Genomic DNA, 72089 nt, shown 5'->3' with positions numbered 1-72089 from the left:
TTTATTATAAGTCTATAATAAATTGAGCTATATGAATACTTTTAATTTTTATCTTCATTTTAAGAATTGTTTTTAGCTAGTGAATTTTTTTTTCAACTTTTTAAAATATTTAATCTTGATTTATTTGACTGCACTGGGCCTTAGTTGTGGCATGCAGGATCTTTAGCTGTGGCATGTGGGATCTGGTTCCGTGATTAGAGATCAAATGGCTAGTCCAGTTCTGTTTTGTTGTTTTTTTATTTTTTGCCTTTCCATAAATTTTAGAATTAATTTGTAAATTTGTGTAAGAAATCTTGATTAATATTTCCTTGAATCAACTAGAGAGAATTAACATCTTAACAGAATTGACTCTGTTAGTACATGAAACATGGTAGATTTTTCCACGTTTTAGGTCTCTGATTTCTTTCATCATTGTCTTTCCACAGTGTTCTCAGGATATAGATCCTGTATTTATTTTTGTTAGATTTGTATCAAAGTGCTTCATTTTTCTGTGTGCTATTATAAATAGTGTTTGAAAAAATATATCAAATTCCAAATGTTCACTGCTGATACATGAAATATGATTGACTATTATATGTTGATTTGTATCCCTACTGATCTTACTGATAAGTTCTAGAGCTTTAGGGTAGATTAGTTCCAGGAACTTTTTCTGTAGATTACTTGAAATTTTCTACAAAGACATACATGTTGTCTGAGAACTTCTTTCTTATTCTGTATGCTTTTTATTTCCTTTTCGTTTCTACTACATGGACTCAGTCTACATGCAACATTGAATAGGAGTTGTGAGAATGAAAATGTCTGTTTTGTCCCAGCTAGAAGGAAAGCATTCAGTCTTTCACCATTAAATATGATGTTACCTGTAGATTTTGCTGAGAATCTCTGTTGTGAATTGATATGGAATTTTGTCAAATGACTTAATAGCTATTGATTTGATCATTTGACTTTTTTCTTTAGTCTGTTATTATTGTGAATTATATTTGATTTTTGAATGTTGAACGAGTTTTACATTCCTAGGTTGATGCAACTTGTTCCTGATGTATTACCCTTTTTATATGTTGCTGAATTTAATTTGCTGTCTTTTTTTGAGAATTTCTGCATCTATTAATTAATGAAGATGAATGAAAGATTTTAGTCTAGTTTTGGTATTATGGTAATGCTGGACTGATAAAATGAGTTGGGAAGTATTTCCTTCTTTTCTGTTTTTTACAAGTGTTTATACAAAATTGGTATTATTCTTCTGTATCAGTTTGGGATAATTCACCAATGAAACCATCTGAACTTGGATTGTTTTCAATTTTCAGAAAGTTTTAAAATACAAATTTCATTTCTTTAAAGGATACAGGATTGTGTCCTTGGGTCTCACATATAGGGCTCCTCAGTAATCCTTCTCTCAGTGGTAGGAGCTCTCTAATATTCTGGCCTATTATTATTATGAAAATGCTGTTACCTGTCAAGATTGGAAGGTCACAGTTTGTTTTGTCTGAAGTACTAGCTCCAGAAATGGTATGGACCTAACAGAAGCAGAAGATATTAAGAAGAGGTAGCAAAAATACATGAAGAACTATATAAAAAAGATCTTCACGACCCAGGTAATCACGATGGTGTGATCACTCACCAAGATGCAGACATCCTAGAATGTGAAGTCAAGTGGGCCTTAGGAAGCATCACTACAAACAAAGCTAGTGGAGGTGATGGAACTCCAGTTGAGCTATTTCAAATAGTAAAAGATGATGCTGTAAAAGTGCTGCACTCAATATACCAGCATATTTGGATACTCAGCAGTGGCCACAGGACTGGAAAAGGTCAGTTTTCATTCCAATCCCAAAGAAAGGCAATGCGAAAGAATGCTCAAACGACCACACATTTGCACTCATCACACACACTAGCAAAGTAATGCTCAAAATTTTCCAACCCAAACTTCAACAGTATGCTAACCATGAAATTCCAGATGTTCAAGCTGGATTTAGAAAAGGCAGAGGAACCAGAGATCAAATTGCCAACATCTGTTGGATCATCAAAAAAGCAGAACAGTTCCAGAAAAACATCTACGTCAGCTTTATTGACTATGCCAAAGCCTTTGACTGTGTGGATCACAACAAACTATGGAAAATTCTTAAAGAGATGGGAATACCAGACCACCTGACCTGCCTCTTGAGAAATCTGTATGCAGGTCAGGAAGCAACAGTTAGAACAGGACATGGAACAGCAGACTGATTTCAAATATGGAAAGGAGTACGTCAAGGCTGTATATTGTCACCCTTCTTGTTTATATACAGAGTATATCATGAGAAACGCTGGGCTGGATGAAGCACAAGCTGGAATCAAGATTGCTGGGAGAAATATCAATAACCTCAGATATGCAGATGACCCTTATGGCAGAAAGTGAAGAAGAACTAAAGAGCCTGTTGATGAAAGTGAAAGAGGAGAGTGAACAGTTGGCTTAGAGTTCAACATTCAGAAAACTAAGATCATGCATGGCATCTGTTCCCAGAACTTCATGGCATATAGATGAGAAAACAGTGGAAAGAGTGACAGACTTTATTTTGGGGGGCTCCAAAATCACTGCAGATGGTGATTGCAGCCATGAAATTAAAAGATGCTTGCTCCTTGGAAGAAAAGTTATGACCAACCTAGATAGCATATTAAAAAGCAGAGACATTACTTTGCCAACAAAGGTCCATCTAGTCAAAGCTTTGGTTTTTCCACTAGTCATGTATGGATGTGAGAGTTGGACTCTAAAGAGAGCTGAGTGGAGAAGAATTGATGCTTTTGAACTGTGGTGTTGGAGAAGACTCTTGAGAGTCTCATGGACTGCAAGGAGATCCAACCTGTCCATCCTAAAGGAAACCAGTCCTGAATATTCATTGGAAGGACTAATGCTGAAGCAGAAACTCCAATACTTTGGCCACCTGATGGGAAGAGCTGACTCATTTGAAAAGACCCTGATGCTGGGAAGGATTGAAGGCAGGAGGAAAAGGGGATGACAGAGGATGAGATGGTTGGATGACATCACTGACTCAATGGACATGGTTTGAGTAAGCTCTGGAAGTTGGTGATGGACAGGGAGGCCTGGCATGCTGCAGTCCAGGGGTCGCAAAGAGTTGGACACAACTGAGTGAGTGAACTGAACTGAACTAGCTCTGGAAGTTATTCTGAAGTATAGGGGTGTGATACTCAACCCAAGTCAGAAGAAGAAGGAAGGAAAGGAAAGCAAGATCAGGTCTAGGTTGGAGAGGGGCAAACAAGCATAGAAAGTTTGTGCTCTAGAGATGGTAGGACTGCACACAGGAGGGTGGAATGATGTTGCCCATTCTTTCAGCCATTCATTCATTTATTCTAGAATTCTGTTTTTTTTTAATTGAAGGATAATTGTGTTACAGACTTTTGTTGTTTTCTGTCAAACGTGAATCAGCCATAGGTATACATATATTCCCTCCCTTTTGAACCTCTCTCCCATCTCCCTCCCCATCCCACCCCTCTATGTTGATACAGGGCCCTTGTTAGAGTTTCCTGAACCATACAGCAAATTTCTGATGGCTGTCTATTTTACCTATGGTAATGTAAGTTTCCATGTTACTCTTTCCATACATCTCACCCTCTCCTCCCGTCTCTCCATGTCCATAAGTCTATTTTATATGTCTATTTCTCCATCGCTGCCCTGTAAATGAGTTCTTCAGTACCATTCTTCTAGATTTGGTACATGTGCATTCAGTTCAGTTCAGTTCAGTCGCTCAGTCATGTCCAACTCTTTGTGACCCCATGAAATGCAGCACACCAGGCCTGCCTGTCCATCACCACCTCCCAGAGTTTACTCAAACTCATGTCCATCAAGACGGTGATGCCATCCAACCATCTCATCCTCTGTTGTCCCTTTCTCCTCCTGCCCCCAATCCCTCCCAGCATCAGGGTCTTTTCCAATGAGTCAACTCTTCGCATGAGGTGGCCAAAGTACTGGAGTTTCAGCCTCAGCATCAGTCCTTCCAATGAACACCCAGGACTGATCTCCTTTAGGATGGACTGGTTGGATCTCCTTGCAGTCCAAGGAACTCTCAAGAGTCTTCTCCAACACTGTAGTTCAAAATCATCACTTTTTATGCACTCAGCTTTCTTCACAGTCCAACTGTCACATCCATACATGACTAGTGGAAAAACCAAAGCTTTGACTAGATGGACCTTTGTTGGCAAAGTAATGTCTCTGCTTTTTAATATGCTATCTAGGTTGGTCATAACTTTCCTTCCAAGGAGTAATTAGAATATGATATTTATCTTTCTCTTTCTGACTCACTTCACTCTGTATAATAGTTTATAAGTTCATTCATCTCATCAGAACTGACTTAAATGCTTTCTTTTTATGGCTAGTATTCCACTGTGTATATGAACCACAAATTCTTTATCCCTTCATCTGTCAGTGAACATCTAGGTTCCTTCCATGTTCTAGCTATTGTAAAATAGTGCTGGAATGAACACTGGGGTACATGTGTCTTTTCAATTTTGGTTTCCTCAGGATATGTGCCACAGAGTGGGATTGCTAAGTCATATGGTGGTTTTATTCCTAGTTTTTTTAAGGAATCTCTATACCATCTTCCATAGTGGCTGTATCAATTTACATTCCCACCAACAGTGCAAGAGCATTCCTTTTTCTCCACACCCTATCCAGCGTTTATTCTTTGTAGACTTTTTGATGATGGCCATTCTGACCAGTGTGAGGTGATACCTCATTGTATTTTTGATTTGCATTTCTCTAATAATGAGCGATGTTGAGCATCTTTTCGTGTGTTTGTTAGCCATCTCTATGTCTTCTTTGGAGAAATGTCTGTTTAGGTGTTTTGTTTGTTTTTCTGGCATTGAGTTGTATGAGGTTCTTGTTTATTTTGGAAATTAATCCTTTGTCAGTTGTTTCATTTGCTATTATTTTCTCCCATTCTGAATGTTGTCTTTTCACCTTGCTTATAGTTTCCTTTGCTGTGCAAAAGCGTTTAATCAGGTCCCACTTGTTTATTTTTGTTTTTATTTCTGTTACTCTAGGAGGTGGGTCAGAGAGGGTCTTGCTTTGATTTATGTCATTGAATGTTCTGCCTATGTTTTCTTCTAAGAGTTTTATAGTTTCTCATCTTACATTTAGGTCTATAATCCATTTTGAGTTTATCTTTGTGTATGGTGTTAGGAAGTATTCTAATTTCATTCTTTTCTGTGCTGTCCAGTTTTCCCAGCACCATTTATTGAAGAGGCTGTCTTTACCCCATTGTATATTCTTGCCTTCTTTGTCAAAAATAAGCTACCCATAGGTGCATGGGTTTATTTCTGGGCTTTCTATCTTGTTCCATTTGCCTATATTTCTGTTTTTGTGCCAGTACCATACTGTCTTGATGACTGAAGCTTTCTAGTATAATCTGAAGTCAGGAAGGTTGATTCCTCCAACTCCATTCTTTCTCAAGACTGCTTTGGCTATTTGGGGTCTTTTGTGTTTCCATATGAATTCTGAAAGTTTTTGTTCTAGTTCTATGAAAACGCCATTGGTAATTTGATAGGGATCACATTACATCTGTAGATTACATTTGGTTAGTATAGTCATTTTCACAATATTGGTTCTTCCTACCCAGGAACATGGGACATCCCTTCATCTGTTTGTCATCTTTGATTTCTTTCATCAGTGTCTTATAATTTTCTGTGTACAGTTCTTTTGTCTCCTTAGGAAAGTTTATCCCTAGATATTTAATTATTTTTGTTCGAATGGTGAATGGGATTGATTCCATAATTTCTCTTTCTGATTTTTCATTGTTAGTATATAGAAATGCAAGTGATTTCTGTGTGTGAATTTTGTATCCTGCAACTTTGTTAAATTCACTGATTAGCTCTAGTAATTTTCTGACACTATCTTTAGGGTTTTCTATGTAGAGTGTCATGTCATCTGCAAACAGTGAGAGCTTTACTTATTTTCTCATCTGGATTCCTTTTATTTCTTTTCTTCTCTGATTGCAGTAACTAGGACTTCCAACTATGTTGGATAATAGTGGGTAATAATCCAACTATATTGGATAATATGTTGGATAATATATCATAATATATAATATCACATATGGCCTTTACTATGTTGAAGTAGTTTCCTTCTATGCCCATTTTTTGAAGAGTTTTAATCATAAATCAGTGCTGAATTTTGTCAAAGGCTTTTTCTGCATCTATTGGGATGATCATATGGTTTTTATCTTTCAATTTGTTGATATGGTGTATCACATTGATTGGTTTGCATATATTGAATAATCCTTGCATACCTGGAATAAACCCAACTTGATCATGGTGTATGAGCTTTTTGATGTATTGCTGAATTCTGTTTGCTAAAATTTTGTTGAAGATTTTTGCATCTGTGTTCATCAATGATATTGGCATGTAATTTCTTTTTGTGTGTTGTCTTTGTCTGGTTTTGGTATCAGGGTGACGGTGGCCTCATAGAATGAGTTTGGAAGTGTTCCTTCCTCTGCAATTTTTGGAAAGAGTTTTAGAAGGACAGGCATTAGCTCTTCTTTAAATATTTGATAGAATTCTCCTGTGAAGCCATCTGGTCCTGGGCTTTTGTTTTTGGGGGAGATTTTTGATCACAGCTTCAATTTCAGAGTGTGTAATTTGTTTGTTCATGATTTCATTTCTTCCTGGTTCAGTCATGGAAGATTGAACTTTTCTAAGAATCTGTCCATTTCTTCCAGGTTACCCATTTTATTTCCATATAGTTGTTCATAATAGTCTCTCATAATCCTTTATATTTCTGCATTGTCTTTTGTAACCTCTATTTTTTCATTTCTAATTTTGTTGATTTGATTCTTCTCCCTTTTTTTCTTGATGAGTCTCACTAAAGGTTTGTCAATCTTGTTTATCTTCTCAAAGAACCAGATTTTAGTTTTATTAATCTTTATTGTTGTTTCTTTCATTTCTTTTTCATTTCTTTCTGCATGGATCTTTATGATTTCTTTCCTTCTACTAATTTTGGGGGTTTTTTGTTCTTCTTTTTCCAGTTGTTTCAGGTGTAAAGTTAGGTTGTCTATTTGGTGTTTTTCATATTTATTGAGGTAGGATTGTATTGCTGTTAACTTCCCTTTTAGAATGCTTTTGCTGCATCCCATAGGTTTTGAGTTGTGTTTTCATTGTTATTTGTTTCCAGAAATTTTTGATTTCCCTTTTGATTTCTTCAGTAACCTGTTGGTTATTTAGAAATGTGTTCTTTAATCTCCATATGTTTGCATTTCTTACAGTTTCTTTCTTGTAATTGATATCTAGTCTCACAGTGTTGTAGTCAGAGAAGATGCTTGATATGATTTCAATTTTCTTAAATTAACTGAGGTTTGATTTGTGACAAGGTGTGGTCTATCCTGGAGAATGTTCCATGTCCACTTGGAAGGTGTATTCTTCTGCATTTGGATGGAATTTCCTGAAGATATCAATGAGATTCATCTCATCCAGTGTATCATTTATGACTTGTGTCCTTATTAATCTTCTGTTTTGATGATCTGTCCATTTGTGTCAGTGGGGTATTAAAGTCTCCTACTATTATTGTGCTACTGTCAATTTCTCCTTTTATGTCTGTTAGTGTTTGTCTTATGTATTGAGGTGCTCCTATGTTGGGTGCATAGATATTTACAGTTGTTATGTCTCCTCTTGGATTGATCCCATGGTCATTATGTAGTGTCCTTCCTTATCTCTCATAATCTTCTTTATTTTAATGTCTATTTTGTCTGATATGAGGATTGCTACTCCAGCTTTCTTTTGTTTCTCATTTTCATGGAATATATTTTTCCATCCTCTCACTTTCAGTTTACATGTGTCTTTAGGTATGAAGTGGGTTTCTTGTAGACATCATATATATGGGTCTTGTTTTGTATCCATGCAGCCAGTCTCTGTCTTTTTGGTTGGAGCATTTAATCCATTTGTATTTAAAGTAATTATTGATATATATGTTCCTATTGCCATTTTCTTAATTGTTTGGGGTTGATTTTGTAGATCTCTTTTCTTCTCTTGTATTTCTTGACTATATAAGTCCCTTTAACATTTGTTCTAAACTGGTTTGGTGGTACTGAATTTTCATAACTTTTGATTGTCCAGAAAACTTTATTTCTCCATCAATTTTGAATGAGATCCTTGCTAGGTACAGTAATCTTGGTTATAGATTTTCCCTTTCAGTGCTTTAAATATATCCTGCCATTCCATTCTGGCCCCCAGAGTTTCTGCTGAAAGATCAGCTGTTAAGCGTATGGGGTTTCCCTTGTGTGTTACTTGTTGCTTCTCCCTTGCCACTTTTAATATTCTTTCTTTGTGTTTAGTCTTTGTTAGTTATTAGTATGTCTCTTGGCATATTTCTCCTTGGATTTATCCTGTATGAGACTCTTTGTGCCTCTTGGACTTGATTGACTATTTCCTTTTCCATGTTGGGGAAATTTTCAACTATAATCTCTTCAAAAATTTTTCTCATACCCTTTCTTTTTCTCTTCTTCTTCTGGGACCCCTATAATTCAAATGTTGGCGTGTTTGATATGGTCCCAGAGGTCTCTGAGATGGTCCTCAGTTCTTTTCATTCTTTTTACTTTATTCTGTTCTTCAGAAGTTATTTCCACCATTTTATCTTCCAGCTCACTGATTTGTTCTTCTGCTTCAGATATTCTGCTATTGATTCCTTCTATAGTATTTTTAAACTCAGTAATTGTGTTGTTTGTCTCTTTATGTTTATTCTTGAATTCTTCTGGGTCTTTGTTAATTGATTCTTGCATTTTCTCCATTTTGTTTTAAAGGTTTTTGATCATCTTTACTATCATTATTCTGAATTGTTTTTCATGGAGTTTGCCTATTTACTCTTCATTTATTTGGACTTCTGTGTTTCTTATTTGTTCCTTCATTTGTGTAATATTTCACTGCCTTTTCATTTTTTTTTTTTTTAATTTATTGTGTTTGAGGTCTCCTTTTCTGAGGCTTCAAGGTTTAATTCTTTCTTCCTTTTGGTTTCTGTCCTCCTAAAGTTTGTCCAGTGGTTTGTGTAAGCTTCATATAGGGTGAGATTTGTGCTGAGTTTTTTTTTCCCCCTTCTGATGGACAAGGCTGAATGAGGTGGTAATCCTGTCTGCTGATGATTGTGTTTGTAGTTTTGCTTTGTTTTTTGTTGTTTAGATGAGGAATCCTGCACAGGTTGCCTCTGGTGGTTGGGTGATGCTGGGTCTTGTATTCAAGTGGTTTCCTTTGTGTGAGTTCTCACTATTTATTCAAGAATTCTTGGTGAGTGTGTTTTCTGGGCAGGGCATGAAGGAAAGGTTGCCAAGATATGTTCCCTTGTTCTCGTATACTACAGTTTGGGGAGGCAAGTCATGTATTTAAAGTACAAAGACAAAAACCTGACATCACCAAGGAGAGTGTGTTTATATTCAGCAAACCCAAGCTCAGTTCAAGATGGGAGGCAGGGTTTTGAGAGCTTCACAGAGGAGTCAGTGACTGAAAGCTTTCTCATTTCCATTGCAGCCTAATCTGAACCAATCTAGTCACATTCCAACCCTAAGGTTCTTTTTAGAGTAATAATGGCAGTTGATACCAGAGAGATGTGAAGTAGGTGAGGGCTTTCAATTTGTCCACAGCATGACTTCTGTGAAATACTGAAGTGAGACTCAGACTACATTCTGCCATGTGTAGTTGTTTATGAAATAAACATATATTAGCTAGCACTCATCATACAGTTAACCTCTTGTTCTGTAGGTAAAGTCCTGGGTCTTTTAGAAAAACCACAGTCCTCTGGTCTTAGCTCATTCAAGCTGCTATAACAAATTTCACAGGCTGAGTGACTTATAAATAATGGGAATTTATTTTTCTCAGTTCTGGAGGCTGGAAGTCAAGATCGGGATGCCAGCATGGTTGAGTTCTAGTGTGAGCACTCTTCTGGGTTGCAATCTGCTGACCTTTTGTTGTGTCCTCACATGGTGGAAGGGATAAGTGAGCTCTACGGTGTCTTTTTTATAAGAACACTAATCCTAGTCATAATCTAAGTACCTCTCAAAGGTCTCAACTCCTAATACCATCACATTAGGCATTAAGATTTCAACAAATGAATTTTGGGGGGACATGAACATTCAGATCATAACATCTTCTAACATGGCTGGACACAAGACCACTTAGGAACGTAGGCATCATTTGAATGGTGTAAGTGATGGTGAGAAGTATACCTGTTCAGGGGTGTCTGTGTCTAAATCTATATATCTTATTTAATTTTTGATATTTTTATTGAGGTACAATTGACATACATTATATTAGTTTCAGGTGTACAATGTGTACATGTGTGTAATGATTTAATATTTGTATATATTGTGACATGATCACCACAATAAGTCTGGTTAACACTCATCACCACACATAATTGCACAATTTATCTTCTTGTGATGAGAACTTTTAAGATCTACTCTTTTGAAAGTGAAAATGTGAGTCTCTCAATTGTGCCCAACTATTTTCGACCCCCTGGACTGTAGCCTTCCAGGCCCCTCTGTCCATGGAATTCTCCACACAAGAGTACTGGTGTAGGTTGTTATTTCCTTCTCAAGGGGATCTTCATGACCCGGGATCAAACCCAGGTCTTCTGCATTGCAGGAAGATTCTTTACTTCTCTTAGCAGCTCTCAAGTATGCAATACAGTCTTAATTACAATCACTTTATATACCTGTGACTTATTTATTTTTATTTATTTTTTACATTAATTTATTTATTTTAATTAGAGGCTAATTACTTTACAATATTGTAATGGTTTTTGCCATGCATTGACATGAATCAGCCATGGGTATACATGTTTTCCCCATCCTGACCCTCCCTCCCACCTCCCTCCCCATCCCTTCCCTCAAGGTCATTCCAGCACACCAGCCCTGAGCACCATGTCTCATGCATCAAACCTGGACTGGTGATCTGTATCACATATGATAATATACATGTTTCAATGCTATTCTCTCAAATCATCCCGCCCTCACCTTCTCCCACAGAGTCCAAAAGTCTGTTCTTTACATCTGTGTCTCTTTTTCTGTCTCACATATATGATCATCATTACCATCTTTCTAAATTCCATATATATGTGTTAATATACTGTATTGGTGTTTTTCTTTCGGACTTACTTCACTCTGTATAATAGGCTCCAGTTTCATCCACCTCATTAGAACTGATTCAAATGCATTCTTTTTAATAGCTGAGTAATATTCCATTGTGTATATGTACCACAGCTTTCTTATACATTTGTCTGCCAATGGACATCTAGGTTACTTCCATGTCCTGGCTATTGTAAACAGTGCTGCGATGAACATTGGGGTACACGGGTCTTTTTCACTTCTGGTTTCCTTGGTGTGTATGCCCAGTAGTGGGATTGCTGGGTTGTATGGCAGTTCTATTTTCAGTTTTTTAAGGAATCTCTGCACTGTTCTCCACAGTGGCTGTACTAGTTTGCATTCCCATCAGCAGTGTAAGAGGGTTCCTTTTTCTCTGCACCCTCTCCAGCACTTATTGTTTATAGACTTTTTGATAGCAGCCATTCTGACCAGCATGAGATGGTACCTCATTGTGGTTTTGATTTGCATTTCTCTGATAATGAGTGATGTTGAGCATCTTTTCATGTGTTTGTTAGCCATCTGTATGTCTTCTTTGGAGAAATGTCTGTTTAGTTCTTTGGCCCATTTTTTGATTGGGTCGCTTATTTTTCTGGAATTGACCTGCAGGACCTGCTTGTATATTTTTGACATTAATTCTTTTTCAGTTGCTTCATTTGCTATTATTTTCTCCTATCCTGAAGGCTCTCTTTTAACCTTGCTTATAGTTTCTTTCATTGTGCAACAGCTTTTAAGTTTAATTAGGTCCCATTTGTTTATTTTTGCTTTTAATCCATTATTCTGGGAGGTGGGCCATAGAGGATACTGCTGTGATTTATGTCAGAGTGTTTTGCCTATGTTTTCCTCTAGGAGTTTTATAGTTTCTGGTCTTACATTTAGATCTTTAATCCATTTTGAGTTTATTTTTGTATATGGTGTTAGAAAGTGTTCTAGTTTCATTCTTTTACAAGTGGCTGTCCAGTTTTCCCAGCACCACTTGTCAAAGAGATTGTGTTTTCTCCATTGTATATTCTTGCCTCCTTTGTTAAAGATAAGGTGTCCATCGGTGCATGGATTTATCTCTGGGCTTTCTGTTTTGTTCCACCTATGTATATTTCTGTCTTTGTGCCAGTACCATACTGTCTTAATGCGTGTAGCTTTGTAGTATAGTCTGAAGTCAGGCAGGTTGATTCCTCCAGTTCCATTCTTCTTTCTCAAGATTGCTTTGGCTATTCAAGGGTTTTTTGTATTTCCATAGAAACTGAAATTATTTGTTCTAGTTCTCTGAGAAATACCACTGGTACCTTGATAGAGAGTGCATTGAATCTATAGATTGCTTTGGGTAGTATACTCATTTTCACTATGTTGATTCTTCTGATCCATGAGCATGGTATATTTCTCCATCTATTTGTGTCCTCTTTGATTTCTTTCATCAGTGTTTTATAGTTTTCTATATATAGATCTTTTGTTTCTTTAGGTAGATTTATTCCTAAGTATTTTATTCTTTTCATTGCAATGGTGAATGGAATTGTTTCCTTGATTTCTCTTTCTGTTTTCTCATTGTTAGTGTATAGGAATGCAAGGAATTTCTGTGTGTTAATTTTATATACTGCAACTTTATGATATTAATTGATTAGCTCTAGTAATTTTCTGGTGGTGTCTTTAGGGTTTTCTATGTAGAGGATCATGTCATCTGCAAACAGTGAGAGTTTTACTTCTTCTTTTCCAATCTGGATTCCCTTTATTTCTTTTTCTGCTCTGATTGCTGTGGCTAACACTTCCAAAACTATGTTGAATAGTAGTGGTGAGAGTGGGTACCTTTGCCTTGTTCCTGACTTTAGGGGAAATACTTTTAATTTTTCACCATTGAGGATAATGTTTGCTGTGGGTTTACCATATATGGCTTTTATTATGTTGAGATATGTTCCTTCTACACCTGTTTTCTGGAGGGTTTTTTATCATAAATGGATGTTGAATTTTGTCAAAGGCTTTCTCTGCATCTGTTGATATAACCATATGGTTTTTATCTTTCAATTTGTTAATGTGGTGTTTCACATTTATTGATTTGTGAATTTTGAAGAATCCTTGCATCCTTTTGAGATTTATTTTATAACTATAAGTTTGTACCTTTTGACTCCCTTACCCATTTTGCTCACCTGCAACCTCTCAGTTCAGTACAGTTCAGTCACTCAAGTCATGTCCGACTCTTTGTGACCCCATGGACTACAGCACGCCAGGCTTTCCTGTCTATCACCATCTCCCAGAGTTTGCTCAAACTCATGTCCATTGAGTCGATGATGTCATCCAATCATCTCATCCTCTGCCTCCCCTTCTCCTCCTGCCTTCAATCTCTCCCAGCATCAGGGTCTTTTCTAATCAGCTCTTCACATCAGGTGGCCAAAGTATTGGAGCTTCAGCTTCAGCCTCAGTCCTTCCAATGAATATTTTGGATTGATTTCCTTTAGGATGGACTGGGTGGATCTCCTTGCAGTCCAAGGGGCTCTCAAGAATCTTCTCCAATACCACAGATCAAAAGCATCAATTCTTCAGTGCTCAGCTTTCTTTATGGTCCAACCTTCACATCCATACATGATTACTGGAAAAACCAAAGCCTTGACTGCATGGACCTTTGTTGGCAAAGCAATGTCTCTGGTTTTCAATACTGTCTAGGTTGGTGATAGCTTTTCTTCCAAGAAGCAAGCATCTTTTAATTTCATGGCTGCAGTCACCATCTGTAGTGATTTTGGAGCCCAGGAAAATAAAATCTGTCATTGTTTCCCTATCTGTTTGCCATGAAATGATGGGACTGGATGCCATGATGTTCAGTTTCTTTAAGATAGCTTTTTCACTCTCTTCTTTGACCTTCATCAAGAGGCTCTTTAGTTCCTCTTTGCTTTCTGCAATAAGGGTGGTGTCATCTGCATATCTGAGGTTACTGATATTTCTCCTGGTAATCTTGATTTTAGCTCATGCTTCATCCAGCCCATCATTTCTCATGATGTACTCTGCATATAAGTTAAATAAGCAGGGTGACAATATACAGCCTTGACATACTCCTTTCCCAATTTTGAACCATTCCTTTGTTCCATCTCCTGTTCTAACTGTTGCTTCTTGACCTGCATACAGGTTCCTCAGGAGGTAGGTAAGGTAGTCTGGTATTCCCATCTTTAAGAAGTTTCCACAGTTTGTTGTTATCCACACAGTTAAAGGCTTTGGGGTAGTCAATAAAGCAGAAGTGGACGTTTTTCTCGGAGAAGGCAATGGCACCCCACTCCAGTACTCTTGCCTGGAGAATCCCAGGGACGTGGGAGCCTGGTGGGCTGCCGTATATGGGGTCGCACAGAGTCGGACATGACTGAAGCGACTTAGCAGCAGCAGCAGCAGATGTTTTTCTAGAATTTGCTTGCTTTTTCTATGATCCAGTGGATGTTGGCAATTTGATCTCTGACCTCTGGCAATTTTAATTTGACCTCCAAACTCTGGCAACCACAAATCTGTCCTCAGTTTCTACAAGCTTGAGGAGTTTTTATTTTTATTTTTTTTAGATACCACATGTGATATCATATGGTATTTGTCACTCTCTATCTTATTTCATTTACTGTAATGCCCTCAAGGTCTCTCCAGGTTACCACAAATAGCAATATTTCCATCTTTTTATGATTGAATAATATTTCATACTATACATGGGCTTCCTGGTGGCTCAAATCACAAGGAATCCACCTGTCAATGCAGGAGACCTGGATCCGATGCCTGGTTTGGGAAGATCCCCTGGAGAAGGGAATGGCTACCAACTCTAGTATTCTTGCCTGGAGGATCCCATGGACAGAGGAGCCTGGCAAGCTACAGTCCTTGGGCTGAAAAACAGTCAGACATGACTGAGCAACTAACACACACACACACACACAATAACAACTTCTTTAACCATTTGTCTACCAGTAGACAATTAAGTTGTTTCCAGGTCTTGGTTATTTATTGTAAATAGTACTATAGTGAATATGCACTTGCATATATTTTCCAGTTACTGTTTTTGTTTTCTTCAGATAAATACTCAGAAGTGGAATTGCTGGGTTTTATAGTAGTTCTACTTTTAATTTTTTTAGGAACCTCCGTATACTGTTTTCCATAGTAACTGCACCAATATATATTGCTACTAACAGTGTACAAGGGTTCCTTTCACATCCCCATCAGTACTTGTTCTTGTGTTTTGATGATAGCCATTCTAACAGATATGAGGTCATATCTCGTTGTGGTTTTAATTTGCATTTTCCTTATGATTAGTGTTTTTAGTATCTTGTCATGTACCTTTTGTTCATATGTCTTTGAAAATAATATCTATTCAGATCTCCAGCCCATTTTTAAAATCAGATGTGTGTTTTTTTTTTTTTGCAATGAGTTGTATGAGTTCTTTATATATTTTGGATATTAACCCCTTATCATTGGTCCATGGCCTATGAGGAACTGGATCACAAAACAGGACAAGAACATCAGGCAAGCCAGTGAAGCCTATCTGCCACTCCCCATTGCCACCTGAACCATCATCCCCCCACCTCAGTCCATGGAATAATTGTCTTCCATGAGTGTAATCCTTAGGAGGACCACTGCCTTATCAGACATACCATTTTCAAACACTTTCTCCCACTCAGTAGTTTACCTTTTCATTTTGTTGATAGTTTCCTTGTGAAGAAGGTTTTTAGTTTGATGTAGTCCCTCCTCTTTAGTTTTGCTTTTTGTTGCCTTTGTTAAGGTAGCATATCCATTTCTCTTTCCTTCTCTTCTCCTTCTACATATATGTGGGTGGGGTGTGTGCACATGTGCAGGCTCAGTCGTGTCCAATTCTTTGTGATCCCATGGACTGTAGCTCACCAGGCTCCTGTGTCCATGAAACTTTCCAGACAAGAATACTGGAATGGGTTGCCATGCCCTCCTCCAGGGGATCTTCCTGACTCAGGGATAAAACCCATGTCTTTTGTGTGCATCAGTGCATTTTAAGAATATTTAAGTTTTACCAATGAAAGCGCATTTCTAACATTTATCATGCTAATTAGTATGTCACTCTGTTCATAATAAAAAGATCAGTTCTGATGTTCATTTTTCTTTCAACATAGCCTCAAGTATTGATTGTTATCCGGATTGCTGAAGCATGTACAATAGTCTCATGAGAGTGTGGCGTTTCTGATATCTTTTTTGTTGTTGTTTCTGATATCGTGGTAGCTGGACACTCTGAGAACTTGGTGCTTCTGTGAAGACAGTTGACTGTTCTCAGAATTGGAACATAAGCTAGTCAGTAATTGTGTAATATCACGCTGTTTATACTGAGAAGTATTTTAGAGTGACACCACTATTTTAGAGGGATACCTGTACCCTTTGTTGAGTATTTGACAGAGTTGTTTGTTTAGTACTAGTCCACCCTATCCCCACTTTCCTGGAACTTTCTCCTCCCTGTGCTGCCTCCAGCCCCACCATAATTAATAATAAATATGGCCTTGCCTTCTCAGGACACAGCTGATTATTTCAGGGATGGGAATGATTGAAGTGTGGGCAATTAGCTTCACTTTACATGAAACTAGGAACTGAGACACAGAGGAAAGATGGCTTTTTCCTATCTGGGCTCATTCATGGAAGCCTGGGAGCTGAGTGGTGTTTCCTGGTTTGGGCATGGCATGGAAGAGCAGAAGAGGCCAGCTTGGAGAAAAAAGGAAGAACAAAATACAGATAAGGCAGAAAGAAACTTACAGAGAGAAGGAAGACTCTCAGGATTCCCAAAGACCTTTGAATCCTGATCATGGTAATTGTAAAAATATGCTCCCCAAATTTCCTGATGTGGGGAGCAAAATTGCCTAATGGCTCCAACTGTTGCCCTCCAGATCCACCAACATGTTAGCTCCAAAGTCTCCTTCCCATGGGCTTTTCCCTGACCATGACTGTGCACAGCAGTACTGAAATGCAGGCCTATTCCTGTAAGACACAAGACTCTTCAACCAGGAGACTTTAATTGAAGACTCACCTGCCCAAGATGTTCTCAGAGCTTCACTACAGTCCAAGCTTCTTCCTGCACAATTCTACTTCCTCCCCCTCACCTTCAAAAGTGTCGGAGGTAGATCAAGACTCTTCCTGTCTTGTCTCACTCCCTCCCCTACTCCTCTTATAGGCATTTCCTCCTTTAAACTGTTGTAAAACTAATCCCATGTTGGCATCTGTTTCTTGGAACCTGAAGTAACACACTGGTCCTAGTCTCTTACTAAGGACTGATTATATTCTTCCTCTTGGGTATTATGGGCCACCTCTGTAGTCTAATATTAATTTCTACTTTTAATCTTTAACCTATTTGATGGTTAATTTTATGTGTCCACCTGACTGGCCATGGGGTACCAAGATTAAACATCATTTCTAGACGTGTCTATGAGGGTATTTCTAGATGGGGTTAGCATTTGAATCAGTAGACTCAATGAAACAGATTGCCCTTCCCAATGAGGGTTGCATTATCCAGTTTGTTAATTGCCTGAATAGAACAAAAGGTGGGCGAAAGAGGAATTTGTCCCCCTTTTTGGTTGCCTCGTTGCTTAAGCTGAAATATTTCATCTTTTCCTGCCCTTGAACTGGAACTTACACCATTGGCTCCTCTCATTCTCAGGCCTTCAGACTTGGGCTGAATTACACCACCAGCTTTCCTGTCTCTGCAACCTGTAGACAACAGATTGTGGAATTTCTTGGCCTCCATAACTGCATGAGCCAACTCCTCATAATAGAGTATATATCTCTGTCTATCTATCTATCCACCTATGCATATATTTCCCACTGCTTCTATTTTTCTGGAGAATCTTGGCTAATAAAACTCACATAAAAGATTTACTGTTGTTTTTGCAACAAAAGGAGCAAATAGACTTAGCATTTTCCTAAGCTCCATAGATATATTTTCTCATCTAATTCTTGAATTAACCCTGAGAGGTATGTACTATTATCACCATTTTCCAGACGAGGAATCCGTTTTAGAGATTAAGTAGTTCGCCTAGGATCACACAGTGAAAAGGCTAGGAATGGATCCCATGACTTTCAGACTCCAAAGCCAATATTCTGAGCCACACTATTTTGTTGGGTGCTATACACTAAATTAGTTCAAAAGTCAAAACTATCCAACTTGATATTTATAATTTGCTTCCAAAACCAAGCATCCAAATATAAGTCCCCAGGCACATAAATCTATATTTCTTGAGATATTTTGTTGGACTTAGGTAGCTCATTGTCCTATCCTTCTTGGTTTTTAATCAGTATTGAAATATTCGCTACTCCCTTCATCTTCTATACTGAAGCCTGTGCCATATGGAAGCTAGAAGATAATTGGCTTCATTCCTATTGCAAATCAGGAAAGGTACAGCTTCAGATTTAATGGCTACCATCTCTCTGCCATCTCCACAAACAGACCTCATTTATGTTGGTGTCAAATTTAGAGGAGGCTGAACAAATTATATCTTGGGAGGGGATGGACATAATACAAAATGCAAAAGGAATTACAAAGATATTTTTATGTGTTCTACAATTCAAGTCAGGACAGATTTGTTGGCTATGTGTATTTTTTTAAAATAGAGATTAAAAAAGTAACTCAAGTAAATAATTTGACAGATTACTGAGAAATGGTATGTGTCTGAGCCATTGAAGGAAAAATTTTCACTCCCTTTTAATAGTACAAATTGGGTGGTAGAAAATATGAAAGCGTATCTGAATATAAAGAACAGAATTGTTACAATCATGGAAACTACAAGCAGTCAGGCAAGAATGGTCCGTTTCTTGGAGAACTGCCCCAGGCCAAATATAGCCTGCCTATCTGCGCCCTGCCTCTTAACACACAGTCAAGAACTGATTGCCATGGGGGACAGAAGGTTCATCCCCTTACGCTGAATCGGGACTGGCTCAGTGGTGAGTTCTGTGCTCCAGAGCTCTCCATGGGATCAGACTAAAGCCAGATTCCTGCTGAGATCACACATGTGTATAGCTCCTTTTTCTGCCTCATGCTGCTCCTCTCATTGCCCATTGGAAAGCCCTCCCCCAGGAAATCACATCTATAGGAGTTGTCTCAAGCTCTGCTTCTAGGAAATCTACCATCAGACGGTGGCTTAGAGGAATTTTATTTTGAAAGAGCTAGAATGTAGGCTAGCGTTCTGAATACTTTCTTGGGCTCTTGGGAATGTTGGAGAACAAGTTTGTGGCTGGTGAGAGATCTTAACAGAAAGGGAAACAGAGAACAAGGGTGAATACTGAAACATGAGAGAAGGTAACGAAGAAAATAAATTCCTGACTGATTAAATTAAATTTTCATTATAGGGGACTGGAATGCAAAAGTAGGGAGTCAAGAAATACCTGGAGTAACAGGCAAATTTGGCCTTGGAGTACAGAATGAATCAGGGCAAAGGCTAATAGAGTTTTGCCAAGAGAACGCACTGGTCATAGCAAACACCGTCTTCAAACAACACAAGAGATGACTCTACACATGGACATCACCAGGTGATCAATACCAAAATCAGATTGATTATATTCTTTGCTGCCAAAGATGGAGAAGCTCTATACAGTCAGCTAAAACAAGACCGGGAGTTGACTGTAGCTCAGATCATGAACTCCTTATTGCCAAATTCAGACTTAAATTGAAGAAAGTAGGGAAAACAACTAGACCATTCAGGTATGACCTAAATCAAATCCCTTATGATTATACAGTAGAAGCGAGAAATAGATTTAAGGAACTAGATCTGATAGAGTACCTGATGAACTGTGGACAGAGTTTCGTGACATTGTACAGGAGGCAGGGATCAAGACCATCACCAAGAAAAAGAAATGCAAAAAGGCAAAATGGTTGTCTGAGGAGGCCTTAAAAATAACTGAATAGAAGAGAAGTGAAAGGCAAAGGAGAAAAGGAGAGATATACACATTTGAATGCAGAGTTCCAAAGAATAGCAAGGAGAGATAAGAAAGCCTTCCTCAGTAATGAATGCAAAGAAATAGGGGAAAACAATAGAATGAGAAAGACTAGAGATCTCTTCAAGAAAATTAGAGATACCAAAGAAACATTTCATGCAAAGATGGGCACAATAAAGGACAGAAATTATGTGGACCTAACAGAAACAGATCTTAAGAAGAGGTGGCAAGAATACACAGAAGAACAATACAAAAAAGATCTTCATGACCGAGATAATCATGATGGTGTGATCACCAACCTAGAGCCAGACATTCTGGAATGCAAAGTCAAGTGGGCCTTAGGAAGCATCACTATGAACAAAGCTAGTGGAAGTGATGAAATTCCGGCTGAGCTATTTCAAATCCTAAAAGATGATGCTGTGAAAGTGTTGCACTCAATATGCCAGCAAATTTGGAAAACTCAGCAGTGGCCACAGGAATGGAAAAGATCAGTTTTCATTCCAATCCCAAAGAAAGGCAATGCCAAAGAATGCTCAGATTACTGCGCAATTGCACTCATCTCACACTAGTTAAGTAATGCTCAAAATTCTCCAAGTCAGGCTTCGACAGTATGTGAACTGAGAACTTCCAGATGTTCAAGCTGGTTTTACAAAAGTCTGAGGAACCAGAGATCAAATTGCCAACATCTGTTGGATCATCAGAAAAGCAAGAGACTTCCAGAAAAATATCTACTTCTGCTTTATTGACTATACCAAAGCCTTTTTTTGTATGGACCACAGCAAACTGTGGAAAATTCTGAAAGAGATGGGAATACCAGACCACCTGACCTGTCTCTTGAGAAATCTATATGCAGGTCAGAAAGCAACAGTTAGACCTGGACATGGAACAACAGACTGGTTCCAAATAGGGAAAGGAGTATGTCAAGGCTGTATATTGTCACCCTGCTTGTTTAACTTATATGCAGAGTACATCATGAGAAATGCTGGGCTGGAGGAAGCACAAGCTGGAATCAAGATTGTTGGGAGAAATATCAATAACCTCAGATATGCAGATTACACCATCCACATGGCCGAAAGTGAAGAAGAACTAAAGAGCCTCTTGATGAAAGTGAAAGAGGAGAGTGAAAAAGTTGGCTTAAAACTCAACACTCAGAAAACTAAAATCATGGCATCTGGTCCCATCACTTCATGTCAAATACATGGGGAAACAGTGAAAACAGTGGCAGATTTTATGTTTTTGGGCTCCAGAATCACTGCAAATTGTGACCTCAGCCATGAAATTAAAAGACGCTTGCTCCTTGAAAGAAAAGTTATGACCAACCTAGATAGCATATTAAAAAGCAGAGACATTACTTTGCCAATAAATATTCATCTAGTCAAAGCTTTGGTTTTTCCAGTAGTCATGCATGGATGTGAGAGTTGGACTGTAAAGAAAGTTGAACACCAAAGAATTGATGGTTTTGAACTATGGTGTTAGAGAAGACTCTTGAGAGTCCCTTGGACAGCAGGGAGATACAAAAGTCCATCCTAAAGAAAGTCAGTCCTGAATATTCATTGGAAGAGCTGTTGCTGAAGCTGATGTGAAGAATTGACTCATTTGAAAAGACCCTGATGCTGGGAAAGACTGAAGGTGGGAGGAGAAGGGAACGACAGAGGATGAGATGGTTGGATGGCATCACTGACTCACTAGACATGAGTTTGAGTAAACTCTGGGAGTTGGTGATGGACAGGGAGGCTTGGCGTGCTGCAGTCCATGGGGTTGCAGGGAGTTGGGCATGACTGAGTGACTGAACTGAACTGACTGATTAAAACTTTGCAGTATAACTGATAAGTTTCCTAAGAACATATGAAGATGAATGTTACTTTTCCAGTGTGTCCTCAAACTGGAAGGTGAGGTTATTTTGAGGATGTTGCAACAAATACCCTTCTTGGATCTTGAGTCCACCTTTCCCATGCTTCTTGATAAGGCCTTGTTTTTAAACACCAAAAAGATTTCCTTGAACTTATTTCTAGTCAGATTCAGTAGGGGCTTTCTGTTACTCTTCAGAGATTTTGCATTTCTCTAGCTAGCAGCTGGCATTGATTATTTTTCCACAGGACAATTAGAGTGCTGGCATCTGTAAAATTATTTGCCATAACAGCTAAAGGAGGATCTAGGATTAGTCATTTCCTTTGTTCAGAACAGTCTGAGAACTACCATTTAAGAAGGACACATCCGAAATTCAGAGAGGCATGAAGTTCTTTAGGTAACAGTATAATAGTTCACAGTATAAGTTCTGTTGTCAGCTCCCTCCATGGGGTTTGTCATGATTAAATGAGATGATACTTTTAGAGTGCTTAACCTAAGACTGGCATGAAGTAAATGCACAGTAAGGGTCACCCATCATGATGACAGTTCCTGAACCTCTCTAGCCTTGAGTTCATGAGCCCTCTCTTCTTGCCTCTTTGGTTTGCTCTGTTTAGTTGCTGGTGCTTTAGGGATCTCAGAGTACCCCCTGCTTCTGACGGTGATCCAGATTATCTGTTGACTCCCAAGCTCTTCAGTGTTGGTTCTTAGATAATTGACTCCATAGGACCCCATCTCACCTTTTGGCCCCAATTATTTGGTAACACCCCCAGTTCCCTCCAGTCTCTGCTTTGAGCAGCTAGCCCTTGGCCCCCTAATTCACCAACTCTTACCTCTTAGTTTGTGATCATTACCATGACACTGGCTGAGAAAAGTTTCCTCCCCTTTAGTGTGCTAGGGACTTACATGGAACCCTGTTAACCATACTTGTCTTCCCACCCCTTGAGTTGAAGGGAACACAACTGTCTGCTTCTGCTCAGGCATGGAAAAGCATGGACTAGGGGAGAAAGTGATATTTCAGTCCTCCTTACCCACCTTCAGCCTTGGATACCAAGACAGGATCTTTATTACCAAGTGATGTATGCATTAGAAACTTGTGTTTGGTGTTAACTTATTAGACTTAATTGCTATTTTGAGTCCCACTTGATTGGAGAGTCATATGCTATACCAGAAATGCCTCAGTGTCTGGTCATAGCTCAGTGCTGTCTGTTCCTTTGGAGGCCAAGTGCATCTCTGATGAAGATGTGAAGAGAAATGTATTGTACTTTGCACTTTTCAGAAGTATGGCCTGTTATGACATGTCAGTGCTTTGTAATTTCAAGAGATTTGTGTTTGGGGAATGGGAAACAGTGGTGCTGGTCTCTATTTGACCTTTATGCCTGGAACCATGCATTTCACATTTCCAATTTTGAATTTCTCCAAATTTGCTACCTTGGGTTCCACCTAATCCAGTTCCCAGTCACAGTGCTTTGTGTGGGATTTGGGGAATCTCAACCCAAAGCAACTGTATCTTGGGCACTCAACACTACCTGAAGGGAGTTAGCCTTGGAGCATAAGACAAATAGAAATAGAAAGACGTCTAGTAGCGCCCTTGTGTTCTTTTGGAAAAATAATGCAGTAACGTTACAGATGATTTTTGTGGTTTTGCTCTCTCATTGTTCTATTGGGGGAAAAAAGGGCTGGGTTCTAACCATGCATTAGCTGGACTATGCACATGGTAAACCACGTAGTTAAGACTTTGGTTTTGTTCCCCGAGCATAGGGACTATAACTATTTGATGGAGTTACTATGAGGATGAGCATGTCTGGCACAGAGAAATTGTCTGAAAAATGGTAAACATTATCATTACCAACTGCAAAGATTAGTTATAGTATCAGAGCTGAAATGGGACCTTTATTATCTAAAAGGTTGAGATATCATGAAAGAAAACAAATGTACCAGATGCTGCTTTACTTTTCCCATAACTCCCCATAAGGAAAAGGTATTGAGTATGATATAAAATCAATATACAGGCAGAGGAATAAAGATTTCATGTCTAAGCAGGCTTTATTCACGTTTATAGGTTACAACAGACATAAATATATTGCTCACCCTTGTTTCTTATGAATCCAGAATTTATCTCTAAATATCCTTTTGAGACAGAGAATGAGAAGGGGGAAGAGACATTGGGATTGAAGCTTAATTTTACATATGTTTAATGCATGTTTGTGAATTATTAGTACAATAAATGCTGATTTCATTCATAACCAAGTGGGGCTATTTATGTTTGAATGGAAAGCACATACATTTGCTCACACAAAGCTCTATTGTGAACTAAAAAGAAAAAAAAAATCAGTTTTTATTGTTCAGACAATTGTGCAGTAACCAAAGGCTCAAAAATGAGGGTTCTGGGAATTGTGAGCATAAACTAGGAATGTTAATGTGCTGGATTTTTTATGTGGTGTCATAGGATGGGTTAAGACCTAATAGAGGTGAACAGGCTGAAGAATGTTTTCCAGTGGCCTGGATGCTGTTTACTTACACTTTATTATTTTCCACTGGGGACTCTGTAGCTCTCAGAAGGATAAGTCCTTGATTTCATCCCAGCTTCACAGAGGATGAGAGCTGAGCAGTGCCCAAAACAGAAGCAGCTGTGTTTGTGGGCACACGTTCACTTACAGGTTAGAGAAGCAAACAAGTGCCGCATGTACAGAGTCAACAGGTGCTTTGGGAACTAATTACAGATTGAAGCTCTAGGGGAATTCAAGAGGGACCACTGGCTTAGTGCCTTCTCCCCAAGGCCAGTTTTCAGAGAATGGCCATGATCTGTATGCATTTTATATTTGAATATAAGACCTCCATAGGCAAAGTACAGGTTTAAATAACTATCTTCCCTGATTTCTAGGAAGAATATTTGTGTATTGGGAATTTTTTTTAGGTTGAAAGAATAAAATTTTCTCCTCAAATCTCCTCCAAAGATAGCCACTGAAGGTAATATCATATGAATAAATAGCATACATAATGTACTTAGTACAGTGCCTAGAAAATAGCAAGTTCTGAACATATAGCTGAATTTTTTATATGTGTGTGTGTGTATATATCTATATGCTATAATTTTTCTTTCCCTTATTTTCTTTTTTATTTATATGCATGCACTTGTTGAATAGGTAAATATTCAACCATATTTACTGAGCACTAGGAACTTCAAATATGTTAGAGAGGGAACTCTTACATTAGGGTTGACAGGACATCATCTTTGCTCTTAAGTTGGTCACAATTCTAGATGAAGAAATAGGCAATTGGTGTTTTGTGTGGTGGGGAGGTGACCTGGGTGCTATGTGTGGATAAACCGGGGCTCCTTAACCTCACTGAGACTTCCCGGAGAAAATAATTTTCATCCCCAGATGTGAAGGATGGACAGGAGCTGTTTAGTCAGTAGAGTGGAAACAAGAAAATGTTTCCTAAAGAGAAAACAGTACATGTTAAGTTCCTAAAGCAGGATGGAGCATGGCATTTTTTTTTCTTTTTTTTTTTAAATTTTATTTATTTATTTTTTCAGTGGGTTTTGTCATACATTGATATGAATCAGACATAGATTTACACGTATTCCCCATCCCGATCCCCCTTCCCACCTCCCTCTCCACCCGACTCCTCTGGGTCTTCCCAGTGCACCAGGCCCGAGCACTTGTCTCATGCATCCCACCTGGGCTGGTGATCTGTTTCACCATAGATAATATACATGCTGTCTCTTCAGAAACATCCCACCCTCACCTTCTCCCACAGAGTTCAAAAGTCTGTTCTGTACTTCTGTGTCTCTTTTTCTGTTTTGCATATAGGGTTATCATTACCATCTTTCTAAATTCCATATATATGTGTTAGTATGCTGTAATGTTCTTTATCTTTCTGGCTTACTTCACTCTGTATAATGGGCTCCAGTTTCATCCATCTCATTAGAACTGATTCAAATGAATTCTTTTTAATGGCTGAGTAATATTCCATGGTGTATATGTACCACAGCTTCCTTATCCATTCGTCTGCTGATGGGCATCTAGGTTGTTTCCATGTCCTGGCTATTATAAACAGTGCTGCGATGAACATTGGGGTGCACGTGTCTCTTTCAGATCTGGTTTCCTCAGTGTGTATGCCCAGAAGTGGGATTGCTGGGTCATATGGCAGTTCTATTTCCAGTTTTTAAGAAATCTCCACACTGTTTTCCATAGCGGCTGTACTAGTTTGCATTCCCACCAACAGTGTAAGAGGGTTCCCTTTTCTCCACACCCTCTCCAGCATTTATTGCTTGTAGACTTTTGGATAGCAGCCATCCTGACTGGCGTGTAATGGTACCTCATTGTGGTTTTGATTTGCATTTCTCTGATAATGAGTGATGTTGAGCATCTTTTCATGTGTTTGTTAGCCATCTGTATGTCTTCTTTGGAGAAATGTCTGTTTAGTTCTTTGGCCCATTTTTTGATTGGGTCATTTATTTTTCTGGAATTGAGCTTCAGGAGTTGCTTGTATATTTTTTGAGATTAATCCTTTGTCTGTTTCTTCATTTGCTATTATTTTCTCCCAATCTGAGGGCTGTCTTTTCACCTTGCTTATAGTTTCCTTTGTAGTGCAAAAGCTTTTAAGTTTCATTAGGTCCCATTTGTTTAGTTTTGCTTTTATTTCCAATATTCTGGGAGGTGGGTCATAGAGGATCTTGCTGTGATTTATGTCGGAGAGTGTTTTGCCTATGTTCTCCTCTAGGAGTTTTATAGTTTCTGGTCTTACATTTAGATCTTTAATCCATTTTGAGTTTATTTTTGTGTATGGTGTTAGAAAGTGTTCTAGTTTCATTCTTTTACAAGTGGTTGACCAGTTTTCCCAGCACCACTTGTTAAAGAGGTTGTCTTTTTTCCATTGTATATCCTTGCCTCCTTTGTCAAAGATAAGGTGTCCATAGGTTCGTGGATTTATCTCTGGGCTTTCTATTCTGTTCCATTGATCTATATTTCTGTCTTTGAGCCAGTACCATACTGTCTTGATGACTGTGGCTTTGTAGTAGAGTCTGAAGTCAGGCAGGTTGATTCCTCCAGTTCCATTCTTCTTTCTCAAGATTACTTTGGCTATTCGAGGTTTTTTGTATTTCCATACAAATTGTGAAATTCTTTGTTCTAGTTTCTGGTGAAAAATACCGTTGGTAGCTTGATAGGGATTGCATTGAATCTATAGATTGCTTTGGGTAGAATAGCCATTTTGACAATATTGATTCTTCCAATCCATGAACACGGTATGTTTCTCCATCTGTTTGTGTCCTCTTTGATTTCTTTCATCAGTGTTTTATAGTTTTCTATGTATAGGTCTTTTGTTTCTTTAGGTAGATATACTCCTAAGTATTTTATTCTTTTGTTGCAATGGTGAATGGTATTGTTTCCTTAATTTCTCTTTCTGTTTTTTCATTGTTAGTATATAGGAATGCAAGGGATTTCTGTGTGTTAATTTTATATCCTGAAACTTTACTATATTCATTGATTAGCTCTAGTAATTTTCTGGTAGAGTCTTTAGGGTTTTCTATGTAGAGGATCATGTCATCTGCAAACAGTGAGAGTTTCACTTCTTCTTTCCTATCTGGATTCCTTTTAACTTCTTTTTCTGCTCTGATTGCTGTGGCCAAAACTTCCAACACTATGTGAATAGTAGTGGTGAGAGTGGGCACCCTTGTCTTGTTCCTGATTTCAGGGGAAATGCTTTCAATTTTTCACCATTGAGGGTGATGCTTGCTGTGGGTTTGTCATATATAGCTTTTATTATGTTGAGGTATGTTCCTTCTATTCCTGCTTTCTGGAGAGTTTTAATCATGAATGAGTGTTGAATTTTGTCAAAGGCTTTCTCTGCATCTATTGAGATAATCATATGGTTTTTATCTTTCAATTTGTTAATGTGGTGTATTACATTGATTGATTTGTGGATATTGAAGAATCCTTGCATTCCTGGGATAAAGCCCACTTGGTCGTGGTGTATGATTTTTTTAATATGTTGTTGGATTCTGTTTGCTAGAATTTTGTTAAGGATTTTTGCATCTATGTTCATCAGTGATATTGGCCTGTAGTTTTCTTTTTTTGTGGCATCTTTGTCTGGTTTTGGAATTAGGGTGATGGTGGCCTCATAGAATGAGTTTGGAAGTTTACCTTCTTCTGCAATTTTCTGGAAGAGTTTGAGTAAGATAGGTGTTAGCTCTTCTCTAAATTTTTGGTAGAATTCAGCTGTGAAGCCATCTGGTCCTGGGCTTTTGTTTGCTGGAAGATTTCTGATTACAGTTTCAATTTCCTTGCTTGTGATGGGTCTGTTAAGTTCTTCTATTTCTTCCTGGTTCAGTTTTGGAAGTTATACTTTTCTAAGAATTTGTCCGTTTCATCCAAGTTGTCCATTTTATTGGCATAGAGCTGCTGGTAGTAGTCTCTTATGATCCTTTGTATTTCAGTGTTGTCTGTTGTGATCTCTCCATTTTCATTTCTAATTTTGTTAATTTGGTTCTTCTCTCTTTGCTTCTTAATGAGTCTTGCTAATGGTTTGTCAATTTTGTTTATTTTTTCAAAAAACCAGCTTTTAGCTTTGCTGATTTTTGCTATGGTCTCTTTAGTTTCTTTTGCATTTATTTCTGCCCTGATTTTTAAGATTTCTTTCCTTCTGCTAACCCTGGGGTTCTTCATTTCTTCCTTCTCTAATTGCTTTAGGTGTAGAGTTAGGTTATTTATTTGGCTTTTTTCTTGTTTCTTGATGTAAGCCTGTAAGGAGCATGGCATTTTTATGAAGCTAAATGGAATTCTGTGTGGCTGAAGAGTATGCACTTGGAATTAGAAGAGATGGTAGGAGTATGGGAGGGTGGGGCAGGATGGGGGTGAGGCTGGGAAAGAGGCAGAAAGAATAGTGAGCTTTGCCATTGGTGGGGTAAACAGGTGGATGTCATGAGAGCTTCAGAAGCCCTGTGAGAGAGGTTAGATTTCATCCTGAGGATAGCGAAGAGCCACTGAAGCAAGAGACACAGACAGATTTGTGCTTTAAGAAGAATACATAAAGTCAGTAAAAAATAGAGTGTCATTAATAAATAAGATAATTAAAAAGAAAAGAAAATAATTCGGAAAGGATGAACAGAAAAGAGCCTACCTTGAAAATTTTAAAACATCTTTTATTTTTCAGATAAAGATTAAATTATAAACTTACAAAATTTAAAATATGAATAACACTGAGATCACTGCATATTAAGAGCTGGGATATGTGACACTTTAAAGTGATATTCCATGCAAAATTTGTAGCTACAAAAATACTTACTAGAAACAAATGAAAATGGAGGGTGAGTTCTATAGGGAAGAAAACTTAAAACCTTCTTAGTATTGAAATGCAGAGTTGTTTAATGGAAGTAAACATTTGAATATAAATTTATTTTGGTAAATAATGCTTCGCATTTAGAGTTTAGCTGTAATAAATTTCTGGAAGTGTTCTTTTCTCATTTTCTACAAGTGTTCTTTATCAACCTTCACTTTCATCTCTAATGGTTATGGTGTGAGTAAAGAGGGAAGGAAGTGTGTGAGGTTCTGAAGGTGATCATTTTGAAGGAGGGAAAATAGCATTTATGAGATACCTACCACCATGTCCCAAGAGATACTGTTTATGGTATCTTGCATGCATGGATGCCAAATTGCTTCAGTCGTGTCTGACTCTTTGTGACCCCATGGACTGTAGCCCACCCAGCTTCTCTGTCCATGGAATTCTACAGGCAAGAATACTGGAGTGGGTTGCCATGCCCTCCTCCAAGGGATCTTCCTGACCCAGGGGTCAAACTTGTGTCTCCTGTGTCTGCTACAGCTCTTGCACTGCAGGCAGATTCTTTATCACTGAGCCACCAGGGAAGCCCCTTATAGTATCTTACCTGTAAGGATATTACTCTCCTATTTCACAGGAGTTAAAGCTCAAAGAGTGTCAACCACCATCAGGATCACAGAGTTAGGATGTATTGGGTTGGCATGTGAATCCGGTACTGTCTTCCTTTCCATTGCTCCTCCTCTTGGCCTCTTATTCAGAACCAAAGTGACTTTTTTTCCAGATGCCCCATTCTGAACCTAGAAAATCGGGGATGAAGCAACTTGTCTGCAATCAATACTCCCCCTGGTGGCTCAGCTGGTAAACAATCTGCCTGCAATGTGGGAGACCTGGGTTCGATCCCTGGGTTGGGAAGATCCCCTGGAGAAGGGAACAGCTGTCGACTCCAGTATTCTGGCCTGGAGAATTCCATGGACTGTATAGCCCATGGGGGGTAGCAAAGAGTCTGACACGACTGAGCAACTTTCACTTTCTGCTATGGCTGATAATCTTGGTACATCCAAAGGCCACTTTAGACCTAGAGTCCTTCTTCCCCACTGGACAGCACAAAGGGGCACCTTTCAAGGAAAAGCTGAATCTAGTATGAAGATAATCATGGAAATTTTAGAAAAATGCAGCCTTTTCCTTGGAGCTGCATTTACTTTCAGATTGCTAATTTATTCAGATGATTGGCCCTGGGCCTGTAACCCTCTAACTCAGCCTGGCCGTTTGTTAACATGCAGGCAGCCTGGTGGAGCCTGCCGCTGATAGTCGTGGGAACCAGTCGCTGTGTGGCAGGGCTTGGGGTGCAGCAGAAGCATCTGTGTGGACCACATGGGGCTTCTCAGTTTGTAGGATTGTGGCAACTTGGAACCATTTGCTTTAAAGGTCTATTTGCATTATCAGCAAAGAATATGGAAAACTGCTCAATTTCAGCTGATTACCCACTAAAGTGCCTGGGAGCCGCTCTGTAATTTTCATTGCTGCTTGCGGGGCTCTTCAGCAAAGTTTGCAGGCGAATTTAATGGAAGGCATTCAGCCCTGCTGAATGGCAGACAGAGAAGGCACTAGCTTCCTGTTCTCTTTGTTTGAAAGCATCTGTTACCATAACATAGTAAACAGTTTTTAAGCCATTCTGGGAACAGCCATCTGTGAGACACCTCTCCAGTGTAGGCTTTGGTCCAGACTTTAGTTTTCCCACAGCTTAACCCAGAAAGAATTATCTCTGCTGTCCAAGGCCAATGAGATTAGCTTTAACAAGGATTTCTAGGAAATGGCCCCTGGCAACCTAGATGAATAAACTCTTCTAACACTAGTTAGAGTCAAATAAACTCTAACACTGTGGCACAATCATACAATGGCATACTTGTTAACAACTAAAAAGATGTTGTAGATCCCACTTCTTACACTTTAAGGTGTTTGTGAATCGCTCGGGTTCTTGTTAAAATGAAGATCTGATTCAATAGGTCTGGAGTGAACCTCAGGTTCTGCATTTCCAACAAGTTCCCAGGTGATGCCAGTGCTGTTGATTCTCGGACCACACTGTGGGTAGCAAGGCTGTGGAAAATTTATAATTGCATGGAAGGTGTTCTGGCTCCAGTAACTTAATCTTCGTCTCCATCTTCATTGTCTCTGAATAAAAATGCTGTCAGGTCCCTCGTTTCTGCTCACTTTAAATGATAGATAGTCCCACAGTTAAGTTAAGTTGCAAAACTAGTTTCAACCCAGTGAAAAAAACAAAGCAACAATCCTTTGTGACCACTAAAGGATTCTCACTGGCTTTAGATGTTTTTACCTCTCTGAGCTGGGATCTGGTGTTGGCAAAGGCAGGTTGCCAAAATAGTCAGCTGTTCTTCCCTCTGGATTTCCTGTGGGAAGACAGACTCACTTTGGGTCTGCTCTCTGTTTCACTGGTACCTCAGATAATTTTGAGGCAGAAGAGCCCATCCTAATATTTTGACCATAAAAACAGGTATTTTCAGTGATTGCTTCTGGATAGTGGAGCTGATCATGGAAGGTTGGGGGAATGGACTTTCATTTTTTCATTTTATAACCTTTTATAAAGCATATATGTGTGTGTATATGTCAATATACCCATATGCTAACATATATGTGTATAGGTACATGTGTGTATGTATGAACTTATGTGAAGTGAAAGTCGCTCAGTCATGTCTGACTCTTTGCAACCCTATTGATTGTAGCCCACCAGGCCCCTCTGTCCATGGAAATTTTCAGGCAAGAATACTGATGTGGGTCACCATTTCCTTCTCCAGGGGATCTTCCCAGCCCAGGGACTGAACCCACATCTCTTATGTCTCCTGCATTGACAGGCGGGTTCTTTACCACTAGCACCACCTGGGAAGACATGGACTTATACATTTGTCTATAAATGCATATACAGTAGGCATATAAAATTTGCCACAAACACATACCACTTTTATAGGTTAAAAAAAGACAGAAAAAAAGTAACTGTAAGAAAAAAGGGGGGGGGGGATTTAAATTCACTAAGTAGCTCTCTAATTGTATTTAAGCTACATAAGAAATGGGAATTCCCAGGTAGTGATAGTGGTAAAGAACCCACCTGCCAATACAGGAGATATAAGAGACACAGGTTTGATCCCTGGGTGAGGAAGATCCCCTAGAGGAGGGCATGGCAACCCACTCCAGTATTCTTGCCTGGAGACTCCCATGGACAGAGCAGCCTGGTGGGCTACAGTTCATAGGGTCACAAAGAGTCAGACATCACAGAAGCGGCTTGGCATGTATGCACTAAATAACAAACAGCCATAGTAAAGTGAAAACTGTTTTTCATTGTTGCAAAAATGAGTAGTTAATAACTTCTTTCATTTTCCCTACAAAAATAGTATTCAAATTTAAACAAAATTGAAGGAAAAAATTTCATTCTGTAAACATATACTCCAGGTTCCATCTCCTTGAACTATTTAGTGGTGGCAAGAAGATTCTTTGAAGCCTGTGAACTCTTTCGGTTTCCAATTTGTGCTGGTGCTACAATAGGTGGAGTACTGCAGCCATCACCCTGATACACAGGATTGCACAGAGGTCTGCTCTGTCCATTTCCACAGATGTTTTTGATGAGCTGACCCGCAGTTAATGGTCTTTGGGACTGAGCTGTCATGTGTCAGAGACGTGCTTCTTTTGAGCTCTCTCATCATTGCCTCATAAACCATGAGTGAACAGTTCATTGTGAAGACCTGCACTTGAAACACTCACCTGTCAACAGCAAAATTCTTTATACCTTTGGCTTCAACTTTCTGTTGTGTGAGAAATGTTGAAACCCAGCCTTCTGGTTGGCCCTGAGTAATTTCCAGGTAGATGGAGATCTGCTGAAACCAGTGAATCTGAATTAATGGCTAAAAATACTCCAAGTTCTGTGTTTAGTGTGTGGGGATGTCATGCCTGCAACCTCTGAGAATAACCCCAAGGAATGCCAGCCTTCATGGAGGTGAGGAAAGGACAGAATGCTGTGGATGGAACCTGTGGGCCTAGCACCTGCCAAGAGACCGAGCAGTAAAATCTTACATCATCCAAATACTTGCTTTGTGTCCCAGAATGGCGCAAACTCCAAAAATCTAAATAAACATGGAGAACTGAAAATACTATAGAAGGCTAGAAAGTTCTAAACTCAAACATGTATCCTATTCCATAGAAAGAAGAAAATTAAGAATTTCATAGAAATTAAGAAATTCAACTATGTAAGCACTATGAATGTGTGTGTGTATCTCCATGTACTTTTTATCTTAAAAATCCACACTTCTCCCCAAGGTGTAAGAGGCTAGACCCTGCCTCCCTTTCTGCATCACTGCTCACCTGCAGCTCCAGTTTATACTCCATGTTCCAGCCCTCTCAAACTTCAGTCTGTTGTTAAACTTCTGCCACATTTCTGGGCTCATCTTATGTGCTATGCCCCTTGCCTTCCCTGGGGGGACCTTCCACACATTCCTTTTGTCTCAGCATACTTATCACTTAGTCTTGAAAGTTGTGGGGATCCCCAGCTGCCCTCACTGTGCTCCATGCAGTTGCCTTTGCCCAGCCAGCCCTCAGCATCCTGCATCCCTACAGGTACACTCAGGTGAGGGCAGTAAGACTGCCAACCCTGCTCTGAGCTGTGCCCGCAACATCTGGCACAGCTTCACCCTTGGCAAATAAGTGCTCAAAACTATTTATCAAATCATCAAAGAGAAATGAACATGGATAGGTTTTTCTGAACTAGTAAGGCAGAATGCTGGGTGATTTATTTTCTTGCTTTTTCCTATCATAAAACAAATGTAAAACACTATTTTAAAAACTATAATCATACCATATTAACTGAATAATCATTTTTATTATTCTCTTTAAAATTTTATTGATAGTCTTCTTTTACATAATTGTTTTTGTTGTTTTTTAATTATTGTCGTTATTATTTTTATGAAAGTGAAAGCCACTCAGTCATGTCCGGCTCTTTGTGATCCCATGGAGTATACAGTCCATGGAATTCTCCAGGCCAGAATACTGAAGTGGGTAGCCTTTCCCTTCTTCAGAGGATCTTATCTTCCCAACCCAGGGATTGAACCCAGGTCTCCCATTGCATATAGTTCTTCATACTCTTGCTAGTTGGATAATGTATTGAGTTGATATATTATACTTTTTTAGTCCATTTAGTTTTGTGATTGTATCAGGTATACTGAATTCCCTACATTCAGTGAAGTACAGGCATTAAAGCTTTCTCATTCTCTTTCAATCATCATTTTCCTTTCCTGTTCTTCAGTAACATGTTGGGATGGTCCCACCACTTTGAAGTAATTTCTCATTAAAAAATTCTATCTGGTTCAGTTTGAAACCCAGTCTTATTTTTTTTTTCCTTCCTTCTCTGGCTAGATTATGACCTTCAGGATCTGTGGTCTGGAGGAGATCCATTTTGTCTTTTCACTCCTTCCAGGGACATTGGGTGAGGAAGAGAGCCTTAAAAACAGGGGGTACGCTGTACTACATACTCTTACACCAGTAGTGGACAGCAGTCCTCATCTTTTCACTGGTTACTTTGATTGGCTGCTGGGGCTCTGCTGATGTGGTTTCTTTGTGTTGTGTGATTTTTCTGAGTGTGTGTTCAGTGGCACTCTGGTCCCTCTATCCCTCTCTTAGAAAGGAACAGTGGCGTCCTTTTCAAGTCATGCCATTGACTCACAACGTCCTGTCTCAGTATCACTTCCCCTAGTTTGGCCATTGGGCACCATAGCTCCTGCCTCTCCCTCAGCTCCTTCACATGGAGTCATGTTATCTTCCATGTGCTCCAAGGGCCACAGGAAACTACAGGGTGGAAGGCATCCTTTATGATCACATTATACCCTGAGTCCTTCTCACTGTTCTATGAGTTGCTCCAGCATGTTCCCACTCTCAGAAATCTCTAGCCAAGTTGCCAGCATCAAAGTGGGTCTGAGGATAGCACAACTTGGAAACTATCCAGTTGATGGGTAGATGGCAGTCTCCTCTTGCACACAGACACCTTCAGCCTCTATGAGTTATTCTTTAGAGTCCAGATCCTTGGCAAATGGGAGGAGCACTATTATGGAGAGAGGGAATGGTAAACCATGAAGAGTGACTCCCAGTGGTCCCTTCCCATTCCTTGCCCTGGGTGGTCAGGTGAGGCCTGGGGCCATGGGGGTGATGGCTGGGGTAGCATGTTTTAGCATCTGGCCCTAATTGTCTTCTGCTCATTTAAAAATGTTGGAAGGCCGACATATTCATTATCTTGATGATGACAGTTGTTTCATGGATGTATACATATGTCAAAGCTTATTAAACTGTATACTTTAATTATGTGCATTTTATTATATGTCAATTATACCTCAATAAAGCTGTCCAAAAATATTGGGGCAATTCAATGCCTATTTGTCCTCTTGAACATTTAGTTATAGTACTATAAATAATATAGCATGACCATCATCATGCATATGGGTGTTTTTCTTTTAATGCTTCCTTAAGATAAGTTCATAGCCAGTTGAATTACTGGCTAAAAGAAAATAACCATTTTTATAGCTCTCAGGATATTCAGTATATTGCTATAATGCTTTTCCAAAGAATTGTGCCTATTTCCAATGCAGCAGAAAGTGTGAAGATATTAGTTTAATAGTAACATTAGACTTGAGAGTTGTTCAGTTGCTAAGTCATGTCTGACTCTTTCAACCCCATAGACTGCAGCATACCTGGCTCCTCTGTCCTTCTCTATCTCGCAGAGTTTGCTTAATGTCCATTGAGTCAGTGATGCTGTCTAACCATCTCATCCTCCGCCATCCCCTTTTCCATTTGCCTTCAATCTTTTCCAGCATCAGGATCTTTTCCAGTGAGTCAGCTTTTCACATCAGGTGGCCAAAGTATTAGAACTTCAGCTTCAGTACCATTCCTTCCAATTTAGGAACATTTTTATAAAAATTAACCTGAGATTTATTTCTTATGGAAATGTTCCTAGATATAAAATAGTGCATTATTTTTATTTCTTAGGTTAATATAAAGGAAAATACATGTGTATATATTTCAGTTCAGTTCAGTCACTCAGTCATGTCTAACTCTTTGTGACCCCATGGACTGCAGCACGCCAGGCCTCCCCGTCCATCGCCAACTCCTGGAGCTTACTCAAACTCATGTCCATCAAGTCAGTGACGCCATCCAACCATCTCATCCTCTATTGTCCCCTTCTCCTCTTTTCTTCAATCTTTCCCAGCAGCAGGGTCATTTCCAATGACTCAGTTCTTCGCATCGGTTGGCCAAAGTATTGGATATTGAATACTTGAATATTGGATATTGAATACAATGAATATTCAGGACTAATTCCTTTAGGATTGACTGGTTGGATCTCCTTATTGTCCAAGGGACTCTCAAGAGTCTTCTCCAACACCATAGTTCAAAAGCATCAATTCTTTGGTGCTCAGCTTTCTTTATATTCCAAGTCTCACATCCATACATGACTACTGGGAAAACCAAAGTTTTGACTAGATGGACCTTTGTTGGCAAAAAAAAAAATGTCTCTGCTTTTTAATATGCTGTCTAGGTTGGTCATAACTTTTCTTCCAAGGAGCAAGTGTCTTTTAATTTCATGGCTACAGTCACCATCTGCAGTGATTTTGGAACCCAAAAAAATAAAGTCTGTCACTGTTTCCATTTTTTTTCCCCATCTATTTGCTGTGAAGTGATGGGACCAGATGCCATGATCTTAGTTTTCTGAATGTTGAGTTTTAAGCCAACTTTTTCACTCTCCTCTTTCACTTTTATCAAGAGATACTTTAGTTCTTCTTTGCTTTCTGCCATAAGGATGGTGTATATTTTTGCAAATTAGTATTTCCTCTATGAGAACAGCCTGTTCTTATTTTTTTAATCTATTTACCTACTGGGGTTTTGATGTTCTTTTATTTTGATTTCTATGAATGTTGTCATGAAGCTGTTTGTGAAATAAAACATGTTTTTTCCAAAAGCGATGTTTATTCCCACAGTTAGAATTTGAGAACAAAACTGACCAGGGTGAGTGAGACTTGGTTCAGATTGTGGAGGTCTGTCCACTGCCTACTCTGGTTTCTGGAATAAGGGTACTCCCTCTGTATATGCAGGTTAAGTTGATTTTTCCAGGCAACCCTATGTGCCACAAGTCACACAGTCTCCCTGCTTGTTAACATCTTGATCTCTAGTTTTCTGAAGCTGATCTTATTAGAGTTTCATATTTCCTTTCAGGGAATCAATTTTAAACTGAAAGAGTAGTAGAAATAGGAAGTGGGATAAAGTAGTGGTGACAGCATGTGTGATTAAAAAAAGAATCTATGGGCAGAGTTCAGCCTCCCTGTCAAGACAGTCATAAAGTTTTATTTATAGTATTTTGAAATTTCAAATAGTGTAAAAAGATTTATGTAGATAGTATACAAATGCTTTTTTTGTAAATATCAACAGAGAGACTATAAAAGGCTGAAAAATACTGCTTATGCTTCTTTTTAAGTGGTGGTATGGGTTCATGTTTTAAACTGATTCACAGCAATGATAAATTTAAACATACACACCTCAGACACACTCAATGCTCAAAAACAAGCAAAATATCTCTGTAGACAAAAATCAAAATGGAAGCATCCAGCTATAAGTGAGGCTGAAGTAACAATCTGCTAGATTCTGACTCTAGAAATTCCCAGAGTGGGCCTGAACTTGTGTAGACAAGACCAAGAGCATCCCATGTGCGAATGGACAGCATTCACTCTCACATAGTAATACCAGGGGCAGAGTAGGGCTTCTCACCCATGAAAGGACAGTGAATAGCTTCTATGTTTAACATTGACAATTTACAGGAGATACTCTGTTCATAGGTCAGAGATTCAACATTGCTAATTGTTAAGGTGTCAATTATCCCTAAACTGATCCCCTGATTCAGTGAAAATCCAGTAAAAATCCAGCATCCTTTTTAGATCTTACAGTCTTGTTTTTTGACCTCTCTCTGCGGCATCTTAATTCCCCAACCAAGAATATTAAGAGGGGATCTTAGTTCCCCAGCCAACGATCAAACCCATGTCTTCTGCATTGGGAGCATGTAGTCTTACTACTGGACCACCAGGAAAATCCCTCCAGCATACTTTTAAATATAATACATTTTTTGTATAAATGAAGAAAATACAACAGCATAGCAAAGTTGACAATTGATCAAATTTATAGTTATTTTATATCATTTATATCATTATCCATGGTTTTATTTTGTAGCTTTGCTTACTTGCTAAAATTTCTTCGTAAGCCCCCAAATCAGTACTCACAGTACTTTCAAGGTCATGCAAGAACAGACACAGACCAGCAAAAAATTCAAGTCACCTGAGGCACAGGTTCCCAACTGAAGTGGAACAAGATAATTCTTTGCCTTCTTGTTTCAATTATATTGTCAGTAAGTATCCATTTATAAATGGTTCCAAGCATAGTCTGAAGTGTTGTCTAGTGTTTCTAAGTGCAAGAAGATTGTGATGGTCCTTACGATATCTCAGACATGAGATACAGTGTTGTTGGCTGCCAGTTCAATTTTAATGAATTGGTGATATATTAAATAAGGTGTCTTTAAACAGAAACACACACAATGTGTTTTATATTGATTGGTGATGAAAATGTTGTGACCAGAGGCACACAGGAACCTAACCCTGTATTTCCCTTGGTAAGAATGAATTGTTCAGTATTTGATGATTCACTATTGGCAGTGTCTTTGTTGTAACTATCAAAAATCTTGAGAATCAACTGTGTGCTCAAGCTGTGTATGTGTTTGTGCATATGCCCTGTACACACAGTGTACAGACAGTAAGCATATAAAAATATACTTACTGAAAGTCTGGAAAGGCAAACAAAATAAACAGAAATACTTCATGCTTGTCAGAGTGGCAAGCAGTTTATACTCTGACAAACTGTTTTCAAGACCAGAGGAAATAGCAACTTTCATGCACTTCAATGATAGTTTAAATTGGTAAAAACACTTCAGAGTGCAGTTTGACAAAATCTAATCAAGTTGAAAACTTACATTTCCTTTGGCTCAGAAATTCTATTTCTGAATCCAGAGCTCAGAAGAACTTATGTGAGGTACTGGTTTTAGTCATTTTAGTAGGCTAACATCTATTTTTTAAATTGAGATATGATAATACTATGCTAAGTCGCTTCAGTTGTGTCTGACTCTGTGCGACCTCATGGACAGCAGCCCACCAGGCTCCTCTGTCTACGGGATTCTCTAGGCAAGAATACTGGAGTGGGTTGCCATTTCCTTCTCCAAAGGAAGATATGATATGATAAGGATATGATAAGGATGTCAGTAAATAACTTTGACTATTATTTCCAGGTGGCACTAGTGGTAAAGAACTTTCCTGCCAATGCAGGCGATGTGAGTTCTATCCCTGGGTGGTGAAGATGCCCTAGATGAGGAGATGGCAACCCACTTCAGTATTCTTGCCAGGAAAATCCCATGGATAGAGGAGCCTGGTGGGGTACAGTTCATTGAGTTGCAAAGAGTCGGACACGACTGAAGCGACTTAAGCGTGCACACACAAAAACATCACTAAATAATCTTATCTGTTACACTCGTTGTTTTCTAACACTACTTGAAGTAAAAATAAGCAGTGTTCCTGGGGAATCACCCACGGAAGCAGGTATGTATGTATGTGTAAGACCATGTTATTAACTTGATATGACGGTTCTGATTGTGTTATATTTTCAGTTTCAAGGCCATTTGTATAGTAAATTCTTCACATGAATCCTTTATAATCCTTCTAATACTGGAATCTATCTTGGGGAATCTTGGAACTAATACATATATTAGATTATCTTAGTTTAGAGAAAGGTAGATCTAAAACACAACTTTTGAATTAGCATATACAGTCTTTAAAAGTGTAATACAAACAATAATATGTCTAACATATGCAGAATATAAAGATATTAATAAAAAACACATATATCTTTAAAATTTTTTATAAACTATTGTTGATTTACAATGTTGTGTTAATTTCTGCTGAACAGCAAAGTGATTCAGTTATACATGTATATACATTCTTTTATATATTCTTTTCCATAGTGATTTATCAGAGGATGTTGAATATAGTACCTTGTTATTTATCCATCCTGTATGTAATAGTTTGCATCTGCTAATCCTAAACTCCCAGTCCCTTTCTTCCCCATCTCCCCTTCTCCTTGGAAACCACAGGTCTGTTCTCTATGTCTGTGAGTCTATTTTGTAAATAAATTATTTATATCATCTTTTTGGATTCCACATATAAGTGGTATCACATGATATTTATCTTTCTCTTTTTGACTTACTTCACTTAGTATTATAATTTCTAGGTCCATACATGTTGCTGCCAATGGTATTATTTCATTCTTTCTATAGCTAAGTAGTATTCCATTATATATATGTACTACATCTTCTTAGTCAATTCATCTATCAGTGGACAGTTAGTCTGTTTCCATGTCCTGGTTATTATGCACTAGTGCTGCTTTGAAAACAGAGATGCATGTATCTCTATAGTTTTGTCTAGTATATGCCTGAGAGTGGGATTGCTGGATCATACCACATGTGTATTTTAACCCTAGCTTAAGAAATAGGGTATTAGCAATATCTGCCAAGCCCTCTGTGTACTAACACTCATCCATCCCCTGTTTCCTTGAACCCTGTGATAATCACTATCCTGATATTTGTAGGAAGATTTTTAGCTATTGATTTAATTACTTTAATAGGCATAGGGTTTTCCAGGTATTCTTTTCTCTTTTTGGTTCAGATTTAGTAAGACATATTCTAGGAATTTGTCCATTTCATATGTTTTCAATTATATTAGCAAAAGAGGTTTATAATTTTCTCTCACAAGCTTAAATATCTGTATCCTTCCTCCATTTCTTCTATTGCTTCTGTCACTTTTTTCTTAATATGTATTTTCTGAAGGTTGTCTGTTAGTCTTTCCAAAAGTACTGACTTGACTTTATCATTCCTCTATGTTAATGTTTTTTACCCAGTTCAGTAACTTCTGTCTTTATCTTTATTATTTTACTTTTCCTTTCTTCTACAATTTTCTCCTTTTGAAATTTTTCCTACATTGGACACTGGGCTTCCCAGGTGGCACAGTGATAAAGAATCTGCCTGCCAATGCAGGAGTGCAGGTTCAATCCCTGGGTCAGTAAGATCTCCTGGAGAAGGAAATGACAACCCACTCTAATGTTCTTGCCTGGGAAATCCCATGGACAGAGGGGCCTGGCAGGCTACAGTCCATGGGGTTGCAAAAAATTGGACATTACTGAGCAACTAAGCATGCAGGTTACATAGTCTTTAATTTCCAGCATTCTATCTGTTACAACATAAACATTTATCTTCCAAGTGGTGCTTTATTTGCTCCACTAAATATGCTTTCACATTTTCAAGCACATGGGCATTTGTAGATATATTTTGATGACTGATTTCCATCTTAATGTGATTCTAAGAATGCCAATACTTTGAAATTTCTTGAGACTTGCTTTATGAACTACTATGAAGCAAATTAGTGTAAATGTCTCAGTGAATTCCTCTACTGTTGAATATAAGATTTGAAATATGTCCCACAAAACAAGTATTAATTATATTATGGGTGAAATCTCAAATATACTTGCTGAATTTTTGTCTAATTTATCAATTATTGTGAGGTATGTTAGAATTTCTCACTATCCTGATTGATTTATCAATTTATCTTCATATGGGTAGAAATTTTTATTTCTGAATATTGAAGCTATATTTTTTCCAAAATACTAGACATTTTGAGAGTTTTAGGTTTACAGAAAATTGAGCAGAATTTACAGAGTCCTGTTGAAACTTCTTTTTCTCTTTCCCTTGCTTACAGGTTCCCATATTATTAATATCTTGCATTTTATCCCCATATTATTATTAATAATATCTTACACTAGTGTGGTACACTTTTTACAATTAATGAGTCGATATTGATGCATCAAATTAACTAAAGTCCATAGTCGACTTTAGGGTTCACTCTTTGTCTATGGGTTCTATAGGTTTTGGCAAATGTATAATGTTGTGTATCTACCATCACAGTATCATATATAGTGGCTTCACTGCCCTAAAAATCCCCTGTGTTACACCTATTCATTCCTTCTCCCCAAACTCTTGGCAACCATTGTTATTTTTCCTGTCTCTATAGTATTGCCTTTTCCAGAATGTTATAATGTTGGAGACATACAGTATGTAGCCTTTTCAGACTCACTCCTTTTACTCAGCAATGTGCGTTTTTTTCCTTCTTTTTTTTTCTTTTTTTGTGACTTGATGGCTCATTTCTTTTTATCACTGAGTAATACTCCATTGTCTATATATGACAATTCGTTTATCCATTCATCTTTTGAAGGACATCTTGGTTGCTTTCAGATTGTGGCAAGTATGAAAAAAAAAAAAAACTGCCATAAACATTTGAGTACAAATTTTTGTGTAGACAGAAGCTTTCAATTTATTCGGTTCAATCTATTTAACATTGTCAGTGTTTTGAATTTCAGCCATTCTAATAAATGTGTTCAGTTCAGTTCAGTTGCTCAGTTGTGTCCGACTCTCTGCGACCCCATGAATCGCAGCATGCCAGGCCTCCCTGTCCATCACCAACCCCCAGAGTCTACTCAAACTCACGCCCATCGAGTCGGTGATGCCATCCAGCCATCTCATCCTCTGTCATCCCCTTCTCCTCCTGCCCCCAATCCCTCCCAGCATCAGGGTCTTTTCCAATGAGTCAACTCTTCACATCTGGTGGCCAAAGTATTTGAGTTTCAGCTTCAGCATCAGTCCTCCCAATGAACACCCAGGACTGATCTCCTTTAGGATGGACTGGTTGGATCTCCTTGCAGTCCAAGGGACTCTCAAGAGTCTTCTCCAACACCACAGTTCAAAAGCATCAATTTTTCGGTGTTCAGCTTTCTTCACAATCCAACTCTCACATCCATACATGACCGCTGGAAAAACCATAGCCTTGACAGACGGACCTTTGTTGGCAAAGTAATGTCTCTGCTTTTTAATATGCTATCTAGGTTGGTCATAACTTTCCTTCCAAGGAGTAAGTGTCTTTTAATTTCATGGCTGCAGTCACCATCTGCAGTGATTTTGGAGCCCCCAAAAATAAAGTCTGACACTGTTTCCACTGTCTCCCCATCTATTTACCAGTAGTAGTATCTTATTGTATAAATTTTTAGTCCTCTAATGACATATGATTTTGAGCATCTTTTCACATGCTTATTTGCTACATGTATGTCTTTGGTAAGTTATATGTATAGATATGTTACCCATTTTAAATTGGGTTGTTTGTTTTCTTATTATTGAGTTTTAAGAGTTCTTTGTGTAGTTTTGATAAAAGTCCTTTATCAGATATGTATTTTGCATATAGTTTCTCCCAGTCTGTGGCTTATCTTTTTATTCATTTAACAGTGTTTTTTGTAGCACAAATATTTTAAATTTTAATGTAGTCCAACTTAACTTTCTCCATAAATCCTGCTTTTGGTGGTATATCTAAAAAGTCACCACCAGACCCAAGGTCACCTATATTTTCTCTTCCATTATCTTCTGCAAGTTTGATAACTTTGCATTTCCATTTAGGTCTGTGATCCACTATGAGTTAATTATGTGATCCACTATTAGTTAATCCACTATGAGTTAATCCACAAAAATTCACTGTGAGAAAGGTATAAAGTCAGTGTCTAGATTCTATTTTCTTTTTTTTTCCCTTTTGCTTATTTTTGGCATGTGGCTATCTGGTTGTTTCAGCATCATTTGTTGAAAAGACTATTCTTTCTCTATTAGATTGCCTTTCCTACTTTGTCAAAGATAAGTTTAATGTATTTATGTGGGTCTATTTCTAGGTTCTTTGTTGTGTTCCATTGATCTATTTGTCTATTTTTTTTTTCCAATCTCATACGGTCTTGATTCCTGTAACTTTATAGTAAGTCTTGAAGTTAAGTAATGTCAGTCCACCAGTTCTGTTTTTCTCCTTCAATATCCTGGGCCTTTACTTGCAAACTTTAGAATCAACTTGTAAACATCTACAAAATAACTTTCTGAGATTCTGACTGGGATTGCACTGAATCTATAGATCAATTTGTGAAGAACTGACCTCTTAATAATACCAAGTTTTCCTATTCATGAACATGGGACATCTTTCCATTTATTGAGATTTCATCAGAGTTTTGTAATTTGCCTCATATAGATCTTGTGAATATTTTGTTATTTTCATTCCTGTTATATTTTTTAATCCAAAAAATAAGTTATTTTTTGATACTAATGTAAGTGATAGTGTGTTTTTAATTTCAAATTCCAATTATTCATTTATTCATTGCTGATATATAGGAAAACAATTAACTTTCCGTCTTCCCAGGTGGCTCAGACGGTAAAGCATCTGCCTACAATGCAGGAGACCTGGGTTCAATCCCTGGGTCGGGAAGATTCCCTGGAGAAGGAGATGGCAACCCCCTCCAGTACTCTTGCCTGGAAAATCCCATGGACAGAGGAGCCTGGTCCATGGGTTCGCAAAGAGTCGGACATGACTGGGCAACTTCACTATGCTGTGCTATGCTAATTAACTTTCATATACTAACCTTGTATCCTAAAACTTTGCTATAATTTCTTATTAACTCCAGAAGGGTTTTTTGTTTGTTTTAAAGGGTTTTTTTGTGATCAGTTCTTTGAGATTTCTATATTTTCTCTTTGTTTGCATAAAGTTTCACAACTGTTCTCTGTCTTTTTGGTGAACTGGAACTTTTTTCCAAAGTAGTTGTTTGATCTTTATCCTGAAATATGCTTTTCAGTATTTTGGTTTTCAACTTTTGTAAGCCTTTATGTTTTAGATTTGTCATTTGAAAAAAGACATAGCATTTTTGTGTGTTTGTGTATGTGAGCACACTTACCAAATATGACAATGTTTGTACTTTAACTGATTTATGTTTATTGCAGTTAAATTCTAATTTAATTCCATTCGGACATCAGGCATACCTTAAATGACATTAATTCTTCCAAATTTATTGATAGTAGTTTTATAGTCTATCTTTATAATGTTCTTATATATTGGAAAAGAATGTGTATTATGTTGTTTTGGGGTGAAGTGTTCTATATATGTCAATTAACTATTGAAATCTCTGAGTATCATTGTGAATCTTTCTGTTTCTCATTGTAGTTTTATCAGTTTCACTGCATGCATTTTGAAGTTCAATTATTAGGTGCATAAATGTTAAGAATTATGTCCTCCAGTGAACTGACATCTTTATGATGATGAGATGACCAACCTTGTAATATTCTTTGCTCTGAAACCTACTTCATCTGATATTAATAGTAACTCAAGATTTCTTTTGGTTAGTATCAGTGTGTCACATTTTTCCATCCTTTTACTTTTAACCTATATATCTTCTTTTAATTGAAATATAGTTGATGTACAATATTATATGTTACAGGGGAACGACATAGTGATTCACAATTTTTAAAGGTTACACTCTTTTTATAGTTATTATAAAATACTAGCTTGTATTTCCTGTTATACAATACATGCCTAGAGCTTATTTTATACCTAATAGTTTGAACCTCTTAATCCCCTATCCCTGTATTGCCCCTTTGTCTTGCACGCTCCCTACTGGTAACCTTGTTCTCTATATCTGTGAGTCTACTTCTTTTCTGTCTTAGTCTCGTTTGTTGTATTTTTTAGATTCCACATAAAAGCAATATCATACAATATTCATCTTTCTCCATTTGTGTCTTTATAGTTAGACATACTTCTTGTGACAGCTTACAGTACATTCTTGCTTTGTTATTCAATCTGACAGCCTATGTCTTTTAATTGGGGTATTCCAATCATTTACATTTAATGTGGTTATTAATATAATTTTAGATTTAAATCTATCACCTTGCTATTTGTTTCTCTTTGTCCCATTTGTCTTTTTTCCCCTTCTTCTCTATCTGACTCTTTTTGGGTTGAGTATTACTTATTAATAATTCCCTTTTATCTCCTTTGTTGTCTTATTAGTTATAACTCTTTGGTTGCTTTAAGGTTCATGGTATGCATCATTAACTTACCTCAGTCAACATTCAAATGATATAATACTTCATGTAAAGTATAAGAACTTTGCAGTAGTGTACTTATTTCTTTCTCTTTGGTTTTTGTGCTATTGTTATATACTTTATTTTTACACATAACATAAACTCCACAATACATTGTAATCAGTTTTCTTTTAATAATAAATTGCCTTTAAAGAATTTTAAGTAGGAAAAAGTACATACTAACCCACAAATTAAAAATTGTTTGTGTGTGGATACATATTTTCATCTAGTATTTTCCTTCTGTCTAACAGACTTTCTTTAACATTTCTTATAGTGCAAGTCTGCTGGTGATGAACTCTTTAAGACTTTATATGTTAGAAAAAAATTTTATCTTGCCTTCAGTTTTAAAAGATATTCTTACTGAGTACAAGCTTACATGTTGGCTCTTTAGGGTAGTTTGCTGGTTTGCATACACTGATCCATGTTCTCCTCAATACTTAAGAGGATCCCTGTGCACCTCTCTCCTGCATAGTACTCTGTCCTGCAAACTCTATCTGCCTTTATTTACCCTGTCTTCCAACTCTTCATAAATTCAGGGAGTCTGTTGGGCTCTGCCTGTATTTCTTTCTGTGCCACTGCCTGGGAACTTTGAAGGCAGTAAGCTGGGAAAATCATATGGTTTATCTCATTTGTTTCTCATCTCTCAAGCATTGTTCTCTTTAATTCCCAGTTAGCCACTGTCTTAACAACCATTGTCTCTTTTATTTCATACAGTATTTTGGTTGTTTCAGATGAGAGGATAAATTTGGCCCCTATTCTTTCATCTTGACTGGAAGTGAAGCTCACTTCCACTTTGGTTATTGAATGATATATTTGGAATTTTTTTCCTACTCTTTTACTTTATGCTTTCTATTTATCCTGAATTTCCTGTTTTTCCCTGTGTATTTCCCATTGTCCTTATGACAATGGGCTTCCCTTGTGGCTCAGCTGGTAAAGAATCTGCCTGCAATGCAGAAGACCTGGGTTCAATCCCTGGGTTGGGAAGATCTCCTGGAGAAGGGAAAGGCTACCCACTCCAGTATTCTGGCCTGGAGAATTCCATGGACAGTCCATGGGGTCACAAAGAGTCGGACACAACTGAGTGACTTTCACTTTCACTTATGACAGTAATCAGACATTCCACTTGTCAGGTGCTTATGATTTGCCAGGAAGCAACAGTTAGAACTGGACATGGAACAACAGACTGGTTCCAAATAGGAAAAGGAGTACGTCAAGGCTGTATATTGTCACCCTGCTTATTTAACTTGTATGCAGAGAACATCATGAGAAACGCTGGGCTAGAAGAAGCACAAGCTGGAATCAAGATTGCTGGGAGAAATATCAATAACCTCAGATATGCAGATGACACCACCCTTATGGCAGAGAGTGAAGAGGAACTTAAAAGCCTCTTGATGAAAGTGAAAGAGAAAAGTGAAAAAGTTGGCTTAAAGCTCAAGATTCAGAAAACTAAGATCATGGCATCTGGTCCCATCACCTCATGGGAAATACATGGGGAAACAGTGGAAACAGTGTCAGACTTTATTTTTTTTGGCTCCAAAATCACTGCGGATGGTGACTGCAGCCATGGAATTAAAAGACGCTTGCTCCTTGGAAGGAAAGTTATGACCAACCTAGATAGCATATTAAAAAGCAGAGACATTACTTTGCCAACAAAGGTCCGTCTGTCAAGGCTATGATTTTTCCAGTGGTCATGTATGGATGTGAGAGTTGGACTGTGAAGAAAGCTGAGCGCAGAAAAAGTGATGCTTTTGAACTGTGGTGTTGGAGAAGACTCTTGAGAGTCCCTTGGACTGCAAGGAGATCCAACCAGTCCATCCTAAAGGAGATCAGTCTTGGGTGTTCATTGGAAGGACTGATGCTGAAGCTGAAACTCCAATACTTTGGCCACCTCATGCGAAGAGTTGACTCATTGGAGAAGACCCTGATGCTGGGAGGGATTAGGGCAGGAGGAGAAGGGGATGACAGAGAATGAGATGGCTGGATGGCATCACCAACTCGATGGACATGAGTTTGAGTGAACTCCGGGAGTTTGTGATGGACCGGGAGGCCTGGCGTGCTGCGATTCATGGGGTCACAAAGAGTCGGACATGACTGAGCAACTGAACTGAACTGAACTATGATTTGCCAGACTCTGGGTTATGTACTTTGCATAAACTTCCTCACTGAATGCTCACAATGTCCCAAAGAGGTAGCTATTATTAATATTCTTCTTTTACATATGAGGAACTTGAGTCACAGATCTTCTAATGACCTCTCCCAAGGTTATATATTGGAGTTTGAATCCAAATCTTTCTGTAACATCTGTGCTTTTTCTATACGGTACTATCCTATTACCAGCTGAAAAGCTAGTGTGACTATATCCAAAGTATGCTAATTTATGACTGTGTTGTGGTCAGCAATTTGGTTGTCACACTGGCCTTTATGTTCGTTGTCTGTGGAGCTGATGCAGAGTAAATTCTGGCTTCTGTTGTCAAATAATTTGGTATCGGCAGAGTAAGTTATGATGTTAACAATATGAAAATACTGTGAACAGTTAAGTACAAGATGCCTTTAGGAATGAGCCTATTGGTTTGGGGAGAGTGGACTATAATAATAACTTATTTAAAGGTATCATTTTCTCTTTGTATGGAAAGCTAATATGAGATATCCTATAGAAATTATCCCTCTGAATTTTGATTGTTCATTATCTAGTTCTTTGAAGGCTTATTCTGACTTGACAGTCCTTGCTCTGGAGCTTAACACAAGCCTAGAAGATACTAGAGAGCAAATGAATAAACATGTTTTCAGGAGGCTCTGCTCTTTCAATGCTAAGACTTTACAGTCTGCAATAGTGCCCACATCCTCCACAGGTGAAGAGCAGCCAGAGTCCACACTCTAGGAATTCTCTTGGCCACTGCATGCACTGCTCTTTGTAATTGTTTTAATTGTAGAGCAGTTTAGCCTTTTAGGAGTATCCTCTCTCAGCCCTGCCACATCTACCAGTGAAGCTGCACAAGATTTTAATAGGAATGTCTGACGTCATGCCTTGAAGGATCACTTCAAGGTGATCCTTGAGTGAACCCAAGGCTGGTAATATGACAAAACAGTGATCCATTAAAGGTAAGGACAATGAAATTCCTGGAAATCATCAGTACAATGGCATGGTATGTCATGTACCTCATTGCTGAGTGTGTTCAAATCTTTTAATTTTATGATATAATTAACCAAAAGCACCTTTCAGAGCAAGGGAAAAGTGGAAAGTTCTGAAACCTTCAAGCTTTTTAAGTCACTGCCGTGCATTGTATTGGGCAAGCATAGCCTTGCAGACAAAGATGGAACACATAGCAAGCCCAAAAGCATCAGTCTGTTTTCTACTAGAGCTGTCATGAGAACAAATGGGAGAAACAGGAAGTCTGTTTCACATGGTGAAACTTATGCCAGAAAATCAGATTTAATCCATTTATTCCAGGTTCACAAATGGCATGAGTAAGAGTAAGCAGGCTTTGCAGAGGTAAGGGTTGATGTGAGCTGCAAGGATGCTGCAAGGATTTTCTGGGGAGGGAGGAAAATCTGGGAAGAGGCAGCAACATATCCAAAGGCATGGAGACCTGAAAAGAACTCACAGCTCTGCAGGAGTTGGTGAGTAAATCTGGTCACCTGTGCTTAAGACTAACTGGAGGAAACCCAAGAGAAGAATATTGAGGTGAGGTTGGGGAGGAAATTGTCTGCTGTGCAAAGGAAATTGTACATTATGCTATGGATTTAACATCAGGGAATAGCCAGCTCAGATTTGTGTTTGGGAAGGTAACTGGAAGTAGCTTGGAAGATAAATGGAAGTGAAAGAGGGAGTGGAGTACAGACATTAGGAATGTGTGAGTGCTGAGGTGGAAGACGGTGTGTGCTGGACTCTGGTCCGGCTTGTGTTTGGGTCTTTGCTGCTATTTGATAATGCTGTTTGCCCAAGGACATGGCCTTCATCTTCACTCACCTGGTTCCATAACTGGAGGTTGTTCTGGTTCTTCTCCTACCTTTTATGCACGTAAGCATAACCAATACATGAATCAAAACAGAAGTACTCAGGAATGGAGAAACTACATGGAATAAAGGCAAGTGAACAACAAATTCATTTAAACTTAGAACCAAAACTATAAATCTTGGAGTCATGGAGTTATTCCCCAATCTTGAAAATTCTGAATATAGAATAGAATGTAAATGTTAAGAATCTTAATGGAGTAAAAAAATAAACTGATAATAATAAATGAAATTAGGAGGTGGGGATAAGTTCTACTTACCTTTCATAGCAGAGAATTAGCTAATATTGTCTGAAATTGAAATATAAAGCTAACTATATGTACATAAGACTCCAATCTTTAAATGTCTTTTCATAATCTTATTTTCTTAACCCTAGAGAGTCTCTAAAGACCTGTAGTTTCTTTAGTTTCATTTTTTTTCATGATTAGAATAAAGTAAAATATAATTTAATACACTTACTTGTAGAAATAATTGCACCCTTTTTTCTGTCTTCTGCCTGTGTGTCATCCAACTCCAGCTAGATGTGTATGTTTGTTGAGAAGCATTTGAAATACTTTTCATCCAATGTTAATACTTTCTTTCCTGAGTAGTGAAGATGATTTTATTATTTGTGCTTTTCTATATTGATTGATTTTCAAATAGCAAGCAAATATTTTCATAAAACAATAATATTGTTGCAAAAATTGTAAAAGGAAGAGAAAGGAAGGAAGAAGGGAAAAAAAAAAAACAGTACTTTTTGACCAGTTATTCTGAGGCACCTGGCAGACATGTGTTGGGGTATGAGAGTCCAGGATATATTTTTTAAGTGTCAGCTTTATTTCTCTAGTCCTCAGTGTCCTCATCTGTAAATGCGGTGAGTAGTAGGACCTGCTTCTGAAGCCTCTTGGGAGGAGCAAATGAGAGAATAACTGTGAGCTGCATAGCACAGTATCTGGCTCATAATAAATTTAATACACGTTAACTTAAAAAAAGAATAAAATTATGCAGCATTTGGAATTCAAAGGAACTTTAGAGGTTTACTTTTAGCTCTTCACCCATAAAAAACTGAAGCCCCAAGAGGTTTCCCCAGGGTCACATGGCTAACTCATGTCAGAACCTCTGTCTTCTGTAGGCCAGATCCTTGCATAGCCTATGCTCTTTGTACATCGTTTAGGAATGAGAACAGAGACATATAACATACAACCACCAAGTGCTTCGGCTAATACTCAAATTACTTTTCAGTGTTCTCAGAGTCCACACCAATAAATTCATCATAGAAGGAAGTGCCGGTATGCGCACTAGGCTAGGGAGAACACAGCTTGCAATTAAAAATTTGCCCCAGAAAATTCCAGAGTGCATCACAAGTGTGTGGTTAACTACTATAGTTGGCCCTTTTATCGCCACCCAGAAAGAGTTATATTTGTCTTCTTATTTATCTTCTGCCTTGAGATGATAGGCTGAATAGCTGGCTCCCAGTTGTTCTATTAATTGAACTTTTTACATTCCCATTTTGTGGCAATAAACATGGGCATCAAGATAGAACCTGCCACTCAAATTCTTTTCTGAGTTGTTGGGAAAAGCCTATTCCACCATTAATATTAATGACAGGGTAGGTGTCAAATTAGGAGACCTCCTTGCTGTTATTTCATGTGTCATTTATACAAATTAATGAATATCAGCAATTTGTAGAGTGGATGAGGTTTTGCAAATGATGGCAAAGAAATGGGAAAAGCAGAAGAGCATTTCATGAGCAATTTTAACGAAATATATGACATGAAAAAACAGCCTCCCAAGGAGAGATGTGATTGAGTACCACTGTGAAATTTTATGGAAAAAAATTGTCTGGAGTTGCCAGCTTCAAAGCCAGAGCAGCAATGTTACCATTTCCTGGTAATTTTCTGTATGATGGAACAATTTGACAAGTATAAACTGGGCTGGGTTAACACAGTATTCTAAGTAATAGACCCAGACCGTCCAGCTGCCTAAATTGATTAATGATATGCAAATGGATTTTACAGACTAGAGTCATCCATTTTCTTCCTCCAGGCTGTCTGTCTTCCTAACCTCACTTCTTGCTTTAACTAAAATGAAGAGAAACTATTAAAAGCATGAGTTAGGCAGTAAATTACTTTCTCTCATTCAGTCTCAGCTTTCTGAGCTATGATTCAAGCCATCAAAAGTCTATCTCCAGCCTATAGAGAACTGACATATTCATTGTAGCGTGTCACTCCTCAAACTCTGCTGCCGTCATTTCAACTAACCTTAATTTAAAATACCGTCTGCATCAGCTAGAACCCCTAACAAATGGAGCGCCTCATCACCATACTAATTGAACGAAAAATGTGCCATGATTTAAATACCTATTGCTTCATCATTTCCCCAGTCTTTGGCTTCCATTTTGTCAGGCATGAAGTTGGTGATTAAATCCAAGGCATAATTATTAGCAACAGAGGAACTGTTGTCTCATCTTGCAGTTTCCTGACCAGGTGCAAGCTCTCCGCTCCTTACTGAGCATGTCTGTCAGTCTTATGAACAATCCCAGCAGAATAAGTGACTGATTTCCTCTTTATAATCACAGAGGCGCTTTACAGTAAATTGTCACACTAGACCTCTACTGCTGAATGGCATAATGAACGTTTCAGTGTGATGAGAAGTTTATGTATTGAAAAGGGGTGTCATGGTTAGAACTAGGACACTGACGTCTTTTATCAATACACCTACCCCGGTTGCCTCCCACCACATTGGCCTCTGTTGCTTTTGACAGTTGTGTAAAATGCGGAAAGGATTACAAAGCAGGGTGCATCAAACTTGTTTACAAGTTCTGGCTTTGAGTGAAAGTAAAAAAGAGTCTTGCGTGGGCCTGCAGTCCTGTGTATAGGAGGGGAGTTGTAATGGAGACTGATTTACAAGGAAGAAGGAGTACACGATGTGTTTGGAATTTGGAAAAAGAACCCTTTAAAAGCACATTTCAGAGCCAAACAAGATAAGCTTGGTTTACTTTGGATTTGAGCTATTTGAATTTTCAGCATCCAAACAGCTGAATTTGTCAGCCAAGTTATCAGAGAAGATAACCTGTTTGAGTTTGATGAAAGATACATTTGAAGTGCTTGTCTTCCTCTACCTCCCATTAGAATCAAAAGTTGTAGCTAGTTCCTCTCACTTCTCCAAAAATAGAAGCCCTGGGTTATGAAAGTCTCACGTTTTGGACCTTAGAACCCAAATATCTTCAGATGTGATATAGACTCTGCTAGTATATTCCAGGTGCTGGCTTTTGCCCATAACAGGGGTGATGTACTCCTTGAATTGTACTTTCCATTACATCTTCCTCTTTCAAAAGGTTTAGCCTTACTGATAATCATTTGTGTTGACATTAAATTAAAAATGTGGAAATCTTCTAAAGCCCAAATTCTGACTAGGCAAAGTTTATGCTCCCTTTCTCAGACCTCTGTGCATATCCAAGGCTTTTGAGGGTAAACTCATTCTCCATTCCCAAGATGTATTATGCTCCTTCTTCTGAATTGTGTGATAACTCTAACTTGAAGATATGAAAATATAAAGAGAGAGTTATATTAAAAACACACACACACACACACAAAGAACTTTGCCTTTCTAACTTACATTTTAGAAATTTAAGTCCTTGACAACTTAAACATGAGTAACCTAAACCTCTGTTGACTGATTTTTTGGTTGTTTTAACTACTAGAAGTAATTTTATCACCCAGAGAAGTATTGAATGTTCACAGAAGAGTAGATCATTGCTGGGTGATTTTTGAGTAAATCTCCTAAATGAGAATTCAGATACACTAAGCTATGGATTCCCACACCCTGCCCCCTGAAAGTTTAACGTACTACTTTTAATGTCATATTTATATCCATTCAAACTTTGAAAAACTACCCTTCTATGTCAAACTCAAAGGCAATGGTGTATTAAATGCCAGAGAACTGGGTATAAAGATGAGAGAGTCCTGATTTGACCATTCATTCAACACATTTGTTAATCATCTATGGAAGGAGGTGTCTTTAGGATTATTTTCATGACTTTAAATTTTTAGGGTTCTTTTCAACTTTAAAAATCCCATGAACTGATTCTCTTAGTGCTTTGCAGAATGGATAATACAAGATGCCTGCCCTCAGTATGCTTAGAATCTGCTTGCTAATCACATATTGGAAAATATCACCAGGATAATAAATTTCACTGGCACACAAATATTAATTTTGACTTGGAAATGGCAAGACAATGGCTGACAAATACCTGTTGATACAGAAAAGGCAGGCTTAAACCAAGGAGAATATATTCTTGTGTGACTATGTACAACTTCTGTGACAAAGAATATAAATATTCTTTTATTTTAAATGAATGTACTTCTTGTTATGGGAAAAACAATGTTTTCAAGGCTGATCTTAAACTCAGCAGTATATACGATGCATTAGCCCTCGCTGTAGATTCTCAGAAATTATTGACAACAGTGATTGGTAAATATTTAATATAAGGAAGGAGGAAGGATATGATTGAAACAGTGGCTCACTGAATGTGTGTTTTAAATAGAGTATATTGTGAATATTTGTGCCTTGATATGTGCTAAGGTAAACTGAGTACAAATAGACAATTTGGAGGTTTTTAAATCAACTCTAACGTGACAAATCTTATGAACCTTGTTGATATCTGCCTCCATTGTTATTGCTGTTGTTCAGTCACTAAGTCATGTCTGTTTCTTTGCGACCCCACGGACTGCAGCGTGCCAGGCTCCTATGTCCTCCATTATGGTGGTACGAAAGTCATTTCATGACACATTACGTGATAACAAATAATTTGATCCCTGTTTACACTGTGAAAAGAAGGAAATGTTCTGGCCAGTTGCTGAGGGTAAGGGCCCTCTGAGGAGACACCACCCCTAATCCATCCATCAACCATCAACAGTATGAGCCAGAGATGTGGGGAATTTTCCACTTGACCTTTGGATTTGAGTCAGTTCTAATTGGTCCCTCGAAGTAGCATCACTTTTCGGAAGGTTGCCACAGGGCAGTGGCCCTGGTTTCCCCAAATGAGTGGTTCCCTCTTCCTCTTCCAGCGGCTTGGACCTCAGTGTTCCTACAGGGTTCAGGCTTTGCCTACTCTCACTGGGTTGGATCTGCCATGTCCCATCCCTGGCTCTGCCCTGCCCTCCTCAGGGCCAGTGGAGCTCAGATACAGACCCCTGAGATCTCTCCCCTTCTGGTTACCTCCAGAGGTCTTACAGCACTGACCCACTGCATTCCCTTTCTCAGAATCACAGCATGGTAGTGTAGATGTACGTCAGAAGATCCAGGAGCAGCTAGCACATAGGACATGAGAACAGGGAGAGACTGCAGACTAGCCTGAGACACAATGAAGCAACAAAAGCTCAACTTTTGTGAAAGAATGAGTGAATGTCCCCAGTGCTTATAGTCTATCATGGCTCTGGTTGTTTATATTGAAGGGTGAATGCAAGCTTCTTTAAAAGAGCAAAGATTCATTACTTTGCTCCCACTACATGTAATAAGTCTTTGTGAAAGAGACAAGCCTTGAAAGAGTGAAAGAGAGAGAAAAGGAAAACCAAGTTCTTAGGCATAGGTGGTATATATAGAACAGTAAGGAATACCTTGCCTCACCTTTGGGTGGATGGGGTCCTTTTGCTCACTTTCCCCAAGGACACAGAATTGACAAGGACTAGAATTGCCTTAGGGAGCAATCCCACCCAGACTCTCAGATCATACTGTTTCCTTATGAAACCAGTAGAAACTAGATTTTGGAACAGGCAAAACTGATGATAGTAACCTACTCATTCATTCAGCAATAATTAACCCTATCTGTGCTAAGACCCACTTCTAAGGTCTGGAAATACAGGAGTGAAACAAACAGCCTCTGTTTTATATTAGGCCTGTCACTAAGCAATGACATGAATAATAATATTAGGCACTACCAAGTACTAAGAACAAAAATTAAGCAGGTGAGGAGAACAACATTATGTGGGCATTATTTTAGATAGCAGGGAAGCCCTCTCTGAGGAAGTGACATTTGATCAGAGGCCAAAATAAAATGAGGGAGTAAAGCCATATGAAGACTTGGGAATAGGAGTGCCAAGCCGAGGCCCCAGGGCAGGACTGTGCATGGCATTTAACGAACATCAGGGAGGCCAGTGTGGCTGGCTAAGACTGGATCAGGGAGTGAGAAGAAAGATTGGAGAGTGCCAGGGACCAGTCTCCAAGGCTTTGGCTTTCATTTAAATGTGACAGGAACCACTGGAAGATTTTGAGCAAAAGAAGCGATAAGATGTGATTTACTTTTGAAAAAAGATCAGCCTGGCTTTAGTGTGAATAATAGACTATAAGGGGTAGGAGTATGAGCACAGAGAACTTGTAGGTAGTTCAGGAGAAAAACAGAAGCTTCATATGACACACACCTCACATTGGCTCAGCCAGAACCAATTCTCAATCTCTTCTCCCTTTCCTTTTTCTACCAGAAGAGATGAAAAGCCAAATGCTTGATGTCCTAGATGCCCTTGCAGCTCTCAATTGTTCTGACCAATGAGATAGAAATGGTAGTCTACTGAGAAAATTTCAGGGAAATCTCTGTTTTCTTGGCAAGAAGGACAGCTGATTTGGTTGACATGTCATGTTTTCCTGTCCTGTTCTTTTTATGCTGTCTACTTCTTCCTACCTGGAATGTGGACATGGTGCATAGAAGTGCAGTAGTCAGTTTGTGACCACGAGGCAATAAGCCAAGAATGAAAGAGCAGAAGACTAGAAAGAGCCTGTGTCCTCTGTGACATCATTAGGCCACTGAACCAACCCTTGACTACATACCTCTGGATATTCTTGACATGAACCTAATAATGAGCCTCTAAGGACAGTGTTCAGTAAACTTTCTGTATAGGGTCAAATAGTATTTTAGGCTTGGTGATCTAGATAGTTTCAGTCTCAACTACTCAGTCCTGCTATTGTAGACATGGACAGTATGTAAAAGAATGACAACAGTTTCACTCCAATGAAACTTTATCAAAGATTAGATGGTAGGCAAGATTTGTCCCAGGGTGTGTCTGTGGGGGCATACTTTGCTGATCCCTGACTTAAGCTACTGCAGTTGAATTTTCTATGACTTTCAACTTCAGCCATTCTTAACTGATACACATCAATCAGGGTGGCAGGCACCTATGGAGGTGGCAAGAGGTGATTGATTCAGAATATGTTTATTGTCAAGGAAGACACTGAGTTTGGGGGCTTGAAAAACTTAATTGAACAGTTGTGATATTTATTGAGGTGAGGAATGCTGAGGAATATTAGGTTGGGGAAAGCTGGTGTAAAGCAGTAATTTTGGTTTGGACATGTTAAGTTTGAAATACCTACTTGCCATACAGATGGAGATACCAAGGAGGAAATTGAGGGGGGAAATTCAGGCTTGAGATATAAAAGTAGGAGTGATTATTGAGTAATTGGAATTAAAGCCACAGGATAAGATGAGATGACCTCGGGAGTGAGTGCAGATAAAGAAGCTCAAGGATTAAGCTCTAATGTAGTCTAACATTTAGAATTTAGGAAGAAGAGAATGATTTAACAAGGGGCATTCAGAAGAAATAGTCAGATATTTAGGATGAAAACAATGAGAATATGATTTCCACTAGAATCCAAGTGAAGAAAATGTGTTAAATTCTTTAGAGAGATTAAGATGAGTATTAAGAATGTATCATCTGACTTGGCAACATAGAAATCATTAGGACCTTGATCAGAGAGACTTGGTAGAGTACTAGAGACAAAACCATAATTTGTGTGGGTTCAAAGACAAATGGGAAATAAGCAATTGGAAGCATCAAAATGCAAACTCCTTTAAAGAATTTTCATGTAAAGATAAGCAGAAAGAGAGGCAATAGAAGAGGATTACTAAAGGAGATCAGAAAGAGTTTCTTTTTTAAGACGGGATATTATGGCCTATTTCAGTGCTGACAGAGATCATCCATTAGAATTCCAGTCATGATATACTAGATAAGTGGGACTTAATCTCCCACTTAGAACAACTAGAAAAGCTGGAAAAAATTTTAAGTCTGCTTTAAAGTGTTAGCTTAAAAAAAAAACAAAAAGACAATGAAGAAACAGGGCTAACTTCAAGGAAAAGACAGAAATCTGGGGAAGTAAACCTAGCATTTGGGGAGCTTCGATCCTGCTGACGTGCTGATTCAGAAGAGATGTCTGAGAGGTTGAGCAATGCCTTTGAAAAACTCATGGTACCAGGAGAACAAGTGAGAGTTCAGCTCTGACACCACTCTCCTCCCATCCTGCAACCCTTGAACTGAGGCTGAAGGTCTGTATCCTAGGAGTAAGGGTGAAGTGGAAGTAAAAAATGCTCACATGGATTGTAGTCTTATCTTTGGGTATATTAATTCCTGAGATGGATCAAGTTGATGGATTGTTAATGTCTACTGAAAATTGACAGAAGAGAATGAAAATCTTCGCTAAGAGAAGATAAAACTATCCAGGCTTCAAATACTTTCTCAGTTTTTCAAACTGGAATGTCTGAAAACAATCAGAGAAAACCAGACTCATGAGAAAACAAAATAAAATAAAAACAAGCACAAACAACAGATAATGGAAACATACCTACTTAAATTCTAGATATTAGAATTATCAAAAACAAAGTTTAAAAATAATGTACTTATAATGTTTAAGGAAAGTCAAACTGGAGAGCTGGGAATTATTTTTAAAATGCCATAGTAGATTTTAAAAAGAAGCAAAGAGAAATTCTAGAGGTAAAAACACAATAACTAAATTGGGAAACTCAGTAAATGGGCTTAACAGAAGATTGTATAGAATTTAAGAGAAAATTATTAAAATGAAACATAGGTCAGAAGAAAATTTCCAAAATGAAGCATAGAAAGAAAGAAGACTGGAAAAGGCAAAAAAAGCTATCATGATGAGAATAACCTACATATGTATAACAAGTCTAGAAACTTGATTTATGAAAATAGTGTTATAGCAGTCGATAGAATGGTCTTTTCAATAATTGGTTGCTGGGCCATTTAAATATCCATATGAAAAAATTTTTCACACCACACACACACTCACACAATTAAAGGAACAAAAGACTAAATAATAAAGCATCTATAAAATAACAGGAGAGTAGCTTCATGATATTGGAGAGGCAAATATTTCCCAGAGTCCTCAAATCAACTAACCATAAAAAATAGATTGATAATTTTGACTACATTAAAATTAAGAACTTCTCAATCACATGATTGAGAATTAAAAATCAAGCCACTGAGAGCAAGAATATGTGTGCAACATACATAACTGGTAAAAAGTTTACATCCAGACTATAGAAAGAATCCTACACCTCAATAAGAAGACAGACAACTTAGTGGGAAAATGTTCAAAGAAATTTGAACAGGTGCTTCATTAAACAGGGTATCCAAATGGCTAATAATTATTTGAAAAAGTCTCAACTTTATTATTAATAAGGAAAATTAAACTATAGAGATACTGCTATACACCCATCAGAGAAATTAAAATTAGAGACTGCCAGTACCAAGTATTGGCAGGAATATGGCAAAACTTGAAACCTCTTACATTGTTAAGAGTGTAAATTGGTACAGCACAAGTACTTTTGAAAATTATTTGTCAGAATTCTAAAACTGAACCTGTGCATATCCTTTGCATATCCCTTGATTTAGCAATTCCATTCTTAGACACATACCTCACAGAAAAGCTTGCACATGTATATCAGAGAAATGTATAAGAATCTTCATAGCAGCATTGTTTATCATAACCCCAAACTGTGAATAACCTGAATGTCCATCAATAGTATAGCGACTAAATAACAAGTATAATGTATAAACAAACAGTATGTTTCTGCAATAAAATGCTATAACAAAATTAATGAAATACAACTATACATAATAAATCATGAAATCTCACAAACATACTGTTGAGTGCTCTGCATCTCAGCTTGTTGGCTTTTTCTTATAGGCCAGCTGTTCTCATGGCACCAGGGTGGCTGCTACTGTTCTTGCAGTCATCGGCTTCTGAAAAAGACAAGGACAGATCACTCTTGTGAACTTTTTAAAAGTGAGGGGGGATATTCTCAGGAGCCTCCACATGCTTCACTTCATATTTCACTGACCAAAATTGTATCACTTGCCCACTCCTAAACCAACCCTACTGAAGGAGAGTGAAATTATCCATAATTGGCTTGGATTAATCAAGATTCTTCCTCTGGGTGGGCGTGGGTGTTAAATCCAGGTTCCCCTGAAACATGTGGTGGACTGACACTTGAAAAAAATCAAGTGTTTCCTTAGCAAGATAAAATAGTTATTTGGGGTAGTTAACCACCTATGTCTGCCAGATGATAAAACTGAAAGTCCTGGACCCATGTCAGTTGGGTACTGGATGGAAAAAGAGGAGAAAAGTAGGAGGAATGGGGCAGAGACACATCCTTATTTAAAATCAGCTGTGAAGGCAATCGTGAATGCTATGTCTATGGGCTGGACTTCCCAATTCCTTGACTGGTTAATGCTAGGGTAATCAAACTGTTTCTTGACATTGTGTTACACCAAAACAGTAGATGCTTATTTTAAAAATATATGTAGAGTAACAGAATATTTCCATTATCTTCAGCATAATATCCTTTCCTATACTGTTTATTGAATGTGATTTGGTACCAAATTTTGCCAGCTCAATCTACATGTTAATATAGAATAAACATCCAATCTAGAAATCAAGTCTGTTCAGAGACCAGTGAAATGTGTACTGCCTTCTGTTAAGGTGCCTTGCTGTCAGATTTGAAAGAATCCTGCTAAAGAAAATAATCTATAGACTTTGTTTTCCCTGCTTTATTTTATTATGTTGGTAAAACTCTGTTGCCCATTATTTTCCTCCATCTGTTTCCAATCACTGATTTACTGACATGGAACTGAACTAATCAGTGACCTTTCAAGTACATCCTATATGCCCCCTGCAATTGAAAAAGAGTTTGAGGACGCACTTATGGTCATTATGTACAAACCTCTTTTTCCCCCACTCAGTTTCTTTCAAGGCACATGCTCTATTATATCAAACATACTGGTAAGTACACTCTAAATAGGTTTGAAAAATAGGTTAAAACATATCACTCTAATCTCATATAATGCATGTGCAATAGTACAGCCATGCCATTTTGATCATTCTGTACAAATACCACAGAAATTGATTACTAAGAATTAAATGAACTCCCTTTGTGTTTGAGTTGTCTCTTAAGAACATTGAATTAGGTATCTTTCCTTACCAGCAGAGTACAATTCTCAGGGAGAGTCAAAGCGCTTAAAAATAGTATAAATCTTTTAGTCATATAGGGTTTTCTGAAAGATACAAGAACTATCTCAAGGAAAATCAGAACCGAAATATAAAAGAAAAGGGAATTAAAACGTACCAAATTATTGAGGAGACAATCTGGGTTGTTTAGAGATATATTTAGATAAATCCTCACCAATCCTCTACTAAGCAATTTTTTAAAGAATTGCTTAGCAGAAGTTTTTTGTGACTACTAAGATTGCATTTTCAAATTGTCTTCTAATTTAGAGGACTAGTTCATTAGATTAGCATAATGAGACACTTTAATATTATGGGGTCCTTTGGAACTGGCAAAGGAAATGGCAACCCACTCCAGTACTCTTGCCTAGAGAATCCCATGGATGGAGGAGCCTGGTGGGCTACAGTCCATGGCGTCGCAAAGAGTCGGATATGACTGAGCAACTTCACTTTGGAACTGGCAGCTGCCCTGGAGGGCACTGATAAATGTAAAAATGCACAGGGCAAAGGTGATATAAAGAAAATCTGAAGTAGATCTCACCAGTTTTCTCAGGAGAAGACAATGGCACCCCACTCCAGTACTCTTGCCTGGAAAATCCCATGGACGGAGGAGCCTGGTAGGCTGCAGTCCATGAGGTCACTAAGAGTCAGACACAACTGAGCGACTTCACTTTCACTTTTCACTTTCATGCGCTGGAGAAGGAAATGGCAACCCACTCCAGTGTTCTTGCCTGGAGAATCCCAGGGACGGGGGAGCCTGGTGGGCTGCCGTTTATGGGATCGCTCAGAGTCGGACACGACTGAAGTGACTTAGCAGCAGCAGCACCAGTTTTCTCTGGACTGGCAGGAAAACCTGAGTCTTAGGAACTTCTGGCAACTATGGGGAGAGTCAATATTCTGTCATAAAGAGGCAACTGTTCAGTTGGGTTGTACCTAACCTCCACTCACACCCTCCTATCCTCAGGACCAGTGTCTCTGTGGTCAGCCTACATATCTGGACTTATGGACAAGGGAATGGTTAGAAAAATATAGGTCTCATTTGATGCTGTTTCTCTTTCCACATCTATAGAAGATTATACTGATTACTAACCCTCCCTCCCTCTCTGGTTCCAAGCTCAGATGAGAGCTGAGATGAATCCTTTGCTCCAAGACTTCAGGTGGACTCCAGTGAACTGGAAATTGACTCAAAGACTTTGCTTTATGATTATGATTTTTATTATCTTTATTACTATTGTAATAATAATAAGCAAACTATTTGAATTTACCTTTTATGTTCTCTTTCCCACATGCTGTTGTTTATGTACTGGTTGTCTGAAACCCTTTATAAAATTCTCACACTGTACTATTGAATTTGCTGTTGAATTTACTTTAGGTCATTTACTTTTGTCCGATTAAAAACCCTCTAATGTACTTGTTCCCACTGGCGTCTATTTACCCTGCTCTTACATACCCATGGCTTGTTACTATAACCTTTATATTTGTCTGCAAATACACATGTCCAACCCACTGGGTGCTCGTCCTGTGGAGAAAGCTCCATTTCTCCCTGTTTAGTGTCCCACTGGCCCTGCAATTCACCTGGTCTCCAGAGACCAAAACTTCTGCCTCAGAGGGATCAGTGCTGCCTGGGAATAACAAGAAAGGTTACACTTAATTTTGGTGGAAAGTGACTGGATAGTTTTGCTGAGCATTCAGGCAGGCTGGAGTTAGAGGTATCATGGAAGAGGAAAAGTGTGTCTGTGGCCAGCCTGCCATTTGCCTATTCGGTATCCATTATGACCTTTCTTTCTCACTAACAAGCTCAGTTTGCATTTGGGTGGTGAGGTGTGTATGTGCATGCTAAGTTACTTCAGTCATGTCTGATTCTTTGTGACCCTATGAACTGTAGCTTGTCAGGATCCTCGGTCCATGAGATTTTCCAGGTAAAAATACTGGAGTGGGTTGCCCTTTCCTACCCAGGGGATCTTCCCCACGCAGGGATCAAACCCTCAGCTCTTGCGTCTCCTGCATTGGCAGATGGATTCTTTATCACTAGCACCACCTGGGAAGCCCATATCCCCAGCTAAAATGTGCATCTTCTAAAACCACCTCTGGTGGGGGCTGGCTTCTCAATGACAACACAAGTTGAGCCGCAACACAAATTCTGGCCTGGCAACCCATATGCTACTAGTTGTGACAGAGAAACTAACCTCCAACCTTATTTGGGTCACAGCACCACTAGGGTCACTAGGACTTTTCTGTTGCTTAGGATTGAGTGTAATCCTAATAGAGTAGGATTTCCTGATGACCTCAGCGCTGTTAACATTTCAAACTGGATAATGTGTCCTCGGGGCTGAGGGGTGAAGCGTATATTTTGGAAATACTGAGCAGCATCCCTAACTTCTACCCACTCAATACCAGTAGCCCCGCCTAGTCGTGACAACCAAAAATGTCTCCAGACGTTGCCAAATGCCTCCAGGGAGACAGAATTGCTCTAGTTTCTGGAGGCAGAACCCCCAAAAGGCGCAGGTGTATGAGTTCATCTATGTCCTTGAGTCTTTTGAGTTTATGGCATTTTTGTGTGAATGTATCACTGAGTATTTGCCATGCAGCATCTAGTTTCCTTTTTATAGCTTCAGTGTTTTATTCCTTCAGTGTTTTTGGTTTTTCTGTGACATTTACAAGCTTTAACATGATCTTTCCGAATTGCTGTGCATTTTCCATGGTCAGTTACTATTGCCTCTTCTCAAAATTTAGCATAACTATCTTTATTTAAAAAAGAAAAATTCTGCTTTGCTCTCCCCTGAGATACCTCAATTATTTATATTTAATTTATTAGAAATTTAGAATTTAACTTTTAAACCATGAGGAATTATATGTATTTTATAAATAATATTTAATATTTATTTGTGAATTTCTGAAAAAATCAACTACATAAATTAAACTAGGTCATATTGTCTTTAAGAAGTTCCACAGCTTGATTAATTTCTTGATATGATTCCTGTTCCTTATTGTCTCTTACTATTATTATTAATAGCAGATACATTTATCATGTGATGTAAGCAGGAAAGTGGATTGCGTGAACTTGAGGTTACCCAATTCTACCTGGGTGGTATGTGCCTTTGCAGCAGAGAGCACCTTTGGGCAGAAGCAGCCCCAGGCCAGGTGGCTTAGTGAGCAGAGTAGGCTTTGAGTCTACTCAGCCCCACTAGGCTTCTGCCAGGGAGCCAGTCAGCGTATTGAATGTCCAGGATAATTGTATGTAGTGGCCTATGGGGCCCAGAAGACAATTTGTTGAAATGGCAGTTCTAGAAGGCCATTCTGGCTTTTGTTCACTCTGAGAAAGAAGTTTCAAAACAATGTCCCAGGCTGTTGCTCCACAAAGGTGGCACCTCTGGTTGGGATTAGGGCTTCCCAGGTGACTGGGTGGTTATGAACCTGCCTGCCAATGCAGGAGATGCAGGTTTGATCCCTGGGTGGGGAACATCCCCTGGAGTAGGAAATGGCAACCCACTCCAGTATTCTTGTCTAGAGAATCCCATGGATAGAGGAACCTGGCAGGCTACAGTCCATAGGGTTGCAAAGAGTCAGACACAGCTGAGTGACTGAGCATGCATGCACTCTGGTTAGGATTAGTTCCTGGTTTCTAGAGTTCATGGGCTTCCCAATTTTATATTTTTTAAATTATAGACATAGCTTCTACATAAGGGGAGAAGTACCCTGTTACTTTACATGTTATCACTAGGTTAATCCACTTTATAAAACATCTGAAAAGTTCTCTAAACTGCTCTTAAAAATTGTTCTTCTCCTCTCCACTATTTTTGTAATGAAAACAGAAATTTCTTCTCAGTGCTAAGGTACCTCTTAGTTAAGTTATACCAAATGGATGTACATTTTTGTTTCTCATGAAATTAATAAGGAATTTTCTATCTTTGGGCTCAATTCTGTTACCAAAGTCTATGCTAAACAGAATGACTGATAAAATAATATTTATTTGTTTAGATGCCATCTGAGAGCATAATGATGATATATGCTTAGTTGCTTCAGTCATGTCCAACTCTCTGCAACCCCATGGACCATGGCCTGCCAGGCTCCTCTGTCCTTGTGATTCTCCAGGCAAGAATACTGGAGTGGGTTGCCATTTCCTTCTCCTATAATGATGATGCCCTTGGGAAATTATTGTAGACAAAGAGTAGGCTGTGAGCCTCCAGTTATACGTTTCTTATTAAATAGAATATAAAACTGTTGCATGTCTGCCATAGGCTAAGATGAAAAAGCATATTAATAAGATTTTACTGTTCTTGCAATATAGAAAGAAAAATCTAGAAGGATTACAGAAATGAAGGTCTGAGGTGTCTTTATTTCAGAAACAAGAGATATTTGGAAAAAAAATCTGCAATAATTTTTACTGTAGGGCGGAAGAACACTGGGGAAATGGCTCTTCTTGTGTGCCTGGGAATGGTCCTTTTACAAGGTAAGATGGGGCCTTTAGGGCCTGGACTCCTCAGAAAGCAGGTTGGAACGTGCTGTGTAAATTTTTGTTGTTTGTTTCATAAACAAATTTAGAAACATGCACTTGGCCAATCCAACTCCAAAATGAATTTAGTCTGGATGTGTAGAGAGAAGGTTCAGGATGCTGGTTACAAGTTGATGGAAATGGGAGCCCATGACTCATCAAGGCGAGGGTGCCCAGTGACACAACTTCAGGAGTTACTCACGTGGTCAGAGGTGTAATTAGGGTGATCTTAGCCGCGTTACTCAACCTCTGCCTCAAAGGATTGAGGGTGAGCAAGAACAGGTCGTGTATGTGAAGCACTTAGCACTGGACTTGGCACATAGTAACCAACAAATGGTAGATAAATAGAGAGATGCATTCTTTTAAGTTTTTGAAATACCTACTAGATTAGAACACCTGGGGGAAAGGTGTAGGAATCTGCATTTTTAATAAGCCCATTAGCTGAGGCTAATGCACCTGAGTTTTGAGAGCTATTGTTTAACCAGGTCCATTCCTACCTACCACTGGCTCAGAACCCTCTCTTAGAATCCACTATGAAGAGTAATAACCAGCACTGCTGTGAAGTTTTCTAATTCACTGCAGAAGATCTTGAAATCTAGAACCTGGAAAAGAAATATGGAAACCAGACTTTCAAGTAGCTGTGGATGAGGTGGTTTAGGACAATGAGTTGCTTTGCATCCATCTTGTGGAGCCCTGGGACGTAGACAAGGAAAGTGCAGCCTGGCTGCCCCACCCCAGCCCTGAAGGCACCACCAGGACAGGAAACAGCACAGAGTCTAAGATGCTCTAGAGCTGGATCTGTATTCCAGGAGGACACAGATGACATGGCTTCTCTGACAAGGGACGCCCAGGGCTGCCTGGGGCCACCCCAGGTCCTGGTTCATCCACTTGGGGCAATTAGGTGCTAATCTGAACATGGGCTTGCTTGGTTTAAGACAAGCCCTGGTGAAAGTAGAAGTGCCTGCATAACTAACTTCTCTCTCTCAAGGGAGACGGAGACAGGGACCCACTCCACATTCTCCTTCCTCATCTATCTTTCTTCTTCCCAGCCCCCTCCAGAAAGGCTTGTTTTAACTGTAACACAGCTATGTTAATCCTAAAAATACTAATTGCCTTCTGAAAAAGGCAGTTGTTTATGCTAAGCCCTGTGCTTGGCTTAGCTCTTTTTGTCCTAACAACTGCTCTATCAGATAAATATTGTTCTTGTTTAAGATGTGGGTGAACTGAGGCTCAGGCATGTTAGATGGAAGTTCATCCCTAAGTGACAGGTAACATTCCAGCCCAGGTTTCCAACCCAGACCCCTAGCATTCCAACCCAGCTCTGCTCAGTTCCAAAGCTTATACTTTTTAAATTTGACAATGCATCTAATTATATTTATTTATTGATCTGCTTATTATTTGCCTCTACCATGCAGCAAAATAGCACACATATGCAAGCATGCACATGCACACACATGCATGTAAAATTAAATGATAAGCTAGATCTACCTCTTTGTGTTATTTCATTTTAACACTAGCCTTTATTCATGTTTATTCAAACAATCATCTTGTTTATATATTTTGAACCTAAAAATCAGATATATTCCTCAACAAAGGAGTTTCATTTTTCTTTCTCACTTGTGAATGCATTTATCTGAAGAGACAGCAGCAGGCAAGAATCTTTGAAACTGAGGCTGTCCCAGAAAATCTAGGACAAATAAATAGTTGCTGTAAGCTGTCAATATAAAAAAAAATTAAAAGGACTGATGCCAGTCATCATTGCTGGTTGCTTAAAAACTGTGCAAAACACAATTTCTCTCTTCCTGTTTGTCATTTATTCATTTTTTTTTCCAAAGGAAAGCTTAGATGTATTTTCTTCCTTAGAAATAAAAGTCAGAAGAAAAGGGACAATTAACCACCAAGAAGAATGAGTCAGGATTCATAAAGATAAAGACACAGAGAAGCCCAGGACACAGATGGTCATTTCTCCCAGAATCTTTATGAAAAAGGACAATGCATCTGTAGACGCGTTGGGCTGATGGGGTGATGAACGACAGGCACCCAAATGAAGGGAGGATGGCAGACACAGAAATCAAATACAGTTTCCTTATAAAGCAAAACAGCAAGGAAATTAATGGTTTATTGAAAACAAAGCAGCAGTCTGGTGAATGCTCTCAGGAAAGCCTCTCCTCCAAGCCCAGAGCAAACCAGAAAATCCAATAGGAAGTTTTTATCATTTAATGGCAGGAAGGGGCTGTTAGCATCCAATATGCCAAGAGGTACACCAAACAGAAATATTCCTTAGATTTGTAATTAACTCTTCAAAGTGCTAGGTCTATTTAAAAAAAGAAAATGCCTCCTGACCTTTTAAGGGTGGGAGCAGTGCTTTTTTAATGTACAGCTTATCAAGATCTACCAGACACAGAGAAGTTGTCCAGTCAATTAACATCCTGGGAAACTGCTTTAGTGAAGAAAGGCGAAATGGGCAGTTTAATTACATAGGCATATGTACCCTTATTTCTCTAATTTCTCAATTAATGAGTCTACAAATAGCTTGGAGGAGACTAATTCAGTAGCCTAACATCTCAGCAGGCAACTTTGAACCTTTTGGTGCTGACATTAAAAATAAATGCAAGTTGTGTCTATTGCTTTCCATCTAGAAAATTATTCCCCTGTACAAATGAGGTTTTAATTAAAACAACAACAAAACAACTATTAGGAACAGAGCAGTATTTAAAGTGGTCTCTCTCCTTAGGGGACTATTTTTGGATTAACCAGCATTGCTGTTCAGTCGCCAGCCAGCTTCGCGACCCCGTGGACTACAGCACTCCAGGCCCCCATGTCCCTCACCATCTCCTGGAGTTTGCCCAAGTTCATATCCATTACATTGGTGATTACATTACATGGAAATATAGGGTTTTGGGGAAGCATGAATGTACAGGGATCTGTAGAATGACAGGATGTACATGCTTTACAGATGAAGAAGCAGGCAAGATTGATCATTGATTTCACCTCCAAACAAAGTGAGAAATGTACTGATTCTTGGCTTCTCTGGGATTAAGGACTCCAGTGCATTTCATTGGAGTACAGATACTTAACCTGACAATGAGAGATAGCTGTCAAGGTTTTAATTCAATATGATTGTATTTTACCTTGTAACCCTATGTTTAAGGTCCTGTACAATCTGGAAGAAATAAACCCCACAATTCCATGCTTTTATTCATTGGCAAAGTGAAGAGCTTTATGCATTCTAGAAAAGGCCTCCTTGGTATGTTGAAGGGCTTCCATAGGACTGTTCCTCCTTATGTCAAAGCACATGTCAAACCATCTAGCTTCCTTTTCCTTCATGTGTTTCTAACAGATTTTTATCATTTGTTGTAAGAGTTGAGAGCTTTTTCCTCCTAACTCATAAATCAAAGAAAGTGAGAGGAGAGATACAGGGAGAAGAAAAGAATAAAAGAGGAAATAAAAAAGTAGAATGCCTTGAGATTAGATTAACCAAAAATGACAATGGAAAAGAAAAGAAAGGGGGAGTAACTTGTACATTTTGCTCTCTGTAATGAGGACGTGTGTGCATGCTCTGTAGCTCAGTTGTGTCTAATTCTTTGGCCCCCCTGGACTATAACCCACCAGGGTCCCCTGTCCATGGAATTTCTCAGGCAAGGATACTAGAGTGTGTTAACATTTCCTCCTCCAGGGGATCTTCCCAACCCCGGGATCAAACTCACATCTCCTGCATTGGCAGGTGGATTCTTTACCACTTGAGCCACCTGGGAAGCCGGTAATGAGGAAGGTGGTGGTGGTGGGTGGATGGGTGGTGGTGGTGGGTGGATGGGTAGGGGTAGGGGTGGGGTGCAAGTGGCTACAGAAAGGGGTGGGAAGAGTAAGAGAGTTTCGGAAGATGTAAGGGACATCTTGATATTATACAAGTTTAACTGCATGGCAGGTTATGGTCTTCACAGGTGACTGTGAACATCTCTCATCTCACATGCTCTTCTCCAAGGTGATAACCTTGCCACTCTCCCACTGAGGGGAAGAGGATTAAGTCTCCCCTCCTTGACTCTGCATGGGTTTATGATTCACTTGTCACCAATAGGAGGCAGTTGAATTGATGTGCCTGACTTCTGAGATTACGTATTAAAGGAGATGCATCTTCCACCTTGTCTGCTGGATACCTGCTTTTGAAGTCCAACTCCCCTGAAGAAGCTACATGGAGGCTCTCCTGTTGACTGCCCCTGTCCCAGCACTAGACATATGAGTGAAGAAGCCTCTAGATGATCCCAGTCCCCCTGCTGCTAGTTGCCCCCAGACAGTCAAGGCCTCAGACATCATGGAGCATGAATGAGCCATCTCTACCCTCCCTTTTCTAAACTTCTGACCCACAAAATTGTGGCTGTCATTTTATAACCACCAAGTCTGGGGTTATTTGCAGCACAAATAACTGGAACAAACAGCAACTCATTTTTATTGGAAACTGTTGCCCCTCTTCCTATTCTAACACTATTTGCAAACCTAGGCTTATAATACCCTTGCCTCAGAGGAGCAAGGATATTGTGCTCAAGCAAAAGCTTCTAATCCTGGGGAAATTTGACTTACTACCATCTAATGGCAAAGCCCTTTGTATACCTAGACTTCTTGACTCCTTAGTGAAATAATGTTTTATCTATATAAAGAAAGTATTTATGGGTAAAGTGAAAGGGCTGAACAATCTTCAAATGAGAAGGAATATGAATCAGGGTTAGAGTTAGCATCACCCCAGCTCACCAGCCAGACAGCCAGTTCTCAATCCCAAGTTTATTTATAATCTATGCTGGAATCCACCAGTGTCAGTCACTGCCCCCACCTCCTCAGGAGAGCCTGTTCTGCTTTTGGACCTCTCAGACTGGTAAACACTGTTCCTAGCATTGAGCCCAAAATGTCTACTCATGGTTTTTATACTTTGGACTTAATTTTACCCTATAAATTCATGTCTAATCTCTTTTTCAAAAAAAAGTAGTGGAGAATAAATACATAAAGAATGTGAGATCAAGTTGTTTTGTGCAGACAGCTGTTAAGTATTATACACATGGATTTTTTTTCTACCCTCTTTCCACCCCCAAGCACCTTAACCATTCTAAAGTGTACATTAGTGTAGAACATTCACAATGTTGTACAACTGTCACTTCTACCTAGTTTCAATATGTGGACTTTTAAATGTGCTTTTTCTCTCCAGCCTTCTTCACTACATTTCCTATCTTTAAGAGTTCCTCTTTTCTCCCCAGAGCTCTCACTTCAGCACTCTACTTTTGGAACTGAACCAAGTTGATAGCAATATGGGAGAAAAAAAATCCTTGACCCCTATCTAACATTATACTAAGAAATAAAATCCAGATGAAGTCATCATCATGGTTTTCTTTCAGGAGTATAATTTCTGATAGAGGTCATAAGAGGCACTCCTGGGAAGCTAGGCACATTTTATATCTTGATTTCTATCAAAATTAATCAGGTGTATTTGCTTTGTAAATGTGCATCAAAGTCACTCTTAACTTTCACTCACTCTTCAATATATATGGTGTATTTTAACAAATTTTTAAAGTCTGGATATTGGGTATAATACACCACACTTCCCTTTATACACACTTTAGCCTTTATAGATGGGTTGGGTAGTGGGCTTATCTGTCCTCTACAGCCTCTGGGGAGAAAATCACTCTTACCTAATTGATTTCTCCAAACTCAACATCTAGTAATATCACCCCTCATTTGTAGCATTTCCATTGCTTACAAGAGAAAATGGAGAACTTCTCAGCAAGAAATATAAAAACATTCATTTTCTAGTGCCATCTTAGGTCCCAGATGTATTATATCTGCCCCCTTCAGCATCACATTCCCCCACCTGCAGTCCACTCCTCTCTACTGCATGGGCCAGTCATGTGGAACTGCTCCAAGGGAGGGGTATGTCTGCATCTTTGCTGTCCCCCATATATAATAAAAACCCCTCACCTCACCTCAGCCTGTCAGGCTCCTACAAGGCCTTTGAAGACCCAGTTCATATGTCCCTTTGTCTCCCAAAGCTTTTTTGATGTATTAAAGAAGAGCAGAGCCTTCATTTTATACTACCACTTTGCCTTATAGTAGCAAAGTGGTATTTTAT

The 72089-nt window shown here is 38.7% G+C and overlaps 1 long non-coding RNA gene across 1 annotated transcript; it reads right to left on the bottom strand.

The window, feature by feature from the left end:
- Positions 1 to 32298: 32298 nt before the first annotated feature.
- On the bottom strand, positions 32299 to 61848 carry LOC122437785. The gene is made up of 3 exons (XR_006268405.1): positions 61819 to 61848; positions 59839 to 59843; positions 32299 to 32411 (listed from the first exon to the last, which is right to left on the bottom strand). It is a non-coding gene; the product is annotated as an uncharacterized LOC122437785 (long non-coding RNA).
- Between the last annotated feature and the right edge of the window lie 10241 nt (positions 61849 to 72089).

The sequence above is a fragment of the Cervus canadensis genome, chromosome 3, assembly GCF_019320065.1.
Source record: "Cervus canadensis isolate Bull #8, Minnesota chromosome 3, ASM1932006v1, whole genome shotgun sequence".
NCBI classification, from domain to species: Eukaryota; Metazoa; Chordata; class Mammalia; order Artiodactyla; family Cervidae; genus Cervus; species Cervus canadensis.
This window is presented reverse-complemented; position numbering and strand designations above follow the sequence as displayed.